The 72,089-nt window shown below is 31.3% G+C and overlaps 1 protein-coding gene, 1 long non-coding RNA gene and 3 pseudogenes across 2 annotated transcripts; all 5 read right to left on the bottom strand.

The window, feature by feature from the left end:
• Window positions 1–11,794: 11,794 nt before the first annotated feature.
• Window positions 11,795–20,401, bottom strand: LOC125420724 (uncharacterized; annotated as a pseudogene).
• A 2,561-nt stretch (window positions 20,402–22,962) lies between these two features.
• On the bottom strand, window positions 22,963–27,034 carry LOC107430995 (G-type lectin S-receptor-like serine/threonine-protein kinase At4g27290; annotated as a pseudogene).
• A 6,977-nt stretch (window positions 27,035–34,011) lies between these two features.
• On the bottom strand, window positions 34,012–38,996 carry LOC125421425 (uncharacterized). The gene is made up of 2 exons (XR_007239781.2): window positions 38,594–38,996; window positions 34,012–34,215 (listed from the first exon to the last, which is right to left on the bottom strand). It is a non-coding gene; the product is annotated as an uncharacterized LOC125421425 (long non-coding RNA).
• Window positions 38,997–40,251: 1,255 nt separating this feature from the next.
• Window positions 40,252–44,050, bottom strand: LOC107430967 (G-type lectin S-receptor-like serine/threonine-protein kinase At4g27290). Its single transcript, XM_060817355.1, has 7 exons — window positions 42,540–44,050; window positions 41,990–42,115; window positions 41,715–41,839; window positions 41,388–41,598; window positions 41,010–41,247; window positions 40,777–40,927; window positions 40,252–40,688 (listed from the first exon to the last, which is right to left on the bottom strand). The coding sequence occupies exons 1-7, from the start codon at window positions 43,825–43,827 to the stop codon at window positions 40,380–40,382; spliced, it is 2,448 nt and encodes an 815-aa protein (XP_060673338.1). The 5' UTR covers window positions 43,828–44,050; the 3' UTR covers window positions 40,252–40,379.
• A 24,753-nt stretch (window positions 44,051–68,803) lies between these two features.
• On the bottom strand, window positions 68,804–71,063 carry LOC107409587 (G-type lectin S-receptor-like serine/threonine-protein kinase SD1-1; annotated as a pseudogene).
• Window positions 71,064–72,089: the final 1,026 nt, after the last annotated feature.

Here is a 72,089-nt window from a genome sequence, read left to right as displayed (position 1 = left end):
TTTGAACTGACAACTTGCTTTTGAAAGCAAGTCAGCTAAAATTTGCTTTGTTGTGGTAGGTTTACATTAGTTTCATGAGGGATGACCCCTTGGCAGCTTTTTAGGTTTGTATTACATTCCTCTAGCCTTTTACCAGAGGATATTGGAGGAGCTGAGCATTCAGATCATGCTTATTAAAAGCTATACTTTAACCTGAAGCCGATGCAATGTGCCTTGAGATATCATATTATTTGATCAAACTGAAAGCATTGTTTTTGAAGTTTTCACTTTCTGATTTAGAATAAATAAATGAAGTTAAAAATATGTAGAAACTATTTTTTTTCCCTTTTGTATTATTTTGTTTTGGTTGCAAATTGGAATTCCACTTCGTGTTGTCAACGAGTAACTCATCAAGCCACTGGCTCTATATGTCTGGTTTTTGGTTTCTGGCACTTTCATCTTAACAGATAAATTGAATATTTGGTTTCTAGCACTTTCATTTTCATTTTCATGTATTGAGGCTCCTATTCTGGCACATTTTAAAACATAAGAAACACAAAGAGAGCATATACTTCAGGCTAGGAATGGATTATCAAATTTGAATAGAAAAAACCACTCAGTCATTCTGTTTTCATTGTGCATTTAGCATAGGATTTGACAGTGAAATTGTATCTCACTTGCTGCATTCTGATAATTTTATACTAAAACTAGTTTGTCATTTCTGTCAACAAACTACTGGCCAGATTCTAATATAGTTTCATGTTTTTTTATTCGTGGACACTCATGAGCAATTGATTTACTAGAAGTATTAATTTCATTTAATTTAATCTTGTCTGCAACCTGATCTGGATGCAAAAATTACTGGGATGCTTCTGGAGATAGACAACTTCGAATTGCTCCATTTATTGGAGTCACCGGAGTACCTGGCCAATATGCACTTCATCCAAGGTACCTGTCTGTTGAGGTTGTAGTCAATTGAAAAGAGCATTTCTAATCATGTTAGAAATAATATTTTTTTGAGGGTTAGAGATTTTATTGTTCAGTTTGCTTTGCAGAGCAAATTTTTTCATATACATCGATGAATCTTCTCTGTATCTGGTACTTAGTTTCTTTAGTTTTATATCATAGTATGTTTCATTTCTGAAGAACATTTTATGTCTGCTTGATATGGAGACAAAAAAACTTTGGTTGTAATGGTCATTTCAGCTATACTAACAATTGTAAGGATGTTTTTAGAAACTTTTTTTCTTTTTGGGTAAAGATTTTTAGAACCAATTGCATATGGTGCTTTTCTGCCTTCATGGCTTTTCTTACAGGAGCCTTTGCCGATAGATAGTTATTAACAAGGTGAATTGTTAGAAAAGTTAAACCTTGAATGAATGTAATAAAGGATCTTCATTAAAAAATAATAAAATAAAATACAATAAAATCCATGGCTATAGAAGAATATCAACAAGTAGCCAGTGTTGAATAATTTTAGTTCACAGCTGCAAATGAATACTTAAAAAAAAGTTACAAACTCTGTTGATATAAAGGCTCAAATCAAATGACCATGTAGCTATAGAGTAACAAATCAAATGGCCTAGGGTTGCAAACAAACTGATAGGAACTGCTACATAACTGAATTGATATATCTGCAACATCCTTCAAAGTGCTAGCTTCATAGGCTCCCTGTTGAAGCAAATAATTAATGGTTGACAAACCTCCTTTGCAACTAGTCAGGATAAGTTAAATGGAATTGGACCGCCACCACCACTTAATAGAGGATTAAAAATTGAGGTTGTAAAGGTCACAGACTGCTAATCAGGATGTGGCATGAGCTTGAGCAAAATAAGACCAAGAACCAAAAAAACAGCATGAATTAGAAGCTGGAACACAATTGTAAAGGACGATGAAGATACTGGAGGAAGCTTGAAGGAAATCTCAGTTCCAACTTGGACAGATAAATTAAACCCAAAAGTAAGCTATGAAACTTTATCTCTAGCAACATATGATAAGCATAAGAATCAAAAAAATTATACAGTTTATCCATCATGTTCGCACAGCCACATAACTCTACTTCTAATGATACTATTTAAACATAAAAAAACTGCTACCCAAACTACCACCCTTATCTCAATATTTATCCTGTAAAAAAAGGCTAAGATAAATAAATATATCACATCACAAACAAATCATATGAAACAGCAATACAAATCACTTTTTCAATTGAAAAAAATAGCAATTGAAAAGAAGTCATAGCTTTCTGTTTGGTTCCTATGCTTTTTCCAAATGAATGTCATCAAGTTAGGGCTCTTTCCTCATTGTAAACAGCTGCAAAGTAGGTCAAGTCCCTCTCACCAAGTAGCACATATGTATTAGATAGAGTTTAAGTGAGAAAAGAGTATACTACCACATGTAAGTAGTGATGAAGGTAATTAAAAATAAAATGTTGCAATGACAAAGCAGAAGTTCACCATCCAATTCTAACAAAACAAGTCATAAAGTATTTAACTGGGATAAAGTATAATTTAGTACATGTTTAGTTTAATAACAGCTCCATATATGGTCACTAGCCAAATATTTTAAACAAAATAAATAATAAAATTACAACAACTATAACAATCTTAAGTTCGTTTTGATTACACCTCTTAGGGTTATTTTGAATTACTTCAAGAGTACAATTTTATTTTTCCAACCTGCAAAGATAAACAACGAACTTCACCAATAAGTACATCCATTTTGTCAACTTTAGCTTCTCCTTGTTTCACCCAAATGAATTTACCACATCCTTTTTCCTCTGACAATTAAACATATATAATTAAATTATTTTATAGGTGAAAACAAATGAAAATTCTAAAAATTTACAATTATGTACGACCTGTTCTCCATCTAAGCATTTTCAAAATTGACGATTTGGATTCTTACCTGTCCTTGAAGTTGTTAAATGCATATATTGTCCACAAGAGCAAACCCACATCGGTTGTACCTCACTAGTACTTGATGAAATTCTTACACAGTTAATCTCCACTTATGAGTTCTAACGAAGACAATACAAGATTAAATAATCTATTAAATTTTACACAATGCAAGAAAATGCAACAAGAACAACAACCTTTCTATTGAAATATTTCTACTCTAACAACTAAGAAATTTGGTTAATTTGTAAGTGAATAATAAATGGCCAAGGCTCTAGTTTGGCACTAATTAAGAGTGTTCTTTTCATAATGACATAAATATTAATTAAGAGTGGTGCAATTGATACTTCATTGTTCGTGGCTTGAACTTTGAACTTTACAGTATACCATGTGGTTTTTTTAATAGCCGAATTCTAACAAGTCATGGTAATACACGAATAAATAGCATAGTAAACACCTATTAAATCAAAGCCCCTAGGAAATGTACCTCTTAATCTCTATTTGAGATCAGAATTGCATCAGATAGAATCAAAATGTTCATGACATTTTCATCCAAAATGCAACCTATACCAAGGACTTGATCTAACCAGTAAATAAATTAGGCTTCCTAGTCATCAAGGTCCTCATGCCACAGTACAAAAACAATAAATTTTAAACAAATACAAAACTTCCCCTCCAAAACCACAAACCCTAAATATATAAACTATATATATAAACTATATATATATAGACAAAGAAATCGATCCAAACCCAAGAAAAAAAAATTCAAAAAAAAAAAATTGAAACAAATCAAATAAGGCAAGATCAAACCCTAGCTCGTCTGGATTTGGGAACATCGATGATCTCTGAGCGTTGGCCTGGGCCATGGCTCCTTTTTGCTTGGCAGTATGTATGGGCTCACAGGGGCTAGTGGTTGCCGAAAATGGGAGAAAAGACGATGGCAATTGGTGTTGAATTGGGTGGAAGAGGAAGGAAATGGAAGGCAAAATTTCTTGGCAATGTGGGCAGTTAGGCTCACAGTGAGTGATGGCTACTGAAAATGGGGGAGAAGAGAGTGGAAGATGTTGTTGAATGGGTGGAAGAGGGGTGGGAGAGGAAGGAAATGGGAGGCAAGTTTTTTTTTTCTATTTTTTACTAAAATAACAGGTGGTGTTGGGTGGAAGAGGGGTGGGAGATGAAGGAAATGGGAAGGAAATTTTTTTTTCTAATTTTGACCGAAACAGAGGTGGTGTTGGGTGGAAAGGGGTGGAAGAAGGGTGGGAGATGAAAGAAATGGGAGGGAAATTTTTTTTCTAATTTTGACCAGAACAAAGGTGGTGTTGGGTGGAAAGGGGTGGAAGAGGGGGAGAGATGAAAGAAATGGGAGGGAAATTTTTTTTCTAATTTTGACCAGAACAGAGGCGGTGTTGGGTGGAAAGGGGTGGGAGAGGAAGGAGAATGAATGGGAGGAAAAACAAGCTCTAATCGTGATTGTCCATTGTAATTTATTGATATACAATGGTCAACATTTACAGCATGTTTGTCACCCGTTTTTTTCTCCCACCCAGTTGCTTCAGGAGTGATTGCTAGTATATTCTTCTACCCACTATTGGCATCTTCTTCCAATATATGGCTGCTAATTCCAGTTTAGATTTTGCTATTTATTATAATCATTGTTGATTTTTTAATTTAGGATTTAGGGAATATAGATCGTTGTTGGTTTTGATATAATCATTGTGATATACATCATTACTATAATCATTGTTTTATATGGTTGTTGATCATTGCTGGTTATAGTAATGATGTATACCACAATGATCATTACTGGTTATTTAATCATTGCTGGTTTAGGGAATATAATCATTGTGATATAGTAATATAGCTCGTTCTTCCAATATATGGCTGTTGTTATTACTATAAAACTTTTAACTTGTAAACTATCAAATTTTTGCATTAATAATGTTCTAATAAAAATAAATATATTGTTATTAAATATGTCAATCAAAAATTACAAAATCAAAAAATTGGCAAAATTGCTTCTTCTTTTTTTTGGTTTTTTTTTCCTAAAATATAAAAAGGCAGTTGGTATAAATCATAATCAATTTCCAGCCTCTCAAACCCACTCTTCAAACCCACTCTTCATTCTTCAACTTCATATGCAAAAAGGAGACTCATGCAAAATGATTAGCCAACCACTTATCTATGTTTACATAATAACAAAATTTAATTATATGAATACTATAAAATAGATGAAAATAGGTGTCGTTTATAATATAAAATGCATTACTTAATATTTGATATGATAAAAATGGGGAAATCGCTTAACTTGCAAAAAAGCAATATAACTGAGGTTGTTGTTCAATTATTTAATTTTTTATATACAGTTTATTTTTTGTTAATTAAACTTAAAAATCTCTTAAATTGTATTTTTTTTAAAGATAAAAGGAACAGGCGACGCAACAACTTCACGTCGCCTGTTCCCTTTTTTTTTTTTTTTTTAACAATGAGATTTTTTTTCAACTTCAAATAACCATTGAAAATATTTAAACAATATAACCGAGGTTGTTGCTCAACTATTTAATTTTTCATGTACAATTTATTTTCTGTTAATTAAACTTACAAATCTCCTGTATTTTTTTTTTTAAATCAATGTGATTTTCTTTCAACTTCAAATAATCAGTGGAAATATTTAAGTAATATAACTAAGGTGGTTTTTTGTTTTTTGTTTTTTTTTTTTTTTAAAGATAAAGGAAACAGGCGACGCAACTGCTCTATTCCACATCACGTGTTCCCTATTTTTTTTTTTTAATCAATCTGATTTTCTTTCAACATCAAATAAACAGTAAAAATATTTAAGCAATATAATTGAGATGGTTTTTTGTTTTTTGTTTTTTGTTTTTTTTAAACATAAAGGTAACAGGCGATGCTACTGCTTCATTCTGGGTCGTTTGTTCTCTTCTTTTTTTTTTTTTTGTTTAATCAATCTGATTTTCTTTTAATTTCAAATAACCAGTGAAAATATTTAAGCAATATAACTGATGTGGTTTTTTATTTTTTTGTTTTTTCTTAGATAAAGGGAACAGGTGACGCAACTGCTTCATTACGCGTCACCTATTCCCTTTTTTTTTTTTTTTTCTAATCAATGTGATTGTTTTCAACTTCAAATAACCAGGCAACACATTTGTGAACAAATGCGTCACCTTTTCTTATTTTTTATTTTTATTTTTTTGGAGACACGTGTACAAACCCATCCCTTTTTTTTTTTTTTTAATCAATGTGATTGTTTTCAACTTCAAATAACCATGATTTTTTTGTTTACATGTGTACAAACTCATTACAAAAAAAAAATCAGATAGGGTCACGCCAAGAATTGAATCCAGAACCTCTTACACTCTCAAGGAATCACCACACCACCAAACCAAATGACTTGGCTATAAAAATACAACATGAAATAACTAATAAAGTTTTAGGAGACACATTGTTTTAAAAAAGAGTTGCCAAATAAAGGAAAAGGCGACCCATTGCTCAACAAATGCATCTCCTTTTCTTATTTTTTTTCAATTTTTTTTATTTTTTTATTTACACGTGTACAAACCCATAAAAAAATAAAATCTGATAGGGCCATGCCAAGAATTGAACCTAGAAGAAATCACCAAACCATCAGACCAAATGACTTGGATGTAATAATACAATAAAAAATAACTATAAAGTTTTAGGCGACGCATTGTTTTAAAAAAAAGAGTTGCCAAATAAAGGAAAAGGCAACCCATTGCTCAACAAATGTGTCACCTTTTCTTTTCTTTTCTTTTTTTTTTCAATTTTTTTTATTTTTTTTATTTACACGTGTACAAACCCATAAAAAAAATAAAATAAAATCAGATGGGACCATACTAAGAAGTGAACCCAGAACCTCTTACATTCTCAAAGAATCACCACACCACCAGACAAAATGACTTGGATGTAAAAATATAACATGAAATAACTAATAAAGTTTTAGGCGATGTATTGTTTTAAAAAAGAGTCACCAAATAAAGGAAAAGGTGACCCATTGGGCGTCGTCTTTTTTAATTTTTTTTCAATTTTTTTATTTACACGTGTACAAACCTATAAAAAAAAATCAGATAGGGTTATGCCAAGAATTGAACACAGAACCTCTTACATTCTCAAGGAATCACCACACCACCAGACCAAATGATTTGGATGTGATAATACAACAAGAAATAACTAATAAAGTTTTAGACGACGCATTATTTTAAAAAAGAGTCACCAAATAAAGGAAAAGGCGACCCATTGCTCAACAAATGCATCTCCTTTTCTTATTTTTTTTTCAATTTTTTTTATTTTTTTATTTACACGCGTACAAACCCATAAAAAAATAAAATCAGATAGGGCCATGCCCAGAATTGAACCTAGAAGAAATCACCAAACCATCAGACCAAATGACTTGGATGTAATAATACAATAAAAAATAACTAATAAAGTTTTAGGTGACGCATTGTTTTAAAAAAAGAGTTGCCAAATAAAGGAAAAGGCGACCCATTACTCAACAAATGTGTCACCTTTTCTTTACAAACCCATAAAAAAAAAATGCATCTTCTTTTCTTATTTTTATTTCAATTTTTTTACTTACACATTTACAAACCCATAAAAAAACATAAAATCAGATAAGGTCATGCCAAAAATTTATCCCAGAACCTCTTACACTCTCAAGGAATCACCACCACCACTAGACGAAATGACTTGGATGTAATAATACAATCAAAAATAGCTAATATAGTTTTAGGCGATGCATTGTTTTGAAAAAGAGTCGCCAGATAAAGAAAAAAGCGATGCATTTTTCAACAAATGCATCCTGTTTTCATTTTTTTTTTCACACATGTACACACCCATAAAATAAAATAAAATTGATAGGGCAATGCCAAGAATTGAATCCAGAACCTCTTACACTCTCAAGAAATCACTACACCACAAAACCAAATGATTTGAATGTAATAATATAACAAGAAATAACTAATGAAGTTTTAGGCAACGCATTGTTTTAAAAAAGAGTCGCCAAATAAAGGAAAAAGCGATGCATTTTTCAACAAATGCATCGCCTTTTCACCAAACCAATTTTTACCTTTTTTTTTTAATTTGAAAGTTATTTTTAGTAATTCTTTTGAATTTTGCAAATATGCTTCTTTTTTTTTTTTTAATTTGTAGATGAGCAATCAAAAAAACTAATTAAAGATTTTAAAAAAAAAATGGAATAGGTGACACTTTTGGATGGAATTGCGTCGCATGTTCCTTCAATTTTTTTATTTTTATTTTTTTTTGAAAAGAAATTTAATAGGCTTTCAATTTTTAAAAACAAGTAAGCTATCATTAAACACAAACACATGAAAGTTAAACTCATTTAACATACTTATGTAGATAAATTGGTCAATAAATCCTTGTTGAATTAGAATTCTATATTTGATACCCTATCTTAAATTAGGTCTTGAGATATTTTGTGTCTCGTCTATACACATATATGTGAATAATTGAGAAGAGTATTGACAAAACTGTTTTTTGTTTTTAGATCAATGGAATTTATGTTCATTGGATTGCTACATGAATATATCTATAGATGAACAATTAAAAAACTATTTAAAGATTATAAAGAAAATATAAAAAATGAAACAGGCGATGCTTTTCGACCATAATACATCGCTTGATCCCATAATTCAAGAACATGCGACCCTTTTTGAAGAAAATGTGTTGCTTGTTCTCTCAATTAAAAACAATAAAAATTTTAAAAGACATGCAAATTTTATAAAGAATAAATGTGCACTTGAAAAACAGAAAAATAAACAACAATCTTCGATATTTTGTTTTGTATTTTTAAAAAATATTTTCAGCATTTATTTGTAGATGAAAAATAAAAAATTAATCAAAGAAAAAAAATGAAATTGAGAGAAAAGGCAACGCTTTTAATTGTAAATGATCGCCTGTTCTCTTAATTTAAAAAAAAAACATTTTAATACTTGTAACTTTTAAAAGCAAATAAACTATACTTGAAAAGCAAATTAATAACTATTAAAAAAGGAAAAAATAAAAAGTAACTGGCGATTCTTTTTGCTTTTTATGCGTCGCCTGTTCCATCAAATTAATGAACCAAAAATAAAACTTAAAACAGGCGACGCTGTCTGTTGTAAATGCCTCGCTTATTCCCTTTTTAAAGAAAAAAATTTGAAATTTACAAGATTCTAAAGTAAATAAACTATACTTGGAAAACAAAATAATTAAACTCCCACTTTGGTAATTTTGTTTAACATATATAAGAAATATTTTCAGTAGTTATTTTTAGATAAAGAATAAAAAACTAATTAAAATAATGATAATAACATTGATGGAATAGGCGACGCTTTAAGATGTAAATGCATCACTTGTTCTCTTAATTTAAAAAAAAAAAATCTTCAAAAGGATCGTCTTTTTGCCATTTTCTGAAAATTTTGGTGGTTTTAAAATTTTTACACAGGCCTTTGAATTCCTTTTCTTTTCTAAAACTACATCAAGTACACTACCTAATAGATATTAGATTTAGAAGCAATCGAAAAGAGACTTGAAGAGTGGGATATTTTGGGTTTCATTTTTCATTTGCCTACGTTGATGTTGGGAAGCTGGGTTTCTCTATGTCGCCTTCATGGTTAGCTAGGTTTCTTCTTTCTTCATCTTCATCATTTAGGTGAGTTTCTTTTTTTCTTTGTGGTTGGCAGAGACATGTGGTTGATTGGTTTTTTTTATTTTTATTTTTTTTTCATTTTAACCTTAGGTTAGGTTCGTTGGGTTTTCTTAATCTTGCTTTTGTAGATATTTTGCTTATGATGTTGCTTGACATTGTTTTGCTAAGTTTAACAAGTATTTTATGTCGAAGATCAACTTGCTTCGATATGGTCTATTGTTTTAACTTCATCACAACATCATACTTTTGTTGAAGAGGATGTTCTTGGAGATACTACGATGGCTCACAATCCATTTGTCATACAATTGCCAAGTGTCGATGAAAATGATAATGATGACTGTGAGTAGATATGGATAAAACATATCTTATAAATAAATTGGTACACAGATTTATTACTTCTGTTTTAAGTAATATTTATGACATTCATTATTATTCATTTAATTAATTTTCTGATCCGCTTCATTATGAGTTTTCTATTTTTAATTAGGAGAAATGTGCCTCGCCAAATCTTAAGACAATTGTAATATTCTTTAAATTTTCATTTACTAAACTACATAATTTAATAATAATTAATATTATTTATTTTGCATAAGTGTTAATAATTTTTTTAATTTTTCCATATGTAGTATGAAAGTGTAATATAGTCAACAAGAGGACGTCAACTTCCATCTCAATGAGTATACATTCATTGAAGTTTAATTAATATTGAATTTTTTTTTTTTGCACATACAATAGTTTACCAAATTATGTAAAAATATATAAATAAGATAATATTTAATTTATTTGATAATTATTTTATTATGAAAATATTTATTTTAAATTTTTGTATTCTAATTATTTTGGATGAAGCTAGTTTTAGTTTTTTTGTATTTTAATTATTTTTATATTTTTACTATTTTAATCAATTTTCAAAAAATTAAAAATAAGCAAATTAAAAAATAAAAAATAAAGGGCGACGCATTAAAACAAACAACATCACCTAACATATTTGGTAATGTTGTTTTTCCACCTTTAGCGATGTTTTTCGAAGAGTCTCCTTTCATTGGCAATTTTATCGACGCTTGAAAAAACAGTCGCTAAAAGACTTTTTAGTGAGTGTTTCGTAACGAATAGCTAAATGTTAAATGAAATGAGTCGCTAAAAATGGACAATCAAATTTGACTCATACGTTGAATGCGTTGCTAAAAGTGCATCTCTAAAAATTTGATAAAAATTTTGACGCATAAAATTTGATGGAAAATCTGATGCATATAATAAATGGGTCGCTAAAAATATGATGAAAAATCTGACACTTTTGATAAATGCGTCGCTAAAAATCTAATGGAAAATCTGACTCATTTGAATCTAATGGAAAATCTGACGCATTTGATTCATGCATAGCTAAAAGTCCACATGTGTCGCCAGAAACTCAAAAAATAGGCGACACTATTAATGCGTCGCGTATTATCTTATGGATTTAATGACAGGACATTAGGCGACACCATATAATACATTGGTCTTTATTTTGTGCGACGTATTAATTGCATCATTTATCAATACGATTCTAGTAGTAACAGTTTAGAGATATTTGATTTTTTAGATTTTAAAAGAGTCTATACAAGTTTTATGATATTCAATTTAGATTTTAATAAATTTTATAAAAAATTTATTAAAACTCAGGTGTATTCAATTAAAACTTTATATAATTCTTTTAAAATCTAAGAGAGGTGTATTCAATTAGGAATTTAATAGATTTTAAAAGAGTTAAAATGTTTGATGGAATTCATGGATTTGCTTAGAATTCAATAAACTCCACATGAATTTTATCAGAATCATATATGGAGTTTAATGGAGTTTGTGGGACTTATATTATAGACTTTAACAGATTTTGATGGAATTCAAATGATTTTAAATATTTTTATATGATTTATTTTACTATTTTGGTGAATAATATAATTTATCCTATACTATAAGCATAGTAGTTTTATTATTATTTTTTATTTATTTTTACCATACCATTAGCATTGTTGAACATTTATGATATCGAACAAATTAACAAATAGGCAAACAACATATACATGAATATTAAACTTTAATAATATTATCCTTAAAATATTTTTAAAAAAATGAAAAAAAAAACATTGTCAACATAAATTAAAATAAAATTAGATAAATATATCAAATAGTCTTATATCATCTCTATTATTATTATTATTATTATATGCAAAATTTTATTTAAGACAAAAAACAAAAAAACTCATTGCTCATTACTTTGATTTCTTGCATTTTGGGCATCCATCCACATATTTGAAGCCATTGTAGTTCTCCATTCATTAGCATTCTCTCGTTGTTGCTCTTAACTTTTAAACAGCTCTTCAAAATTATTTTCTTCATTTTCTTGTGTTAATAACGATGATGGAGATTCATCATTTGGCTCTATTGGAAACTCATCAGAGCAACATTCCTTGCAAAGAAAATTGTGCAATCTTGCACAAGCTAAAACTAGCTCTGCTTGTGTCTTAAATGGAAATAGAGGTGCAGACTTAAAAATTATGAATCTAGATTTAAATATGCCAAATATCCTCTCAATTATGTTTCTTAAAGAAGAGTAACGGAGATTGAACAATTCAGCTGCAGTTTCGGGGTGACGACCTGGACCAAAAAAATCTTGCAAATTGTATCAAACCCCTCGAAATGGGGCTAAAAATTATCGACAATTTGGAAATCCACAATCCACCACAAAAATATTTACCTAAAAATATAAGATATTAATTATTAATTCATAAATATTATTTTTGTAAAAATGAGTACATATTGAAAGTATATATATAACAAAAAAATATATACATTGTGGCACTTTAAGTCCATTCCTCCTTGATAAAGCATCATGTAGTAATTTTGAATCATAAGCCGAACCCTCCCATCCACTAAGCACATATATAAACTCCAAATCAAAGTTACAAGCTGCTAATACATTTTGTGAAATTTTTCCATGGTGATTATGATAGCTACTTACATCACGACCCTTTATTGTTGCCGGTATATGTGTGCCATCAATAGCTCCAATACAATCCTAAAAGAAATAATAAATTTTATAACTGACATAAAACATAAGGTGTTTTGAATAATAATTACAACACTAATAATAACAAAACTATAACAATAATAATTATTATTATTATTACTAAAAAATAAATAGATAAAACATTCATTACTTGATGTGATTCTGCCCGCGCCCACACATCCATCCATGTCTCGGAGGATATCCATACCTCGGAGGGCATCCATACGTCGGAGCACATCCACACCTCGGGGAGCATTTTTTACCTCGGACAACATCAGTCCATCCATGTCTCGGACAACACCAGTTCCTTTGGACATCAACAACACATTTATACCTCGGACAACATTCCACCTTGGCTATCAACTATATCGGGCATCTGATCTCGGACTTCGGACATCGGATGTAACTGAGCTTGGCCAGACACAACTTAGCTCGGATAGACATCAGTTAGCTCGGCCAGACACAAGTTAGCTCGGACAGACATCAGTTAGCTCGGATAGGCCATAAGTTAGCTCGGACATCAGGCAGACATAAGTTAGCTCGGTTGAAGACATAATTCATCCTAGATGTTAAAGTCAACTCGTTACCTAATTTGCGATTGACTTTATTTCTTTTTGGGTTTTTATTTATTTATTGTCTGGACAAATAACTTTAGGAAGGTTTTTATTTTATTGTAAATTAATTAATTCCTAATTTAATATAAAGGAATTAATTAATCAAACTTAGATTAGGAAAGGAAGTATAGTTGCGGCCAACTAGGTTTCTTTATGTGTGTGGCCGATTTTTTTCCTAGGGTTTTTAGGGTTTATTTTGTTTCTTTGAAAGCCTATTTAAAGGCTTATTTTTCAATAAGAATACAACTTTGATTTGATTAAGAAAATACTTGTGGGATTAATTATCTCTTTGTTCTTTGAGAACACCTAAAACACCATTAGAGAATTGGTTGTTTTAGCTTGACTTATCAATAGGTTTTCCATCCCCTATTGTGGCGTCTACATTATACCAAGGTTTCTACCCACAGGTTGGTTAGGGGTTAAGGTCCATTCCATTAGAACTTGAACTTAATTGAGATCCGGGCTAATATAATACGGGTTTAGGAGCAGGTCGTACTAGGTTCGTATCATTTGGTATCAGAGCTAAATTTTCTTCAGGTTTGATCTATCTTTATTTGCTTTATTTGTTTTTATGTGTTATTCTACAATTTTAGCATTAGGTTAAGGTTGCATCTGTCCCATACACGTTCAGCATATCTTTAAAAAAAAAAAAAAAAAATTCATTCCTAGTTGAATTAGGATTTCCTAGTTTTACCGTATTTTTTTGTTTCCTAGTTTGTTGGTAGTTTTTCATCATTGTTCTTGTTGATTTTTCTTTGCTGTTTTAGTCCTAAATATTTGCATTCATCTATTAAAAAAAAAAAAAAAGAGTTTGCGGCAGCATTTAAAAAAAAAAAAAAAAACTGCACATTAGTGTTTATCTGGAGATCACAGGTTTGGTGAATTTCTGGAGTTGGAATTGCAACTTTGGTAATTATTCTTGCTACTGCAGTTGTTTATGTTCTGTGAGTGAAAAAAAAAGGAAAAAAAAAAAAGAGGTAAAGCCGAATAAAAAAAAATAATAATAATAATATTTTGGTTTGTTGGAGTTTGATTTGTTTGTTGGAAAGTTGTTGGAGCTGCTGGATTTTTTTTGATTATTTATTTGAGTTGCCGGGAAATTATTTTTGCTGTTGGATATTTGAGTTTGAGTGCTAAATTATTTGGATTAAAATTAGTTAAAGGATTTGATACAAAACTTGAATTACAAGAACAGCAACCAACATTATTCTATATTTTTGTTCTCTTTGATTCTTGTTCATATTTGAATTCTTTTTTTGGAATTTTATTCTTAAATTCATAATCTACTACCATCTGGTGCAGTTTTCAAAAATTCCAATGTTTTTCCATTATTTTATGTGTTTTCTTGTCTAGAAAGCCGAAAAATTAGGATTTGTTGGATTCTTTTGGTATTGCCTACCTTTTGCTTTCTGTTTTGTTGATAAGCTTAATTAAAACATACTAGTGATCTAATTGCTGTTTTGTGGGTGTTTTAATTAGGACTTTGAGATAATCCATTGAGTGGAAAAAGGCAAGAGTGTGTAAGCTTAAAAGAGGGTAAAAGCCGAAACAAGTGTGCAAACACGAGTGTCAAGTCCTTATTTGAGTGAAACACGTAAGGGAGTGAAATTGGTAAGGTCCTATTTTATTTCTATTGCATTATTATACTAACATGACATAATCAAGGATGAGGAGAGGGGAGCCACCCTTGAGGATCAATGAGGAGGAGTCCGTAGCATTCCATGGCGATGCCCGAGATACCGGAAGCGGAGACCAAGTGGACATGAGAGCTGTTTTGGAGTCAATACAGCGGGTTAGTGCTCAAGTTGAGCATATGAATCAAAGAATGGAAAGGATAGAAGCCTCACAAGGAATGCCGAATACAAAAAATAGGCAAGAATTCCATGGAGGACGAGTCCGAGGACGAGGAGGTCGTGAGAGACCGAGAGAGGAATTTGATGAGGAGCCATTCGGTGGAGACTTTGAAGAAGGTATGGACGAAAATTTTGCTGTCCAAGACAGAGCTGGTAGTGGAAGATATAGGAGGGAAGATACAGATGATGATTTAGGAAATATCAAGGTTAACATCCCACCTTTTATGGGTAAAAGTGATCCCGAAGCTTATTTGGAGTGGGAAGAAAAAATGGAGATGATTTTTGACTGCCACAACTATTCGGAAGGTAAGAATGTGAAGTTGGCAGCAATGGAGTTTGGACATTATGCATTCCAATGGTGGACCAATGAACAAAATACCCGAAGGAGAGTTGGTGATGACTTGATTACTACATGGCGACAAATGAAAGGAGCCATGCAAAAGCGATTCGTACCATCACACTATCATAGGTTGTTGTATCAAAGACTTCAATCTTTATCTCAAGGACATGGATCCGTGGAGGATTATTACAAGGAGATGGAGATGCTTATGATGAGATTGAACTTGAATGAAGATAGGGAGGCAACCATGGCAAGGTTTCTTGGTGGTTTGAATCGTGAAATAGCCAATCAACTAGAATTGCAACAATATGTGGAATTGGAGGAGATGTTGCATGTGGCTATTAAATTAGAGCATCAATTCAAGAGGAGGGGTGTAAGATCATGGTTTGGAGGTGTTTCCAACAGTGGAAGGTCCAATTCAAGTGGCTGGAGGAACAATCCCATCTATGAAAGCAAGCCAAAGCCGAAAGTCAAAGAAGAAAGTTCAAACTGGCCAAGGAAGGAGACTAGAATCAAATCTGTCCAAGCACCAAAGAATGAGGTAAAATTAGATCCTAAACCTTCTAGAACTCATGATGTTGTGTGTTCTAAATGCCAGGGAGGAGGACACATTGCTAGCCAATGCCCGAATAGAAGAATCATGGTGTTAAAGGGCAATGACGAGCTAGAATCGGAAAGTGAAGAAAGTGAGGATGAAGCCAAGCAAGAGGAGGAGGACTTTGAGGATGAACCTGAAACCTTGCAAGCATCCAATGCTGAATTAAACTTGCTTTCTAGGAGAGTACTTGGTGCATACAAAGATGAGGATGAAATTCAAAGAGAGAACATCTTCCACACCTGATGTGAAATTCAAAGTAAGATTTGTAGTATGATTATTGATAGTGGAAGTCGTACAAATGTAATTAGTAACATTGTAGTGGATAAATTAGGCTTAACAACTATTAAACATCCAGAACCTTATAGATTATAATGGCTTAATGATACTGATGAAATAAAAGTGAATAAACAAGCCAAAGTAAAATTTAATATAGGTAGATATGAGGATGTAGTTTTATGTGATATTGTACCCATGATTGTTGGACATATACTATTAGGTAGACCATGGCAATTTGATAAAAATGCTACTCATTTTGGTCGAGAAAATAGTATTGTTTTCAGGTTTAAAGGGAAGAAGGTCAAGCTGGAACCATTATCTCCTAAAGAGGTTTACAAAGACCAAATACAAATCCAACAAAGGAGAGAAGCCGAAAAGCTCAAGAAAAAAGCAAGTATGGCACCAACGGCTTCACCATCCTTTCAAGAAGGTGAGATTGGGGTTGCTGATCAAGGTAAGCTTTCTAAAACCCAAATTGAGTCGAAGAACCAAGAAAAAGCTGAGAGAGTGGTGAGAAAAGAGAGCAAACCCGAGAGCACAAAAAATCTGGAAATTTCCGCCAATGCGAGCCAAACCGAGGAAAGAAAAAGAAAAGAAAGAAAAGAGAGGAAAAACCAGAATATTTATTTGAGTTTTAGGAATATTAATAAGGCTATTGAATGTACAAAACCCTTGTTGGTCATGATTCATAAAGGAAATTATTTTAATGATCAAACTAACTTTGAAGAACTTGAATTGCCAAGTTCAATGATTTCTCTTTTGAAGGAATTTGGAGATGTCTTCCCAAATGAAAGTCCAAGTGGACTACCATCCAGTCAAGAGGGAAAAGGCGAGCTTGCTGTCCAAGGTAAGTGTTCTAATACTCAGGTTGTGTGGGGAGATTTTAATAAAACCTAGAGTGAGAAATTTGGTGCAAAAGCCGAGAGTGAGGAAGGTGAGATGACCATGAGTGAGAAAGGAAAAGGAAGACAAGAAAGGAAAAATATAAATTTTTATCTTAGCTTTGGTGATGTTAATAAAGTGATTATGAATAAGCAATCATTGCTGACCATGAATTTCAAAGATATTTATTTAAAGATGTCTTTATTGCGTAGAACTTTACCTGCATTGTTGAAAGCTTTACTTAATGGAAATTCAAAAATTTGGAAAAGATTATTTGCTAACTTCAAAGAAAGTCATTTTTGCTATACTGAGCATGTATTTTTAGTTGTTATTGTGATAGTGTTTGATCCAGGAGATTTGCACCTAAGAAAGGAAAGGTTTCCTGAGCAAGGGAAGTCCAAGCTTATGCTGCGTCGAGATGGAAATTTGATTTGGTATGATTTGCCGGGTGAGTATAATGTTCATACTACATTTAATGTTGCTAGCTTATCTCTTTTTGCTACAGGTGATGCTCTTGATTTGAGGACAAATCCTTTTCAAGAGGAGGGGAATGATGTGATTCTGCCCGCGCCCACACATCCATCCATGTCTCGGAGGATATCCATACCTCGGAGGGCAACCATACCTCGGATACCTCGGAGGGCATCCATACGTCGAAGCACATCCACACCTCGGGGAGCATTTTTTACCTCGGACAACATTAGTCCATCCATGTCTCGGACAACACTGGTGTCATCCATGTCTCGAACAACACCAGTTCCTTTGGACATCAACAGCACATTTATACCTCGGACAACATTCCATCTCGGCTATCAACTATATCGGACATGTGATCTCGGACTTTGGACATCGGATGTAACTTAGCTCGGCCAGACACAACTTAGCTCGGATAGACATCAGTTAGCTCGGCCAGACACAAGTTAGCTCGGACAGATATCAGTTAGCTCGGATAGGCCATAAGTTAGCTCGGACATCAGGCAGACATAAGTTAGCTCGGTTGAAGACATAATTCATCCTAGATGTTAAAGTCAACTCGTTACCTAATTTGCGATTGACTTTATTTCTTTTTGGGTTTTTATTTATTTATTTTCTGGACAAATAACTTTAGGAAGGTTTTTATTTTATTGTAAATTAATTAATTCCTAATTTAATATAAAGGAATTAATTAATCAAATTTAGATTAGGAAAGGAAGTATAGTTGCGGCCAACTAGGTTTCTTTATGTGTGTGGCCGGTTTTTTTCCTAGGGTTTTTAAGGTTTATTTTGTTTCTTTCAAAGCCTATTTAAAGGCTTATTTTTTAATAAGAATACAACTTTGATTTGATTAAGAAAATACTTGTGGGATTAATTATCTCTTTGTTCTTTGAGAACACCTAAAACACCATTAGAGAATTGGTTGTTTTAGCTTGACTTATCAATAGGTTTTCCATCCCCTATTGTGGCGTCTACATTATACCAAGGTTTCTACCCACAGGTTGGTTAGAGGTTGAGGTCCATTCCATTAGAACTTGAACTTAATTGAGATCCGGGCTAATATAATACGGGTTTCGGAGCAGGTCGTCCTAGGTTCGTATCATTACTTACCTTGAAGTAAGGGTAAAATCTTGTATGTTCTCTTATTTTACTTGGCACTGTAAATTTTGGTTTAACCATCATATCTGGTGCTATTGTGTTCAAAACCCTCAAAACTTTGTTGAAGGTTTTGCTCATTGTGAAATGTGATCGACTAAACATTTCACGACTCATACGATAGCAAGAATTTTGACCTATAATAAGTAAAAATGTTGCAAACAATTCTTCAATGCAAATGAATCTTGTATCCTATAATTATATTTTTTCTCTAATAATTTTACATAACTTCAAAAACACATTAGGATACATCCTATATAGTTGCCAAAAATGTTGAGGATCTTCTTTCAATACTTTATGAATATAATTATACCCCTTAGGAGTGATTGGTTGTCGAACCAGTGGACGTTTGATATATTCATCACATATGCTAATCATTAGTGCATCTAATACCTCAAGTATTACTTGAATTGCCAACAATATTAATTTAATGGTTTCATAAAATTCTCCATCTTCTTGTGTATCTCTTTCTCCCAATTCTTCCTGTTCCATTTCTCTATTAATCTAAAACATAAATCAAATATTACTAGAAAATATGAAATGTAATAAAAATTAATAATATCAGGAAGGGAAAAAAAAACTCTTAAATGAAAAATTCAATTCAGTAAAAATTGAACAATAAAGCAAATGAAAAAATTCACTTAAACAAACTAGAGAGAAAAATATATCAAAACGAAAAACCTATATCATAAAATAGTTATAGTTAAATATATGTTTTAACACTCATTCCATATTAAATGATATCCATTCTGAGTGCTCTTTAGGTAACATCTTCAAGAATGTATCTTTGACTCCCATTTTCTGAATCAATGCAAGTGCTTTATAGCGACCATGATTATCTAAATTTGGAATTTCCTTAAAGCATTCCAAATATCATTCTTTTTCTCCTTTTAACCATGATTATCTAAATTTGGAACGTATATCTCATTAATCTCATCATATACATAGTCATCTATCCTAACATGTGTACTTTCATCTTGCCCATAAATTCTTGCATCTGTATTGTATCCCAATCCAATAGAGTTTTTTTCCAATGGTAGTTTCATTTCCAACAGCAATTTTTAAATCCTCAAAGTCAGCAGCAGTGTCTGTTCGAAGATGTTTCTAGTTTGGATGAGACTGACAAATATAAAAAAAGAATAATAATAAAATAAAATAAATATAATATTTTGTTAACATATAAAAATACAAAATATATATATATATATATATATGGATATATAAGATATAATAATATAAAATACATTCTTATGAAAATTTATAACCTCACCTTAAAGTAATTATCCCATATTTCATCTGTGGCAGTGAATCTTTGTGTGGCTACATCCCATTCAAAACCAGAGTTGAAATGCATGAGTTGAGAAAATATTTGATAAAGCATTTTAAACCATTTCTAGCGACTTTGATCTGAGTATAATTTTTATTATACCCAAGTGCTTCATTGAGCTTAGGAAGTATCTAACTTTCCACAGTTAGTTTGCTAAATACACCATTATTGTCACGCCATCCACGATTAGCAGCATCAACCATCAGTTCCAACAACATATTACTCTCTTGCAAGGTCCATGTGTTATATGCAGTTTTACCTTTTCGTTGTGAATCTCCCATTGTCACAATGAATATCTAAATATAAAGCCCATGAATAGTTAAAACTCACATTTATATATATATATATATAAATTAAACATATAATAAATAAGATCAAAATATTCACATTCCAACTCATCAAACTATAAAATGAAATTAAAAGTATTTAATAAATCATATTAGATTCATAATGCATTTTAAAAGACTACTAACTGTAACAAAAAATAATGTATTTTTCTAACTTTTCTGAAATCATATATATATATATATATATGCATGAACATGTAGTACTAGAGCGCAGCATATATTTTTTGAGTGCAAGTAGGCAGTAATATTTCGTAACACATAATAATAATAATAATAATGGAACACTAAACATGGTCAGCCATTCACAGTGAAATAGAAACCAAAACACAAATTTTTGGAGAAGTGTGTTTAATTAAGTACAAGAAACTATATATATATATATATATTATAATATAAATTTATTAATTGATAGAAAATTGTGTGGCTAGCTTTTGATGTGCACACTCATTGTGCCTAATCTACCAACTCTTTTATTTTTATTTTTTTTCATAACTATATAAATTTATTAATTGATGGAAAATTGTGAGGCTAGCTTCTAACATGCACATTCATTATGCCTAATCTACCAACCCCTTTTTTTTTTTTTTCCCACAAGCGGTGATCATCACTGTTTCCTTTTTTTACTTTTTTTTTTTTTTTGGTACAAAGAAAATAAATTGATCACTGATCTGAGATGAGATGATCTTTACCCTCCTGAAAACTAACCCCTCAAAGTTTTTGTAACCTAGCAGTTATTTCTATGCTCCTGCTTTCGTCTGTGTGTTTATGGCTCGAGGAAGGAAAGAAAGGGGGGGTCTTTTGTCTGTGTGTTTATGGCTTAAATGGCTAAAGTTGTGTGTGTGGCTAGTTTTGTTTGTTGCGGAATTGGTAAGTGAATTTCTGAGATATCCATTTGATAATTTTGAATAAATTTCAAAAGGTTTTTAATAAATTCATTTTGTGCTTTTTGGGGGGAATTCTGAGGGTTTAAAGGGTTGTTTTTTGATGATGGATTTCTTGCTTGCAGGTCGATCTGTGGGATGAACATTGATTATGGGAAGGTGGAAAGGTGGGGGATTGAGAACAGAGGTACGGTACCCATTTGAGAACAGGTACTAAGTATGTGGATAACTGCTCAAATATCATGGATTCAGAATGGAACTGTTGAAGAAAACATTCTCAGGGGTTCTTCTTGATCGTGCTTTTGATGCTCACATTAGATTGGAACTATTTAAGGTTTGCGAGCACTACAATATGTTTTCTTCAATGACTTATTTTTAATCAAGAGTATCGAACTGCTAGCTATAAAATTTTCATTGCACTATGAAATTTGCTTCTATAGTCTTCCGATGTTATGTTGATCTTATTATGGTAATGAGATGCGATGATAGTACAATTAGGAAAGTATGACGAGCTTCTAGATTTAGGATTGGATTTCGAGCACCAGTAGCTAGCTGCCCATGAAACCTCCATGGATCAATAACCCACAAAAAGGAAAAGTAAATTCTCCTTGAACAACTAGATGTGTATCATCTTCTAGCCATGGATGTGCTACACCACCTTTTATTTCTTTTTACACTAGGGCTAAACACATACACAGCATATATGTATATATTTACAATAGCAGATAACAGATACGTTCCTTAGAAACTCAAAACTTCTCACTCTTTTTTTTTTTTTTTTTCAACTCAAAACTTCTCGATCGGAATTCAAAATTTTCACAACATTGATTTGGGTTTTTATCAAACAATAGCAGGATAATGTGAAAAAAGTAGAAAAATTGAATCATACCCAAAAAACCAGATCAAGCAAGGAAGCATGGGGAGAGAGCCCACAGGAAAGACTGCTATTTTGGTTGCCGTCAGTTTGCCGGTTTTGTTCGACCGTTCATCTAGTGGGTTAGGTTTGTCCATTTGTTCTTTGTTCTTCATTCTGTCTCAAAGCAACGTCTCACTCAATGCTTTGTTTTTTAAAATCCGATGAAATCTCTAGGGTGGAGACTGGATTTGTGAAAGGCTTGAGTATTTATACCTAGCGTCTCAAAATCCAATCAAATCCATCAATTTATATAGATTCTATAGGATTCTGAATTGAATACCCTAATATTTTAATAGATTCTACGGAAATCTTAATTGAATACCTTTGAACTTTTAAAATCTTTTGAAATCCATTAAATTCCTAATTCAATACAAAAATTATTTTAAAAAGTCATTGTTCTTAAAGAATTTTAAAAAATAATGTATTTTAATGGATTTTAAAAGATTTTAAAAGTAAAGCTGTAAAAAAAATTGTTAATATGAAATCCAGCTTTATCTTAAAGATTTTGTATAATTCTATTAAATTTTTTAGGAAATCTGTGGAATTTCATAATAATGCATCAAATCCTTTAAAATTTATAACTTATTTTAAATCATTAAACTCTGAATTAAATTCACAATCAAAAAAATGTTCAAAGTAAAAACAAGTCAAAAAAAAAAATGTTAGGGGCGTCCTTAAAGTGTTTGGCAACAGAACCATTATTATGCATCCAAAATATAAGTTAATTGCCAAAATATAAGTTAATTGTTAACCTTAACAAGACAAAAACAGAACAAAAGTATATGGGTTGATTAAAGCAAATTTAACGGTTAATGATTAACAGTCTCTATCTACCATCCAGCTTTGTCATAGTCAATACATTTTGTGAACCGGATTCTTTGTTTCTTGATGTTGATCTGTCATCATTTGAACTCCTTTTAGTGAAGAAACCAGGTTGCTGAGGTTGAGGCAATATTGTTCCTTCATTTTCCAACATGAAAATCACAGAAGACATTGTTGGTCTGTCTTGAGGAAATTTTTGCACACATAGCAAACCCACTCGAATGCATCTCAGCACTTGACATTCAACACTTGAATCATTTAAGCTTGCATCCATTAGATCCAAGGCTCTCTCTTCATTCCAAAGCAACCATGCCTGTGACAATATTTGTTAGCTTGTCATTCCCAAAAATTGCACTGGACATAACAGATAGAGTAAACCAAACCAATCTTCTTTCCTTACATGTCCCAAAAGGTTGTGGTGGTGATCAGGATGGTTGAACCTTCTATTCTTTTTCCCACTCACAATCTCTAGCAAAAGCACACCAAAGCTAAACACATCCGATTTTACAGAGAATTTTCCATCAATTGCATACTTTGGAGACATATACCCACTGCATGAACAATTTGATTAGAAAACTTCAATCTTTTAATATGTCATTACACATTAGTGATAGAAAAAAAATAAACTAACGTACTATGTTCCAATGATTCTTCTTGTTCGGGTTTCTTTTTCATCACCACTAAACATCCTTGCTAAGCCAAAATCAGAAATCTTAGGATTCAAGTTGTTATCCAGTAAAATATTAGCAGCCTTAAGATCTCTATGAATAACTTGAAGCTTAGAAACACGATGTAGGTAGAGAAGACCTCTTGCAATGCCCATTATGATATCAAACTGCTGTTTCCAACACAAGATGGTACTTATCATTTTCACCACTTGTTATACTTCAGATAGCTAGGTTAGTTCTAAGTATATTCACATATGGCAGTATTTATGAAATAATCAAAATGGTTTTGCAATAGTGAACAAAATGTGTGAAGGCAAACAGGTTCTAACCGAAGATAAAATGATCCAAGCTTTTATTGGGCATATACTCATAGATTAACATCAATTCTTCTCCTTGAATGCAGCAACCTAGAAGTGCAACGAGATTCCTATGTTGAAGCTTTGCAATTAAGTCTAGTTCATTCTTAAACTCTTTGAGACCCTGAACAGAATACTTGGAAAGTCTCTTGACAGCTATTTCTTGTCCTGTTGAGAGGTTCCCCTGCATATTCCCATTAAACAACATAAAAAAGTATGAAGCTAGTTTTATCCATACTTTCATACACTGAGATGCATATGGATAACTATATTGTTCAATATATAATAAGAAACAAATACCTTGAAAACAGAACCAAAGCCTCCAGATCCAATCATATGTTCAGGAGAGAAATTTTTTGTAGCAGAAGAAATTGTAGCCAAATCAAATAATGGTAATTCTATATATTCTTTCTTGTATCCCAAACCTGTTACATTACACAATGATTTTCAGTAAATTCATCGATAGGTATTTTCCTTTTCTTTTTTTTTTTTGGGGGGTAAATTCTTCTATAGGTCCTGACAAACTAATATAGTTAAGAAATGGAGTCAAAGGGAACAATTTTCTTACCTCTTTTCTTCGTTCTTGCTTTCCAAAATATGCAGCAGAGAACGAGGATAAAGACGCAAACAGCCACAATTGAAACCAGAATAATGGTCTTTAGTCTTTTCTTCATATTTGCATCGTGAATAGATTCTAGAAAAAAGAAAAGACAATACCAAAAGATCATATAATGCAAATATTGCCTATACTAATGTTTAGCCTTTGTACATGGAATTTATACTGTCTCTTTTACGGTTCTGTTTCCCAAATAACTAATCTTATATGAGAAACAGAAGCAGAAAGGAGTTGAAAGCGTAAGTTCTTTACAATAATTTATATTTTCTTGGTATAATCTCAGGATATTTTAACATCTTCTTGACAATGAAAAATAAAATCCTTCTATTGCTGTAAACAAGATCTCAATAATTTTCCTTTTGCAATGAAATCATAAGCAAAAAATGCACGTACTCATTGCAGAAGCAGACAGCCGTATATATACATCCTGCTTGGTAAGTTGTACTCTCAACTCACGAACATCAACAAGGTCACCAAACCACATCAAGCAGCCACTGCCTCCATCTCTGATATCAGAATTAGCATAAGCTGTACAAGAACAGTTCTTCAAGCACATCTCTTTGCACTCATGGAGGCTTATGCTCTTGTTCAACCAAAAATCCAACAGGTCAGGCAATTTCACCTCCACAACCTTTATAAACCCTTCACCCCTCCGGCAATCTAAAGGCATCTTCCTCGAGCACCCATTAGACCAATTCAGAACTTCCCATTCATTCTGGGACCTCGGGACGAACCCATTCAAGCACTCGCATATCGGACTTCTATTAATTTTACAAATACCATTTGGACCACAGTATCCATAACTGTCACATGGTTCATATGGTCGTGTGTACATGATATCCCATTTCTTGCTTCCATTTTCCAATACAAGAAGTTCATACGAACCAGAAGGATTCAATTTTAGGCGTGTAATGGCTGCGTTAACTTTTTGCTTGAAACCAACATATGACTCGTTCTCATTTAATACAAAAGCGGCTTCAAAAACAGGGTTAGTCACGACAACAATACCGCGAAATTCAACTCCATCCCATAGACCAGACCGAGTCTTTCTGGTTGAACCCGCGGCAGTTATAATTTGTGGCATCCCAGTGATGTTCAACCGGTAAGTGGAGTCGCCAATTGACGGATCATCAGCGCTTTTCCATGCTGTTATATGTCGTTCCAGACCACTTTTGAAATCCCATCCGACCTTCATGTGTGCTAAAAAATTGTCTGATGGATAATCGAAGCTCTGCCATGCATATATTTTGGAGCTGAGGCTATCTCTGTTCCCAACTACAAAATTCCCTGACTCCAAAAGCTGAGCAACTGGGTTGTTTCCTGTTTCCATTGATGATGTATTTGAGGACCAAATGATGCCCCTGGTTCGATTGAGAAGACGAAGACTTCCATGGCTGGTAATGATCAATGAGCCATTTGAATCATGAAGTGGGTTATTTCTGTTTGCAACCCAGACAACGACATCAGGGGTAATCTTGTACCATATTCCTAAGTACCTGTTCTTGGAGCTGCCAGGGGAGAAGAAGCCAAACTCAAAGCTTCGGCCTGAAGAAACTAAAGTCATGCCGTCGGTGAGGGACTGTGTTGGAGTTATGGTGTCTGCTGCTCTAGAGAGTAACAACAAGGTCGGGAGAGAGATCACCGAAGCATACAAAATGGTGAAGAAATTATAGGTTCCCATTTGGAATATTTTTTTATAAAAAACAGATAAAAGTTGCAGTAGCAGTATTTTGAATGAATATTATATAAAACTTAATCCAAAAATGTGAGAAAAATAATCCTCAAATCTGGTCACCAATAGATATGTCTTTACAAGCTGTTAAAAAGAGAAGAAAGAAGGGAATTTTGCAGGTCCAAAACGGCATCATTGTACTGCAGCAATAATGAAGGGCAGAAAGGATATTTCATAAGTTACTTGCCACGTTAGAGCTGCTGGAGTTAGTTGAACGCACCGTTTCTTGTTTTGGATATATATGTATATTTAGTCTTCTTCTTGCTGGTGCAGATAGAAAAACAGAGAGCAAACAAGGAAAAAATTGCAGACCGTGTGTAGCTGTGTGCGAAGAGAGTCCCGTGAGTTTTGAGAGCCATTCTTTCTTGTTTTTCTTTGTGTTCTCAACGTGGGTTTGAGAGAGATCTCTGTGGAGATTGAAGAGTGAATGGGTGTATTGGGATCTTGGGTATTGGTTTGGGTATTCTTGTGTGAATCCACCATTGATGGTCTGTTATTAAGCTTGTAAACACCATTTTTCTATAGTGCAGAAGCTCAACGCTTGAGCAACGAGGACGTAGGTCGATTTTGACCGAATCTCGGTAATTTTGTGTGTTCTTGTTTAGTATTTTCTTTATTGAAGTGAGTTCAAGAATTCTACAACAAAAAAAAAAAAAAAGAAAGAAAAAAGGCAGAAGAAGAAGAATGAACATACAACTTCTATGTACAGGTGTCAACAAATTTGCCGAAGCCCCGTACCAATAAGTCTATTTTTTTTTACCTGTTACATATTGACTTAGCTATATAATGCCATTACCAAAAAAAAAAAAAAAAAATGCTATACATTGCGATGTGAATCATTAATTATACGTCTCGTTAAAGTCTGCATCATATATTTTATCTCCAATAGATCTATCAAGATCCATAGACGTGCGGATAGGATAGATCACCGATGTCTTTATTTTCTTAGTGCATTTTGTTTTACACTTTGTTCATTCACGTATAACTTTGATTGAAAGCCATCTGTGTTGACTGCATCTTATACCGTGGATGCTTAAACGATGCTCATTTTATTTCATTTCCTCTTTTCTCCTTTGGACTCTTCTCTTTCTACCTTACCGCTCAGAGTATAAACAGAAGCATCGTTTCCTCTCTCAACTAAATTAACTTGATTATTTTTTATTTTTTCTTGTGCATAATTAAACCAGCATAAATATAACAAAACCACATGACTGAGGAGAACTTGCTGGAGTGGATAGCGGCTAGATGGATGTGCTGGTGTGCATAGCATAGCCACCGGATAGAAGGAAAACCAAAAAATAGATGCAAAATTGGAAATTAATGGTGTTAGTCTTTTAATATGACGCGTAGTTTAGTTTTTTTTTTTTTTTTTTTAAATGTGATCCGTCATTAATATTACTTGGGAACTACACGAGTGGTTATGTGTACCAAATCCGCTGGTACACAATTTGTACTAAAAAATTCCTCGATGATTGGATGGTCCCTTGCATTGATGTTTTACAGCTCATTAAGGCATGATTGTACTGTATGAATTTTATTATTATGGATGTGTGTTTGGTTAAAAAAAAATAATAATAATTATAATATTCAAATAGAATCAAATTAATTAATTATATTATTTTTAATAAATAGAGATTAATATTATTGATATTTTGTTATTAATTTTATAAGTTTAGTTGATATTGTTTGGTAGTATTATAAAAATTAAACAATTTAAATGTTCTTTTAAACGTGTGCAAGAGTGCTATTTTAAATTCAATTAGAGAAATTAAAAAAATATATGATAATAAAATAATAAAAATTATGCAAAATAAATTTGATAAAAATCAAACGATTATATTAATTTGCAGAGAAAAAACAAATTAAAGATTTTTATATTTCTTGTGACAAAAAAAAATTAAATATAAATTTTTAAATGCCTTGTGTGAGGATTCTTAAAGCTCGGATTAAAGAGAAGAAGAAGAAATATCTAGTAGTTTCCTTAAGAAGAAAGAGAAAACTCGAAAGAAAATGAGAGAATTTGAGAGAAAATTTTCTTCTGTATATTATTGTAAAGTTTGCTTACATAACAAGTTTTTCACACCTAAACAACTATTTATGCAACTGTTATAACTATTTTTTACAAGCAACAAGAAACACGTGAACACAATGTAAAATAGCAAGTTGTTAAGCTGAGTTGGCATCCTTTTCAGTTAAGCTGAGCTGCTGAGTTGGCATCCTCTTCGATTAAGCTGAGCTGCTAAGACTTACTGCTGACTTGTAAATGGTGTAGCTTCAACAACCCTCCTCAAATAAAAGACTCCATATCTTCACAACACAACTTTTGTTTGAATAACAAAAAAGTCAAAACATATCAGCTAAATTCTTGAAACTTGAACAATATTCAACTTTGATCTTAAAATCAGAAAACGAGCTGGTCCAAGAGGTTTTGTAAAGATATCTACAGTTTGCTCACAAGTGGGTACATACCTAATCTCTGATAACTTATGCAAAACCTTTTCTTTAACATAACGAATATCAATTTCAATATGTTTAACTCAAGCATGAAAAATAGGATTTGAAGCCAAGGCTGCTGCACTCAGATTATCACACCACACAATTGATCTTTGAAATTGCAGTTTAAGCTTTTTCGAAAGTTCAAGCAACCAACTAAGTTCTGCTGTAATATTTGCTAATGCCCTATACTCTGCCTCAGTACTAGACCTCGAAAAAACAAGTTGTTTTTTAGAACTCCAAGATGCCAATTTTGGTCCAAAGAAAACACAATATCTTGTACAAGATCTTCGAGTATTAGAACAACTTGACCAGCCACTGTTAGCAAAACCATGAAAAACTAGTTTATTGCAGTTAGGAACTTTCAGATGTAAACCACAATCAATTGTATCTTTTAAGTACCTAAGTAACCTTTTGCAAGCTTCCCAATGGCTTATATTTGGTAAATGAACAAACTGACAAAGTCTGTTTACTGAAAAACAGATCTTAGGCCTAGTTATTATCACATATTGCAAAGCCCCTACAATGCTTCTATATTCTGTTGGATTACTCAATAAATCTCTGTCATGAAGGGATAACAACTTTCCTGAGTTCATTGGTGTAGAATAACTGTTGGCATCACTCATTTTTGTTTTGTGTAGTAAGTCTTTAATGTACTTTGTCTATGACAAGTACATGCCATTTTCAGTTCTTGACACCTCAATACCCAGGAAGTAGTGTAGATTTCCTAGATCCTTTAAAGAAAAATCTTTATTAAGATCTTGAATCAAATCTGAAATGTATGTGAGTCTTGAACCTATGATAATTATATCATCAACATACACCAGCAATATCCCAGACACATCTTCAGTTTTCAAAATGAACAGAGAAGTATCAGCAACTGAATTTACAAACCCTTTTTGAAAAAGAGCTCCTTTTAATTTGTCAAACCATGCTTTTAGAACTTGTTTCAATCCATAGAGTGCTTTATGCAGTTTGCAAACATGAGTAGGGTAGAGAGAACTTACATAGCCCTTTGGTTGTTCCATGAATACATCCTCTTGAAGATCTAAGAAAAGTATTATCAAAATCTATCTGTTTTACTGACCAATTGTAAGCAAGAGCCAAAGTTAAGATTACTCTAATTGTTGTAGGTTTAACAACTGAACTAAAAGTCTCAAAGTAATCAGAACCAGGTTGTTGATGAAAGCTTTTAGCTACAAGCCTTGCTTTATATCTTTGAACCCTTCTGTCAGAATTATATTTAATTCTATACACCCACTTATTTCCCACAACATTCATATAAGATGAATATAGAACAAGGGAGCAGGTACCATTTTTCCTCAAGGCTTCATATTCTTTGTCCGTTGCTAGTTTCCATTGTGGATTTTTCAAGGCATATTCAACCATTTTAGGTTTTGTGTTAAGAAAAATAACTTTAACAAGCTGTGTAGAAGAAGATATGTTGAATCTAGTGTCAGTTGAACCTGAAGAATTCTTATCCAGACCTTGCTGATGTGAGAAAAACACTTTGGCTTAGAAATACCACTTTTGGATCTTGTCTGCATAGAATGAGAATTTGTTGTAATTGATAAACTAGAATATAACTGTTGTATTGGTGCTGGTGCAATTGTGGTTGAAACATTATCATTCAAAATTGATGTTGCCTCAACGGTATTATCATTCTCTAAGTGTTGAATTGATGAAGAAACTTCTTTGGTATTAATACAAGGTAATGACCTATGAGTCTGAGTTGTTCCAGTAGAAGAAATTGAATTATGCAACTAACAAATTTCCCCATCATTTTTGGTTTTAACAACATAGAGGGGTGATTCAATCCAATGAGAGTCATTAGGAAGAACATATGAAACACCACCATTAGTCTTCTTTGGAAAACCAGTAGCAAAAGGAAACTCTTTCTCATTGAACTCAACACTTTTTGCAATATAGACTCTTCCAGATGAGTCTAAGCATTTGTATCCTTTGTGTTCAGTACTATAACTAATGAAAACACACTACTTGGTATAAAACTCAAACTTATGAGCATCGTAAAACCTCATATAAGGATAGCAAGCACAGCCGAATACTTTCAGTAGTGTATAATCTTAAACTTTTCCAAATAGCTTCTAATATGGACTACAATAATCCAATATAGCAGTTGGAAGTCTATTAATAAAATAGATAGTAGAGCTAAATGCCTCCCACCAATACTACAAGGACATAGAAGCTTGAGCAAGTAAGCATAGACCAACTTCAACTATGTGTCTGTGTTTTCTCTCAGCTTTTCCATTTGGAGCATGAGTATGAGGACAAAGAAGTCTAGTCGCAATACCCTGTTGCTTCAAATAAGGCATGAAACTTCTGAACTCTTCACCCCAATCTGTTTGTAAACACTTAAGTTTACATCCTGTAGTTCTTTCCACCATTTTATGAAACATAATAAAACACCTTAAAGCATCTGACTTAAGTTTCAGAGGGTATATCCGTGTGTACCTGCTAAAGTCATCAACAAAATGGATGTAGTATCGAAATCCTTCCTTTGAAAGTGTTGAAGCTGGTCCCCACAAGTCAGAATGAACAATTTCAAGAGGTCCATTAGTTTTGCGAAGAGAGGAAGAAAAGAATTGTAAACTTTGCTTGCTAAGCTTACATGCTTCATAGAATGAAATGTCTTCTTTATTTATTACTTTGAATTTATCACAAAGTTGCAGAACTTTTTGTAACACATAAATTGAAACATGGCCTAAACGCTGATGTAAAACATTCACATCTGTTTCAAGTTTTTGTGTTACAATTGGTTCTTTGCTACTTTTGTTTAAAAGTTGCACTTATTGCAGTAGAATTGTCACTAGTACAAATAGAAAGATCTCTTAACTCTTTACTGCTTTCTTCAGAAGCTGTACTTGTTACAGTAGGGTTATCATCATGATAGGTAGAAAGAACTCCTAATAGTACATAGTTTGTTTTCATACAATTTTGAAAGGCATACTTGGTAGTTATGACAGACTTGTTCATGAACATTCAGCAATGAGAGAAATGTTGATCTTCTGGTTTGTAAATCATATGGTACTTCAAGTTTGTATAATCCTTCAAAACAAGGACTCCCTTAAGAATTGCTACTGCCAGCTACTTGTCCTTAATCAGACAAAGATTAGAATGAAACTTAACTAATACAGTATTATCTTGTGTAAGTTGAGAGATGCTAATTAATTTCTTGGCAATTTGAGGAACTAGAAGGATATTCTTTAGGAGCAAAAGCTAAGTTGTAAAACAAGGTATACACGTGAAACCAGTACCAACTATCTGTAAACCTTGACCATTTCCAATCAATAACTGACTCTTACCATTATAATCCATATGCTGAAGTAAAGTTGAGCTATCTTCAACCACATGACTAGTGGCACTATTGTCCAAGTACCAATTTGGATCTCCAGCCATTATAGGTGATTGTGCATTGACAAAATTAGTGATACCTTGACCAGATGGTAGAATTCCTAATGCTTGACCTGGGATGACACCTTGTCCAAGTAACTAAGGTCCTGTAACAAAGGCTTGTTTTGATCCACCAAAAGGTTGTTGATTTCCATGAGCTGAACCAGATTGAATACCAATAGTACCATGACTGCCAACTTGAGGAAATGCAGCCGAATTCATGTTGAAACCAGAATTTATGCAACTGAAATCCTATGAACCAAGAAACTGATTGCATGGAACCATTGTACTTTGAATTTGTGGAAAACCTCACATAGTAGTTGAGTTGTTAGGAGCAGAAAAACCAAAAATGTTAGGAACATATGACACATTAGCCATTGGAACTGTTGGAATATTATTAAAGGTATTTCTGACTCCAGCATACTGACTAATAGCACTTCTAACTGGATGTCCCATAAGGTAGTAGCAGTTATCTGCAATGTGTCTTGGCTTATGATAAATTGACACCATACACGTCCTCTACTACCTCTTCCTCTTCCTCTAAAATGAGATTGCCTATTATATTGTTGACCTGTAAAATATGGATCATAGGGCCTTTGAAAATTGTAATTTAGCCTGAAATTTGACTCCTGTTCATGTCATTTCTAATAGAATTCACACCAACAAGAAACAAATTAGCTCTCTAAAGATATCCAGGATGCATCATCGAGTTGCCATAACCACCAGAATCAGCTGTTTTGCAAGACTCATCAATATCGCAAACATTGTAACTAGAATTAACATGTTGTGCAGGAAAATTGATCTAACTAGTATTTCTAACATTATGGTCATATTGTTTAGACACAAAATGTGCAAATGAGTTACTCAGATCAAAGGTTACTGATATATTCAGCTGATCCAGCTTTGACGCATAGGCAAGTAAATGATTCTAGACTTCCTCTATGGTGTACTGCTCAGGTTTTATTACCAAAATTGTATAAACAGGTTCACAGTCCGATCCTAGACCTCCAAGTATGTACACAATAAGATTTGTTTCTGAAGCTTCATCACCCGCAGCAGCTAGATTATTTACCATATCTTTCATTTTTGAAATGTACTCATCAATTCTCAGATTTCCTTTCTTAGCATTTTAACACAATTTTCTATAATGCAAAACACGATTTTGTGATTTTGCAGCATAGCGATTTTCAATTGCATGCCAGAGTAGAAATATTGTGTCTTTTCCAACAAAATATCCAAAAATAGAATGACAGAGTGTTCCTTTAAGCCATCCAACCAAAAATTGATCTTGAATATAACAATTTTCTTTCTCTTGGTCAAAAATTTTTATGTTTACAACAGTCGAACTTCTATTGTAACCAAAATTATTTTGTTCATCCTTAATCCAGTCTCAAAAGATGAAAACTCAATGAATTTATGACCTTTAAGTACAGGAAGCACCTGAGATTTCCAGATGAAGTAGTTTCCATCATCGAGCTTGAGCAAATTGCTTGGAAACGGTGAAATCATCAGGATCATACTCTGCTCCATAATTTCATCGTGCTCTGATACCATATGAGGATTCTTGAAGCTTAGATTAAAGAGACGAAGAAGAAAAATCTAGTAGTTTCCTTAAGAAGAAAGAGAAAACTTGAAAGAAAATGAGAGAATTTGAGAGAAAATTTTCGTCTGTATATTATTGTAAAGTTTGCTTACATAACAAGTTTTTCACACCTAAACAACTATTTATACATATGTTATAACTGTTTTTTACAAGTAACAAGAAACACGGGAACACAATGTAAAATAGCAAGTTGTTAAGCTGAGCTGGCATCCTTTTTAGTTAAGCTGAGCTGCTAAGGCTTACTGCTGACCTGTACATAGTATAGCTTCAATATGTAACAAAAAGAACTTTAAATATATAAATTTAATTAGTTAAGTGAAACAACAACAAAATAATAAGTTTTTTTTTTAGAGAAGAAAACATATAATAACAAAAATTGAAATTAAAGAGGAACATGATTCAATAGTTGTATGTCTAATTGATTAAGAGTTAAAAGATCACTTGCTCAACTGCGTATTTATAGCTGAAGACCTTCAAAACTTGATAAAAACAAAAATATTATTTTGAATCATGAATGCAAATTTTCTCCAATACCTAAATTAAGTTATTATTCCAAATCAAAACCTTTTTCTTTATTATTTGAATCAATTTAAAAAATAATCATGCATGATCAAAATCCTTCTTATTCTGAATATTATAAATCTAGCTTTATTTATGCCTATTCATTTAAGGAAAAAAATTATTTATTTTCAATATAAATAATTAGCCTTATTCATTTGCTCCATGAAATAATTATTATTCTAAAAGGATATTAGTTGTGTCTTTCAAATTCATTTTTCAGTTTCAAATTCATTTATACAAAATTCTCAATTATACCAATAACTTTTCTTGCATAAAGTTCACTATGTTGACAAATTTCTGATTCAAAAATTTGTGGTCTCACTCTCAAAAACTTTTAAAGCCTAAGTAACATTAGAGGTTTATAGATTATAAAAAATTAAAAAATATTGTACCCATCAGATTTTTCAAACATATATAATAGACCAAAAGCAACTCCATGCTTACTCTTCCCTTAACTTTTTCTTTGGTTCAAAGGTTCCACTCTCAACAATTAGGAAAATACAAGTCTGTTTCTTCGTTATTTAGATTGTTCCGATTGCTCTATAACTGAAAGTGGAATCTTTTCTGTTTTGAAACTATTATACAATTATTAATTAAGGATCCTGTCAGCAAAGATAGGTTGAATGAATTTCCTATTGTAGGATTTCATTTAAAAATAGAGCTTTCTGCTTTGCTTTATAAATGATAACAAAATTAACCGGAACCTTTTTACGAGTAAATTTAGCATTAGAACCTCCAAGAAAAAATACCACTACATCTTTATCGTTACAAATGCCCTATCTATATAATACATTATTTACGATGTAACCACTAAACTGTATTTCATTAGCCTTCAAAAAGTGGCCAAAACAACTATCCTCAAATGTTTTTTCTAAGCTATAGTTAGCTTGAACTTAATATTTGAGACAGCTTTCCAAAAGTTCACCTTACAATTCACTTTCATCCTAAAAATTTTCAAATCCCAAAACCTACGAAATAAATATTGATTGCTCTTCTATATCCATTTATCTAAAAAACAAATATAATTAATTAATTATAAGATATATTTAATTAGTAAACAAATTTAAGCTAAAGAAAGCATATTAAATAGGAACAAAATCTGAAAAAATTTCTACCAAAGGAAATGGTATTCCAATTGGAGGAAAATATTTACGCTATAAGAAATATTTATCCATTTATCAGAAATGATTTTTCAACTGAAATAAATGGTTTTCTGATAGGTGGAAATATTCCAGACTGGAGGAAAATCATGCTACTTTAAAAGGGAACAATAACCACTAAAATGATTAATTTAAGTAGTAAGGAATAAAAAATAAAAAATAAAAAGAAAAAAGAAAAGCCAATACAGATAAGGATATATATGGAATGGGAAACTCAAGGATTTTTGCTTGTAGATTACTTTGAATTCATGCAGCAGTACTCATAAAACAAATAGACTTCACATAGTAGCATTTAGAACATCAGTTTAATTTAACACAGTGAAAATAATTGCTTCATTGTGTATTCAGTTTTTTACTATCAGGTTACAATCTCCAATTTTCTGAAATAAATTGATGTAAAACAAAAAAAGCTCTGCCTTTAAGAAAGAGGAAACCAGTGTTGGTTAAAGAACTTTTTGTGCTCTCAGGTTATTGGTTAAAGAACCTTTTCTTTAAGAAAAGTTGGACACAAAAAAAGTAAGAAGGGCCATGGGACTTAATCATTCATTGATCAATGTGTATATATATATTGTGTCTCATTTTGTCTTGGCTTTTCTAATTTTGACTTTACCAACTTTGGAAGATCCAATGCCCTGTATATTATACATTGTATCTCTATATTATACAAAGACTTCTACAAAGAACTACATATCCCTCCATATTATACATTGTGTTTCAAAGTCAAAACTACAAGGAGATGGAAGAAAGATTACTTAAATGGCAAATGGGCGCACTTCAAATTTTAATCAAACCTCTTGATATTTCATTATCTGAATAATTAATGGCTAAGATTAATTAACATGTATATAAAAGAAAACATCGCACGTTAAGAGCTTGTTCAGCCTTTAACTAAAAAAACGTTTTTTTCTTTTTCTTTTTCTTTCTATTATAAAAAAGAAAAAACTATAAATAACTCTTCTCTTTAAAAATAAAAAATAAAAATAAAAAATATTGGTGAACAAGAACTAGATTCAATCAATATGCATGCATCATGTATTTACTTGATTATAATAATTAAATACAAAAGATGATGGTACAAAATCTACATCATTATGTACTTATTGGTAAGAACTAAAAGTTTCAAGAAATTTTGTGCCAAAAAACCACTTAACTTGAAATCGAAAATTCATTTCTAATAAAAGAAATGGAAATGGATTCAAAGTATGATCCACTTTTATTGTTGTTTTTTAGCAACCATATAAATATAAATAGACATAAACAACTAACTGACTCCTGGAGCAGCCTGTGGTTAGGATTTATGAAGTACTCTCTCCATAAAAGTTGTTGTCTTGGGAATTATGTGGTACTGAAACCCATATACATGCCTAATAAATATTATATATATTATAATATATATATATATATATTAAAATTTATACTGACATACCCTTTGTTTATTTGAGTATTACAAATTTTTGTTCCATTTCTAAATTTATATAAATCTCACTTTAAATTTCAATTTTATAACTATGTCACTTCTTAATTTTCACACAATGCTTGAAACTTCAACAAGGAAATTTTCATATATAACTAATTTTAACTAAAGTTGGCATATTCATATAAGGTCCCAGTTTGTCCTTTGTATGGAACCATGTTGACACCAATTTTTTTTTATATTTTATATTTATTATTTTTCTCCTTTTATACCGAAGTGTTATATAAATATATATATATATATATATATACACACACATAAAAATAGGCAAGACAATTTAACATAAGAATCTCAACTTTTTCACAAACTTATTCGACCAACAGTTTGTTGCTACCTTTATTAACTTTCTATATATGTTCCTTTCAATATGTCATCTTTCAGTCACCTAGCAAGCAGAACCACCCCTAAAATTTGTCATTCCACCCCCACTCCGTTTTCAAACACTATTTCCATAACGCACTATTTCCACACACATACATATACACATAACATAGAATGACCAAGTATATTATTTGCAATTGTCATATTCAGAACCCAAAACAATAGTACAAACACACACACACACACACACACACACACACACTCTCACACAAACAAATACGTACACTCATAATAGAGGGTGACCAAATATATGATTTGCAATTGTTGTATGCAGGACCCAAAACAAGAGTTTTGATATTACACATTGGAAGCAACTTAATCAGCCAAGAAACTTTGGCAGTGACCACAAAGCCTAAAGTTTGGATTATTATCGTAACTGGTTTCCTTTTCTTAGATTCAAAAAATTGTTCATTTCCACCACAATCATTGAAAGCCAGAATTATGCAATCCTTCCCTTCTTTGACCAAAGAAAAAACAGACACCCCAGCACCAAAAAAAAAAAAAAAAAAAAAAAAAAAATGCAGCAACAACAGTTCTTTCATCTTCAATCCTCTATAGAACTATGATTTTACATGATACATACATATATATATATATATATACACATTCACGTTTAACAGACAAATGGAATGAGAGCCTTGACATGTTGAGGGAAGGCTTCAAATTTGGAAAGGTACCATCCATCTCCTAGGGGCATAACTCCTAACCATCAAATAGAAAATTGTTCTTGCTGTGAATGAGAATCAAAGAGTGTTGGAGAAATAAATGACACCCCAATAAATACCATTATCTCAAACAGGTAGTGTGGGCATATAACAAGCCCAAAATTTGGCCTATTGTGTGAAAACAAAACTAAGCACAGACTAATTATATATAGAAGTAAACCCTAATAGAGAAATAGAGAAATAAATTTACCCAAAACTGGCAATGAAGTTCCATCTACTTCAGTGTTTTGAGAAACATTAAAACAAAAAAAATCTCTGAGTCCCACAAAGATGATTACTCAGAGTCCCAAAAACAAGCAAAAAACTTAATAAGAGAAAGCTACCTACATTGCAAAGCAATAAGCAATAGAGTGGTGAGGACGACGGTGGTGCGAGGACAATCGCAGTGCGAGATTGCCTCTGAGTGGGAGTGACGGTGAGGACGACGATGATATTGTGAAAAGGCTCTGGGTGGTTCTCAATTGAGCAACAAAGGCTCGTGATTGGACGACGATGGGTTAGCTTGTGAGAAGACTGTGTGAAAAGGATAAGCAGCAAAGACGAAGGAGAGAAGAACAACGAAGCAGAGATGAACGGCGAAAGGTCAGAAGCTTTAAGATTTGTTTTTTTTTTTTTTTTTTTAATTCCCATTTATCTCTATTTATATATACCCAAAAAAAAAAAAAAACCTTTTTGAGTAGGGTTATTTTATTATTTAAGAATATTTTGTTCCGAAAATGTAAAAAGATGGTTGGTGGTCAATAAAATAAATTTTTTTATTATTTATCAATTTTAATTTCTGAAATGGCTATTTGTCAAAAAAAACAAAAAAATCCCATCTACAATCCCACAAAGTCATCTGTGACTTTAAATAGACCCATATTAAACCATTCCTACTCTGCCTATTTCGACACCGATCACGCTCACACATTAGCACTCTACGTGTTCTGTGAGAAAAAAAAGTACTGGAAAAACAATAAAAATAAAAAATAAATAAAAAAAAGTGAGGTGTTAAAAAATTTAGTGATGAAAAATGAGAGGTCCTGGCTAAATGTAGTGTTAAAAAAAAATATCGGAAATGAAAAAAGGTTTTATGTGTTCTGTTTTTTGCTTCTTATACATTATGCTTAGATTAATGTCGAAAACATTTGAATTAAAAGAGGGTTTCCATTATCATTTTTGTTTTTGTTTCCTCTTTTGGAGATTTTATTAACATCTATGATGGGGTTTGTGACATAAATCATTCTTGTTTTTAAGAAGAAGTTGGTAAAGAAACTCTGTAGTTTTTTTTTTTTTTTTTGGGTAAAAACTCTGTAGACTTCATAGTTCATATATAAGAACTGCTGGCGGCCACTACAGAGGAAAAGTCAATGTTACCTCTCAAGAAGGAAATTAAGAGAGTCAGATATATAGTTTATTTGAATTTTTCCAAACTTGACCGAAAGCGGTATGATAGAATGAAAAAAATAAGGGAAAAGAAATAAAAGACCATTAAGGAGTATATTCAATTTAAAGTTTGAAAGATTTTAAAATTAAAAGTTTAGAAATATTTGATATTTAGATTTTAAAAGAGTTTATACAAATTTTATGATATTTAATTTAAATTTTAATAAATTTTATAAAAAGTTCATTAAATCATATGTGTATTCAATTAGAACTTTATATAATTATTTTAAAATTTAAAAATATTTAAAAAGTTATTATTTTTAAGAAATTTTGAAAAATAATGAATTTTAATAAATTTTAAAAAATTTTAAAAGTAAAATTGTAAAAAAATTATTAATATAAAATCCAACTTTATTTTAAAAATTTGTATAATTCTTATAAATTTTTTGTGAAGTCTGTGAAATTTTATAATAATGTTTCAAATCTTTTAAAATTTAAAATTTATTTTAAATCATTAAACTTTCGATTAAATACACAATCAAAAAAATGTTTGAAGTAAAAACAAGTCAAAAAAAAAAAAAATGTCAGGGGCGTCCTTAAAGTGTTTGGCAACAGAACCATTATTATGCATCCAAAATATAAGTTAATTGCCAAAATATAAGTTAATTGTTAACCTTAACAAGACAAAAACAGAACAAAAGTATACGAGTTAATTAAAGCAAATTTAACGGTAAATGATTAACATTCTCTATCTACCATCCAGTTTTGTCATAGACAATACATTTTGTGAACCGGATTCTTCGTTTCTTGATGTTGAGCTGTCATCGTTTGAGCTCCTTTCCGTGAAGAAACCAGGCTGCTCAGGTTGAGGCAATATTGTTCCTTCATTTTCCAACATGAAAATCACAGAAGACATTGTTGGTCTGTCTTGAGGAAATTTTTGCACACATAACAAACCCACTTGAATGCATCTCACCAGTTGACATTCAACACTTGAATCATTTAAGCTTGCATCCATTAGATCCAAGGCTCTCCCTTCATTCCAAAGCAACCATGCCTGTGACAATATTTGTTAGCTTGTCATTCCCTAAAAATTGCACCGGATATAACAGATAGAGTAAGCCAAACCAATCTTCTTTCCTTACATGTCCCAAAAGGTTGTGGTGGTGATCAGGATGGTTGAACCTTCTATTCTTTTTCCCACTCACAATCTCTAGCAAAAGCACACCAAAGCTAAACACATCCGATTTTACAGAGAATTTTCCATCAACTGCATACTCTGGAGACATATATCCACTGCATGAACAAAATGATTAGAAAGCTTCAATCTTTTAATATGTCATTACTCATTATTAATGGAAAAAATAAACTAACTTACTATGTTCCAATGATTCTCCTTGTTCGGGTTTCTTTTTCATCACCGCTAAACATCCTTGCTAAGCCAAAATCAGAGATCTTAGGATTCAAGTTGTTATCCAGTAAAATATTAGCAGCCTTAAGATCTCTATGAATAATTTGAAGTTTAGAATCACGATGTAGGTAGAGAAGACCTCTTGCAATCCCCATAATGATATCAAACTGCTGTTTCCAACACAAGATAGTACTTCTTTTATTATCTGCACATCATTTGCACCACTCGTTATACTTCGGATAGCCAGATTAGTTCTAAGTATATTCACATCTGGCAGTATTTATGAAATAATCAAAATGGTTCTGCAATAGTGAACTAAATATGTAAAGGCAAACAGGTTCTAACCAAAGATGAAATGATCCAAGCTTTTGTTCGGCATATACTCATAGATTAACATCAGTTCTTCTCTTTGAATGCAACAACCTAGAAGTGCAACGAGATTCCTATGTTGAAGCTTTGCGATTAAGTCTACTTCATTCTTAAACTCTTTGAGACCCTGAACAGAATACTTGGAAAGTCTCTTGACAGCTATTTCTTGTCCTGTTGAGAGGTTCCCCTGCATATTGCCATTAAAAAACATCAAAAAGTATGAAGCTAGTTTTATCCATACTTTCATACACTGAGATGCATATGGATAACTATATTGTTCAATATATAATAAGAAACAAATACCTTGAAAACAGACCCAAAGCCTCCAGATCCAATCATATGTTCAGGAGAGAAATTTTTTGTAGCAGAAGAAATTGTAGCCAAATCAAATAATGGTAATTTTATATCTACTTTCTTGTATCCCAAGCCTGTTACATTATATAATGATTTTCAGCAAATTCATCAATAGGTCTTTTTCTTTATTTTTTGGTAAATTCTTCAATAGGTCCTTACAAACACATTATGCGCACAAACTAATAAAGTTAAGAAAATGGAGTCAAGGGGAACAATTTTCTTACCTCTTTTCTTGTTTCTTGCTTTCCAAATTATGCAGCAGACAACGAGGAAAAAGATGCAAACAGCCAGAATTGAAACCGGAATAATGGTCTTTAGTCTTTTCTTTATGTTTTCATCGTGAATAGATTCTAGAAAAAAGATAAGACAATACCAAAAGATCAGATAATGCAAATATTGCCTATACTACTTATGTTTAGCCTTTGTACAAGGAATTTATTTTCTCTTTTACCCTATACTACTTATGTTTAGCCTTTGTACATGGAATTTATATTCTCTTTCACAGTTCTGTTTCCCAAATAACTTATCTTATATGAGAGGCAGAAGCAGAAAGGACCTGAAAGCATAAGTTGTTTACAATAATTTATATTTTCTTATATGAGAGACAGAAGCAGAAAGGACCTGAAAGCATAAGTTGTTTACAATAATTTATATTTTCTTGGTATATTCTTATAATTTTTTAACATCTTCTAGACAAGGAAAAATAAAATCCTTTTATTGCTGTAAACAAAATCTCAATGACTTTCCCTTTGCAGTGAAATTATAAGCACTTACTCATTGCGGAAGCAGACAGCCGTATATATACATCCTGCTTACGTCGTTGTACTCTCAACTCACGAACATCAACAAGGTCACCAAACCACAACAAGCAGCCACTGCCTCTATCTCTGATATCAGAATTAGCATAAGCTGTACAAGAACAGTTCTTCAAGCACATCTCTTTGCACTCATGGAGGCTCATGCTCTTGTTCAACCAAAACTCCAACAGGTCAGGCAATTTCACCCCCACAAGCTTTATAAACCCTTCACCCCTCCGGCAATCTAAAGGCATCTTCCTCGTGCATCCATTAGACCAATTCAGAAATTCCCATTCATTCTGAGACCTTGGCACGAACCCTTCCAAGCACTCGCATATCGGACTTCTATTAATTTTGCAAATACCATTTGGACCACAGTATCCATAATTGTCACATGGTTCGTATGGTAGTGTGAACATGATGTCCCATGTGTTGCTTCCATTTTCCAATACAAGACGTTCATAGGAACCAGAAGGATTCAATGTTAGGCGTGTGATGGCTGTGTTAACTTTTTGCTTGAAGCCAAAATATGACTCGTTCTCATTTAATACAAAATCTGCTTCATAAACAGGGTTACTCATCACAACAATACCGCGAAATTCAACTCCATTCCATAGACCAGACCGAATCTTTCTGGTTGATCCCTCGGCAATTACAAGTTGTGGCATCCCAGTGATGTTCAACCGGTAAGTGAAGTCTCCAATTGACGGATCATCAGCGCTTTTCCATGATGTTATATATCGTTCACGACCACTTTTGAAATCCCATCCGACCTTCATGTGTGCTAAAAAATTGTCTGATGGATAATCGAAGCTCTGCCATGCATATATCTTGGAGCTGAGGCTGTCTCTGTTTCCAACTACAAAATTCCCTGACTCCAAAAGCTGAGCAACTGGGTTGTTTCCTGTTTCCATTGATGATGTATTTGAGGACCAAATGATGCCCCTGGTTCGATTGAGAAGACGAAGACTTCCATGGCTGGTAATGATCAATGAGCCATTTGAATCATGAAGTGGGTTATTTCTGTTTGCAACCCAGACAACGACATCAGGGGTAATCTTGTACCATATTCCTATGTACCTGTTCTTGGAGCTGCCAGGGGAGAAGAAGCCAAGCTCAAAGCTTCGGCCTGAAGAAACTAAAGTCATGCCGTCGGTGAGGGACTGTGTTGGAGTTATGTTGTCTGCTGCTCTACAGAGTAACAACAAGGTCGGGAGAGAGATCACCGAAGCATACAAAATGGTGAAGAAATTATAGGTTCCCATTTGGAATTTTTTTTAATAAAAAACAGATAAAAAGCTGCAGTAGCAGTATTTTGAATGAATATTATATAAAAATTATTCCCCCCAAAAAAAAAGGGAAAAAAAAAAGCACTTATTGGCACGGGTCTTCGCCCCCGTACATAGAAGTTGTATGTTCATTCTTCTTTTTCTGCTTCTTCTTCCTTTTTTTTTTTTTTTTTTGGGCACATTCACTTTGCGATTGAGTACTGTAAATTGAATCTATAAGTTAACACGCTCGAGAATAGTCAACGGCCAAGAAGGATGATTGGGAGAAATGTTTTGGTACACGATGTGTACTGACTTTGAATTTTAACCTGTTACATATTGACTAAGCTATATAATGCCACCATTACCACAAAAAAAAAAAAAAAAAAAAAAAAAAAAAAAAGTTATACATTGCGATTTGCATCATTAATTATATGTCCCGTTAAAGTCTGCATCATTTATTTTACCTCCAAAAGATCCATCCAGATCCATAGACGTGTGGATAGGATAGATCACCGATGTCTTTATTTTCTCAGTGCATTTTGTTTTACATCTTATTCATTTATGTATAACTTTGATTGAAAACCATCTGTGTTGACTGCATCTTGTACCGTGGATGCTTGAACCATGTCCATTTTATTTCATTTTCTCCTCTTTTTTTTTTTTTTTTTCTTCTTCTTTGGACTCTTCTCTTTCTACCTTAGCGCTCAAAGTATAAACAGAAGCATCAGTTTTCTCTCTCAATTAAATTAACTTGATTGCTCTTTTTAATTTTTAATTTTTTCTATTGCATAATTAAACCAGCATAAATATAACAAAACCACATGATTGAGAAGAACTTGCTGGAGTGGACAGCGGATAGATGGATGTGCTGGTGTGCATAGCCACCGGATAGAAGAAAAACAAAAAAATAGATGCATAATTGGAAATTAACGGTGTTAGTCTTTTAATATGATGCATAGTATTTTTTTTATTTATTTATATATATTTTTTTAAATGTGATTCGTCGTTAATGTTACATGGGAACTACATGAGTAGTTATGTGTACCAAATCAGCTGGTAAACAATTTGTACTCAAAAATTCCTATGTCCCTTACATTGATGTTCTACGGCTCATTAAGTAGGCATGATCATACTGTATTAATTTTATATGTATGGATGTGTGCTTGGTTAAGAAAAAAATTATAATAATTATTACATTCAAATCGAATCGGATTAATTGATTATATTATTTTTAATAAGTAAAGATTATATTATTAATATTTTGTTATTAATTTTATAATTTTAGTTGATATTATTTGGTATTATTATAAAAATTAAACAATTTAAATGTTCTTTTTAATGTGTGCGAGAGTGCAATTTAAATTTGAATTAGAGAAATTTTAAAAATATATGATAATGAAATAATAAAAGTTATGCAAAATAAATTTGATAAAAATCAGGTGATTATATTAATTTGCATAGAACAAACAAATTAAAGATTTTTAGATTTCTTGTTAAAAAAAGATTTTAAATATAAATTTTTAAATGCCTTGTAACAATAAGAACTTTAAATATTAATTTAATTAACTAAGTGAACAACAAAAAATAATAATATGTTTTTTAGAGAATAAAAACATATTATAACAAAATTGAAATTAAAGAGAAACATTGTTTCAATAATTGTATGTTTAATTGATTAAGAGTTAAAAGATCACTTGCTCAACTACCTATTTATAGTTAAAGACCTTCAAAATTTGATAAAGACAAAAATATTATTTTGAATCATGAATGCAAATTTTCTCCAATACCTAAATTAAGTCATTATTCCAAATCAAAGCTTTTTTCTTTTATTATTTGAATCAATTTAAAAAATGATCATGCATTATCACAATCCTTCTCAATCTGAATATTATAAATCTAGCTTTATTTATGCTTATTCATTTAAGGAAAAAAAATTATTTATTTTCAATATAAATAATTAACCTTATTCAAGATTCATTTGCTCAATGAAATAATTATTATTCCAAAAGGATATTATTTGTGTCTTTCAAATTCATTTATTATGTTCCAAAAGATAAAAGTAGTTTTATTCAGGCTCTTTTAATTCCACAATCAATTCTCAAATTTATTATTATTATATTAAAATCGTAATTTGGATGTTTAGGAGAAAAAAAACATAATTTAGGTGTTTTATGCCAACATGCCTTAAATAATTGGCTAATGTTTTTATTCCATATTTAGAAACTTAAATGAAATTAAAAATAGCCTAATTACCATTTATAATATTAATTGTAAATAGATGATATTTAATTAATATTTATAAAGTAATTGAAAATTTTTTAATTTATTACTTGGAATGTGTTTATTCAAAATTTATTATCCTAATTTTTACTTGATTAAAAATTCATTTTTAAAGCTCTGGGATTAATAATATTCTTTTTATGGGCGAAAATTTTCAAATTTGAAATTTTAATATCTCAGTATCATAATTGATAGTTCAATATGATCTTTTTTTAATTGCTTATATTAATTACTTATTTGAATAGTTTTATATTGGAATTGTCCTTTTTAAATTATTGGAATATTTAATATTGGCAAATAATATCCATGAATAATTTATTTGAGTGAAATTTTAAATTTTGAAGTTTAAAGAGTCTTATATTGAAATTTTAAAATTTTAAATTAATGTGTATTCAATATGGACAATTAATTTAATAATTTATGAACATAAAAAAATTATATAGATCAACACTTTTATATTTTAAATTTTAAAATTTTAAATTAATAATTAACTAATTTGTGTATATGTAATGTCAATAACGTATATAAGATAATAATTTATTTGGTGAATTGTATAATATAATTCTCTTTGTCTATTAAAGGATTGTATTTATGTAGTTTTTCCATAATTTATTAATATTTTATTTTCTTATATGAAAAATATTTTTCATAATTTATTATCATATTTTTTGCTTGTAAGAAAATATATTTTTAAAGTAATAAAATATCAATATATATATCACTTAATTAATATTTAGAAAGTAATTGTATATAATATTGGACAAATATATCTAAACAAATAAATTAATTAATATTATATAATGTTTTTCTTTTAGAAGAAAACTATGTAAATCTAGTAATGACATGATGAAATTTTTTTATTGACTATCTAACTTTTATATATAATATAGATATTAAATTATGTTATAAAGTATTTTACAATGCTGGATGTTGAAACGTACTGAACAACAAATTTTTTAAAAAAATTAATTTTAATTAATAAAAAAATAAATTTTAATTTTTATTATTAGGCATATAGTTTTTTTAAATAATAGCGTTACTCAAAATAGATCAAACTCATTTTTTTTTTATCATTATTCATGTAATACTTTTGTAACTATATCATCCATAATATATTAAATTGAGTTGGTTATTATTTATTATAATAATTCCATTAAAAATAATTAGGAAGTTTAAAATTAAAATCAATAATTTTTTAATTTATAAAAATATTTATATTTTGAAAATGTTTTATGCATCAATAGATTAAAAAAAAAATTATAAATAAAACAGCTTTGAAAAATATTTTCTTAAAAAAGATTTTATTTGATAAAGCCCAAAAAAAACAAAAACAAACTATAAAATAAGAGAAAGACAAAAATAATAATAAATATAAAAAATCACCTGAATAGCTTTATAGGGGTAAAAAGGGCTGAATAGAAGGTTTTAAATGCGGGGCCCTACACAGATTTGATCTGCTTCTTGTTGCATGCTTTTTGAACCAAGCATTGCGTAGCATTAAATTGGTTATATATATATATATATATATACATATATGTAGAGAGTGACTATGCTCCGAACATCCGGATGGGAGGAAAAAAAGGATGAAAAATATGCTGCAAATGTTTACCGTTGGATATCACTAAATTACAATGGACAGTCACAATTAGAGCTTGTTTTTCCCTCCCATTCATTCTCCTTCATCTCCCACCCCTTTCCATCCAACACCACCTCTGTTTCGGTCAAAATTAGAAAAAACATTTCCCTCCCATTTCCTTCATCTCCCACCCCATTCAACACCACCTGCCACCATCTTCTCTCCCATTTTTGGCAGCCATCACCCACTATGATTAAAACAGCCATTAGCCACCAGCCACTGTGATACAAATTGTACTTGTAAAAAAAAAAAAAAAAATTTCCTTCCCATTTCCTTCATCTTCCACCTCTTTTCCACTCAACACCACCTGTTAGTTCATTCAAAAATAGAAAAAAAAATTTGCCTCCCATTTCCTTCCTCTCCCACCCCTCTTCCACATCATTCAACACCATCTGCCACTCTCTTCTCTCCTATTTTCAACAGCCATCACCCACTGTGAGCCCAACTACCCACATTGCCAAGAAATTTTGCCTTCCATTTCCTTCCTCTCCCACCCCTTTTCCACCCCATTCAACACCAATTGCCATCGCCTTCTCTCCCATTTTTGGCAACCAACAGCCCCTGTGAGCCCATACATACCACATTGCCATCCCGGCTATAGATAAAAAAAAAAAAAAGTTTAAACAGGGACACAGTGGAGAAGTGGAAATATCCAACATAGGAGATGAATGGAATAGAGGAAGCTTCGATGTTGGGAAACAAAGGTATTCGTTGCCAAAAAAATTCGCAAAGTGAAATTTCTTTAATTATATGACTGGGTCTCATAAGTCACTTTAGGTGTGTCGAGTAGTTTGGTTTAATTTTACTGCTTCCAAGTTTGCTGTTGGCTGAGTAGTTTGGTATATAAGTCACTTTAGGTGTGTCAAGTAGTTTGGTATAGAAGAAATAATTTATTGAGCTGAACTTAGCTAGATACAAGAAATGGCTTATTGATATCATTCATTGATCAATACTAAACTGTATGCTTTCTGGAAAAGTAATGTGGAATTCTATGCTTTCTAGCTATGTAATTGAAATTATCAACTATACATACAAACATATGCCATGCTTGGCAATTTGGAATTCTATGCAAACTGATAGATATTGGACACTAATGCTATGTTGTTATATTGATCTGTTGTTATGTTGTTATACAAATTTATATTATTTATATACTGCTGGTTGTTGTTTTGATAATTATGTTATTTTGATATTAGATGGCAATATGAATGATTTAGAGTTAGAAGCAAATGATCATCATATAGGAGTTGAAGAAATAACACTGCTGTCATGTTCAAATTCCATTGATAATGTTTATATTCCCTAAGTGTCAGAAGATCGCAAACCAAAGGTTGGAAAAGAGTTTGGATCGATAGATGAGGTTCATGAGTTTTACAATAAATATTCAAAAGGGACGGGGTTTGGTGTTCGTACTAATTCTAGTAAAAGATGTAAGGATACTAATGAATTTGTTAGGAAAAAATTTGTGTGCTATAAAGAAGAAATGTCTTCTACTAAAGCCGATGAGAAAAAAAAGTTGTCGGGGGATGACAAAAGAAAGTTGTAAGGCAAAGCTTGCTGTGGTGAGATCAAAATTCGGGAAATATGTTTTCAATATATTTGTTGAAAGACATAGTCATGTATTATCAACCCCTAAGAAAGTACATTTATTGAGGTCAGATCTTAATGTGTCTGAAGCAAAAAAATTGCTAACTCAGCAATTTTCAGCAGCAAATGTACCAACCCACCAGCAAATAAATATTCTAGAATTTCAAGTTGGTGGTATAGAAAATATCAGGTGTACAAAGAAAGATATCTACAACCATGAAACCAAGTTGTGTAATAAAATGTGAGGACAAGATGCAGAATTGTTAAAGGAATATTTCCTAATAGAGCAAGAAAAGGATCCATCATTTGTTTTTGAAATTTATGTAGATGACAAATGTAAACTAAAGCAGTATTTTTGGGCTGATTCAGCTTCTAGAAGAGCTTATGGATGTTATGGTGATGTAATTGTATTTGATACAACCTACAACACTAATCAATATGGCATGATATTTGCACCATTGGTTGGGGTTAACAATCATGGTCAAACAATCCTATTTGCATGTGCATTCTTAAGTGATGAAAGAACCGAATCTTTTATTTGGTTATTCGAGCTCTTGAAGAAGACCATGCCTACTAATAGTCCAAAGATGGTTATCACCGCTCAAGATCCTACACTGACAAAGGCTATGGCTCATAGCCTACCAAATACGTTTCATAGGTATTGTAGTTGGGATATACTTGAGAAGTTCTCTATACAGATAGATGCAACCACTTATAAAGATTTTTACAAGGACTTCCAAAATGCATATGGGAATCAGAATATCCAAAAGAGTTTGAAAGAAGGTGGGTGAGTATCATTGACGTGGAAAACTTATGTGAGAATAATTGGTTAAAATTGATATTTGATATACGTTCAAGATGGGTGCCTGCATATGTTAATCATATATTCTCAGCCGGAATGTCAAGTAGTCAACATGCAGAAAGCTTTCATGCATTTTTCAAGAAGTATGTTTCGAAGAAAAACTTTATGATGGATTTTATACTTCGATTTAATAGGGCACTTGCACATCAACGTCATGAAGAGTTAAGTGCCGATCATGTCGATGTTAATGAGAAGCCTTTTTTAAAAAAACCACCATTGGAAATGGAAAAATAGATGGCTGAAATTTACACATGCAAGATTTTTTACAAGTTCCAAGATGAGTTGTGGCATAGCTTAGAAACAATCGTACAATTTATGCATGAAAATGACACTTATAAACTGTATAAGGTCTATAGTAGTCTAACTGAAGGGGTCCCAATAGTACGAAAAATTGCTTATGATAAAGGTTTGGACTTTGCATATTGTAGTTGTAAAAAGTTTGAGAGTCAAGGAATTGCATGTAGACATGTTTTGGCATATTTGTGATTCTTTGGTAGTATTCCATTGTCAAATCAATATATAATGAAAAGGTGGACAAAAGTTGCAAAATCTCAAGTAGTAGTTGATAAGCATGATGTTGAGATAAATGGAAAAGGTAGTTCAATGTTTACGTGGCGAACTAAACTATTCCAACTTGCTGCAGAAGTTATTGATGAAGCCATAACAAATAAAGATGCAAGTGTAATTGTGAAGGATGATCTTGAAACTCTTCGTGATAAGATTAAATCCATAGTTCGTAGCACAAAGAGTGGAGGCATTTCTGAAAAAGGTAGTAACATACATGAGACAGCATTGAACGACCCATCTCAAGTGAGGGCAAAGGGATGTGGAAGAAGATTAAAGGGGGGAAAAGAGAAGGCAACAAGTGCTGCAAAGTATATGGGTTGACGTTGCAATGGATGTGGAAAAATTGGTCAATCGCACGACAAAAGAAACTGCCTAGCCCTTAACAATCGGTAAAAAAAGTATACATTGATTTGATAATAAGAAACTGTCTAGTCATTATTTTTATGGAATTATAATGATGTGTTAAAATACAAACTATTTTGTATTTTTATGTAGGTCCTCACAAATTGAGGACAATCCTCGAAAAGCCTCGGAATTTGAATATGAAGCTGATAGTTTTAATTCTGGAGGTATGAAACTAACTTAATCATGTCTTCACGGTTGATACATTGTCAAAAGAGTTTTCATATAGTATTCAACATTTTTTTGAACTGACAACTTGCTTTTGAAAGCAAGTCAGCTAAAATTTGCTTTGTTGTGGCAGGTTTGCATTTGTTTCATGAGGGATGACCCTTTGTTAGCTTTTTAGGTTTGCATTACATTCCTTTAGCCTTTTACCAGAGGATATTGGAGGAGTTGAGCATTCAGATCATGGTTGTTGAAAGCTATACTTTAACCTGAAGCCGATGCATTGTACCTTGAGATATCATATTATTTGATCATATTGAAAGCATTGTCTTTGAAGTTTTCACTTTTTGATTTAGAATAAATAAATGAAGTTAAAAATATGTAGAAACTATTTTTTTCCCTTTTGTATTATTTGTTTTGGTTGCAAATTGGAATTCCACTTCGTGTTGTCGACGAGTAACTCATCAAGCCACTGGCTCAATATGTCTGGTTTTTGGTTTCTGGCACTTTCATTTTAATAGATAAATTGAATATTTGGTTTTTGGCACTTTCATTTTCATTTTCATGTATTGAGGCTCCTATTCTGGCACATTTTAAAACATAAGAAACACAAAGATAGCATATACTTCAGGCTGGGAATGGATAATCAAATTTGAATAGAAAAACCACTCAGTCATTCTGTTTTCATTGTGCATTTAGCATAGGATTTGAAAGTGAAATTGTATCTCACTTGCTGCATTCTGATAATTTTATACTAAAACTAGTTTATCATTTCTGTCAATAAACTACTGGCCAGATTCTAATATAGTTTCATGTTTTTTTATTCATGGATGCTCATGAGCAATTGATTTGCCAGAAGTATTAATTTCATTTGATTTAATCTTGTTTGTAGCCTGATATTGATGCAAAAATTACTGGGATGCTTTTGGAGATAGACAACTTCGAATTGCTGCATTTATTGGAGTCACCGGAGTACCTGGCCAATATGCACTTCATCCAAGTTACCTGTCTGCGGAGGTTGCAGTCAATTGAAAAGAGCAATTCTAATCATGTTGGAAATAATATTTTTTTGAGGGTTAGAGATTTTATTGTTCAGTTTGCTTTGGAGAGCAAATTTTTTCATATACATCGATGAATCTTCTCTGTATCTGGTACTTAGTTTTTTTAGTTTTATAGCATAGTATGTTTCATTTCTGAAGAACATTTTATGTCTGCTTGATATAGAGACAAAAAAACTTTGGTTGTAATTGTCATTTCAGCAATACTAGCAATTGTAAGGATGTTTTTAGAAACTTTTTTTTTCTTTTGGGTAAAGATTTTTAGAACCAATTGCATATGGTGCTTTTCTGCCTTCATGGCTTTTCTTACAGGAGTCTTTGCCATTAACAGGGTGAATTGTTAGAAAAGTTAAACCTTGAATGAATGTAATAAAGGATCTTCATTAAAAAATAATAAAATAAAATACAATAAAATCCATGGCTATAGAAGAATATCAACAAGTAGCCAGTGTTGAATAATTTTAGTTCACAGCTGCAAATGAATACTTAAAAAAAAGTTACAAACTCTGTTGATATAAGGGCACAAATCAATTGACCATGTAGCTATAGAGTAATAAATCAAATGGCCTAGGGTTGCAAACAAACTAATAGGAACTGCTACATAACCAAATTGATATATCTGCAGTATCCTTCAAAGTGTTGGCTTCATAGGCTCCTTGTTGAAGCAAATAATTAATGGTTGACAAACCTCCTTTGCAACTGGCTAGGATAAGTTAAAAGGAATTGGACCGCCACCAATGGACTGCCACCACCACTTAATAGAGGATTAAAAATTGAGGTTGTAAAGGTCACAGACTGCTGATCAAGATGTGGCTTGAGCTTGAGCAAAATAAGACTAAGAACCAAAAAAACAGCACGAATTAGAAGCTGGAACACAATTGTAAAGGACGATGAAGATACTGGAGGAAGCTTGAAGGAAATCTCAGTTCCAACCTGGACAGATAAATTAAACCCAAAAGTAAGCTATGAAACTTTATCTCTAGCAACATATGATAAGCATAAGAGTCAAAAAAATTATACAGTTTATCCATCATGTTCGCACAGCCACAGAACTCTACTTCTAATGATACTATTTAAACATAAAAAAAAACTGCTACCCAAACTACCACCCTTATCTAAATATTTATCCCGTACAACAAGGCTAAGATAAATAAATATATCACATCACAAACAAATCATATGAAACAGCAATTCAAATCACGTTTTTCAATTGAAAAAAATAGCAATTGAAAAGAAGTCATACCTTTCTGTTTGGTTCCTATGCTTTTTCCAAATGAATGTCATCAAGTTAAGGGCTCTTTCCTCATTGCAAACAGCTGCAAAGTAGGTCAAGCCCCTCTTACCAAGTAGCACATATGTATGAGATAGAGTTTAAGTGAGAAAAGAGCACACTACCACATGCAAGTATTGAGGAAGGTAATTAAAAATAAAATGTTGCACTGACAAAGTAGAAGTTTACCATCCAATTCCAACAAAACAAGTCATAAAGTATTAACTGGGATAAATAATAAACAGCCCCATATATGGTTACTAGCCAAATATTTTAAACAAAATAAATAATAAAATTACAAGAACTATAACAATCTTAAGTTCGTTTTGATTACACCTCTTAGTGCTATTTTAAACTACTTCAAGAGTACAATTTTATTTTTCCAACCTGCAAAGATAAACGATGAACTTCACCGATAAGTACATCCATTTTGTCAACTTTAGCTTCTCCTTCTTTTACCCAAATGAATTTACCACATCATTTTTCCTCTGACAATTAAACATATATAATTAAATTATTTAATAGGTGAAAACAAATGAAAATTCTAAAAATTTACAATTATGTACGACCTATTCTCCATCTAAGCATTTCCAAAATTGATAATTTGGATTCTTATCTGTCCTTAAAGTTTTTAAATGCATATATTATCCACAAGAGCAAACCCATATTGGTTGTACCTCATTAGTACTTGATAAAATTCGTACACAATTAATCTCCACTTGTGAGTTCTAAAGAAGACAATACAAGATTAAATAATCTATTAAATTTTACACAATGCAAGAAAATGCAACAAGAACAACAACCTTTCTACTGAAATATTTCTACTTTAACAACTAGGAAATTAAGCTCTTCCATTTTATTTGTCAGTTCCCTTTTTTGGTAATTAACTTTGGTTAATTTGTAAGTGAATAATAAATGGCCAAGGCTCCAGTTTGGCACTAATTAAGAGTGTTCTTTTCATAATGACACTAATATTGATTAAGAGTGGTGCAATTGATACTTCATTGTCCGTGGCTTGAACTTTGAACTTTACAGTATACCATGTGGTTTTTTTAATAGCCAAATTCTAACAATTCATGGTAATACACGAATAAATAGCATAGCAAACACCTATAACGCAGAAATATTAACCTTTAAATCAAAGCCCCAAGGAAATGTACCATTTAATCTCTATTTGAGATCAGAATTGCATCAGATAGAATCAAAATGTTCATGACATTTTCATCCAAAATGCAACCTATACCAAGGACTTGATCTAACCAGTAAATAAATTAGGCTTCCCAGTCATCAAGGTCCTCATGCCATAGTACAAAAACAATAAATTTTAAACAAATACAAAACTTCTCTTCCAAAACCACACCATCACAAACCCTAAATATATAAACTATATATATACATAAACAAAAAAATTCCAAAAAAAAAATTGAAACAAATCAAATAAGGCAAGATCAAACCCTAGCTCGTCCGGATTTGGGAACTTCAATGATCTCTGAGCGTTGGCCTGGGCCGTGGATCCTTTTTGCTCGTCGGTATGTATGGGCTCACAGGGGCTGATGATTGCCGAAAATGGGAGAAAAGACGATGGCAACTGGTGTTGAATTGGGTGGAAGAGGAAGGAAATGGAAGGCAAAATTTCTTGGTAATGTGGGCGGTTGGGCTTACAGTGGGTGATGGCTACTGAAAATGGGAGAGAAGAGAGTGGCAGATGGTGTTGAATGGGTGGAAGAGGGGTGGGAGAGGAAGGAAATGGGAGGCAAATTTTTTTTTTCTATTTTTTACTGAAATAACAGGTGGTTTTGGGTGGAAGAGGGGTGGGAGATGAAGGAAATGGGAGGGAAATTCGTTTTTCTAATTTTCACCGAAACAGAGGTGGTGTTGGGTGGAAAGGGGTGGAAGAGGGGTGGGAGATGAAAGAAATGGGAGGGAAATTTTTTTTCTAATTTTGACTAGAACAAATATGGTGTTGGGTGGAAAGGGGTGGGAGAGGAAGGAGAATGAATGGGAGGAAAAACAAGCTCTAATCATGATTTTCCATTGTAATTTATTGATATCCAATGGTAAACATTTACAGCATGTTTTTCACCTGTTTTTTCCTCCCACCCAGACATCCGGAGCATAGTCACTCTCTATATTTTTATATACAGATTTGATAAAGGAAAAAAAAAACTACAAAATAAGAGAAAGACAAAAATAATAATAAATATAAAAAATCACCCGAATAGCTTTATAAGGGTAAAAAGAGCGGCGCAGTGGGTTTTAAATGGGGGGACCTACACAGATTTGATCTGCTTCTTGTTGAATGATTTTTGAACCAAGCATAGTGTAGCATTAAATTGGTTATATATATATATATATATGCAGATTTGATATAGTAAGGACACAACGAGGACATTATAGTAAGGATATTTTACATTGCAGCCATGTTAATTAAAATATGTACACATTATTAATAATTAGTTTAAAAGAATAATGATCTATTTAACCACGTACAATTAAAACACACTTGGTCAGTAACAACAACCAAAAAAAAAAAAAAACACTGGCAAAGCTTGTGATAGTCCAACTCTTTGTGGCCTTGACAGTTGCTTCCTTGACAGTTGCTTCAGTGAGTGACTGCTAGTATCTTCTTCTACCCACTATTGGCATCTTCTTCCAATATATGGCTGCTAATTCTAGTTTAGATTTTTCTATTTATTATAATCATTGTTGATTTTTTAATTTAGGATTTAGGGAATATAGATCGTTGTTGGTTTTGATATAATCATTGTGATATACATCATTACTACAATCATTGTTTTATATGGTTTTTGATCATTGTTGGTTATGATAATGATGTATACCACAATGATCATTACTGGTTATTTAATCATTGCCGGTTTAGGGAATATAATCATTGTGATATAGTAATATAGCTCGTTCTTCCAATATATGGCTATTGGTATTACTATAAAACTTTTAACTTGTAAACTATCAAATTTTTGCATTAATAATGTTCTAATAAAAATAAATATATTGTTATTAAATATGTCAACCGAAAATTACAAAATCAAAAAATGGCAAAATTGCTTCTTCTTCTTTTTGGGTTTTTTTTTTTCCCCTAAAATATAAAAGGGCAGTTGGTATAAATCATAATCAGTTTCCAGCCTCTAGAACCCAATCTTCATTCTTCAACTTCATATGCAACAAAGAGACTCATACAAAATGATTAACCAACCACTTATCTATGTTTACATAATAACAAAATTTAATTATATGAATACTATAAAATAGATGAAAATAGGTGACGTTTATAAGAAAAAATGTGTCGCTTAATATTTGATATGATAAAAATGGGAAAATCGCTTAAACTTGCAAAAAAACAATATAACTGAGGTTGTTGTTCAATTATTTAATTTTTCATATACAGTTTATTTTCTTTTAATTAAACTTGAAAATCTGTTAAATTGTATTTTTTTTTTTAAAAATAAAAGGAATAGAAGACGCAACTACTTCATGTCGCCTGTTCCCTTTTTTTTTCTTTTCCTTTTTTTTTTTTTGTTTTTTTGAACAATGAGATTTTTTTTTTAAAATTCAAATAACCAGTGAAAATATTTAAACAATATAACCGAGGTTGTTGCTCAATTATTTAATTTTTCATGTACAGTTTATTTTCTGTTAATTAAACTTGCAAATCTCTTGTATTTTTTTTTCAAGATAAAGAGAACAGGCGATGCAACGACTTCATTCTGCATCGCCTGTTCCCTTTTAGATGCACTGTTCCCTTATTTATTTATTTATTTATTTTTTTAAATTAATGTGATTTTTTTTCAACTTCAAATAACCAGTGGAAATATGAATAAGGTGGTTTTTTGTTTTTGTTTTATTTATTGTTTTTTTTAAGATAAAGGGAACAGGTGATGTAATTGCTTCATTCCGCATCACCTGTTCCCTTTTTTTTTTTTAAATCAATCTGATTTTCTTTTAACATCAAATAAACAGTAAAAATATTTACGCAATATAATTGAGATGGTTTTTTGTTTTTTGTTTTTTTTTTAAACATAAAGGTAACAGGTGATGCTACTACTTCATTCCGAGTCGTCTGTTCCTTTGTTTTTTTTTTTTTTTGTTTAATTAATCGGATTTTCTTTCAACTTCAAATAACTAGTGAAAATATTTAAGCAATATAACTGATGTGGTTTTTTGTTTTTTTATATAAAGGGAACAGGCGACGCAACTGCTCCATTACGCGTCACCTGTTCCCTTTTTTTTTCTTTTCCTAATCAATGTGATTGTTTTCAACTTCAAATAACCAGGCAACACATTTGTAAACAAATGTGTCGCCTTTTCTTTTTTTCTTTTTTCTTTTTTTTTTGTTTCCACATGTACAAACCCATCCCCTTTTCTTTTTTTTTCTTTTTTTTTTTTTTTGATTTTTTTGTTTACATGTGTACAAACTCATAAAAAAAAAAAAAATCAGATAAGGTCATGTCAAGAATTGAATCCAGAACCTTTTACACTCTCAAGGAATCACCACACCACCGGACCGAATGACTTGGCTATAAAAATACAACATGAAATAACTAATAAAGTTTTAGGAGACTCGTTGTTTTAACAAAGAGTCGCCAAATAAAGGAAAAGGCGACCCATTGCTCAACAAATGCATCTCCTTTTCTTAATTTTTTTTCAAATTTTTTTATTTTTTTATTTACACGTGTACAAACCCATAAAAAAATAAAAGCAGATAGGGTCATGCCAAGAATTGAACCTAGAAGAAATCACCAAACTATCAGACCAAATGACTTGAATGTAATAATACAATAAAAAATAACTAATAAAGTTTTAGGTGACACATTGTTTTAAAAAAAGAGTCGCCAAATAAAGGAAAAGGTGACCCATTGCTCAACAAATACGTCGCCTTTTTTTTTCTTTTTTTTCAATTTTTTTATTTTTTTTATTTATACGTGTACAAACCCATAAAAAAAATAAAATCAGATGGGACCATACTAAAAATTGGACCCATAACCTCTTACATTCTCAAAGAATCACCACACCACCAAACCAAATGACTTGGATGTAAAAATATAACACGAAATAACTAATAAAGTTTTAGGCGATGCAATGTTTTAAAAAAGAATTGCCAAATAAAGGAAAAGGTGACCTAGTGTGCGTTGCCTTCTTTTTTTTCAATTTTTTTATTTACACATGTACTAACCCATAAAAAAAAAAATCAGATAGGGTTATGCCAAGAATTGAACACAAAACCTCTTACATTCTCAAGGAATCACCATACCACTAGACCAAATGACTTGGATGTGATAATACAACAAGAAATAACTAATAAAGTTTTAAACGACGCATTGTTTTAAAAAAGAGTCACCAAATAAAGGAAAAGATGACTCATTGCTCAACAAATGCATCGTCTTTTCTTATTATATTTTTTTTATTTACACGTGTACAAACCCATAAAAAACATAAAATCAGATAAGGCCATGCGAAAAATTTAACCCAGAACCTCTTACACTCTCAAGGAATCACCACCACCACCAGACAAAATGATTTGGATGTAATAATACAACCAAAAATAGCTAATGTAGTTTTAGGCGACCCATTGTTTTGAAAAAGAGTTGCCAGATAAAGAAAAAGGTGATGCATTTTTCAACAAATGTGTTTCGTTTTCATTTTTTCTTTTCACACGTGTACACACCCATAAAAAAAAAATAAAATCAGATAGGGCCATACCAAGAATTGAACCCAAAACCTCTTACACTCTCAAGAAATCACTACACTACCAAACCAAATGACTTGAATGTAATAATATAACAAGAAATAACTAATGAAGTTTTAGGCAACACATTGTTTTAAAAAAGAGTCGCCAAATAAAGGAAAAGGCAATGCATTTTTCAACAAACGCATCGCCTTTTCACCAAACTAATTTTTACCTTTTTTTTTAATTTGAAAATTATTTTTAGTAATTTTTTTGAAGTTTGCAAATATGCTCTTTTTTTTTTAATTTGTAGATGAGCAATCAAAAAAACTAATTAAAGATTTTAAAAAAAAAACATGGAATAGGCGACACTTTTGGATGGAATTGCGTCGCCTATTCTTTCAATTTTTTTATTTTTATTTTTTTTAAAAAGCAATTTAATAGGCTTTCAATTTTTAAAAACAAATAAGCTATCATTGAACACAAACACATGACATTTAACATACTTATGTAGATAAATTGGTCAATAAAAATCCTTATTGAATTAGAATTCTATATTTGGTATCCTATCTTAAATTAGGTTTTGAGATATTTTGTGTATCTTCTATACACATATATATGAATAATTGAGAAGAGCATTGACAAAATTGTTTTTTGTTTTTAGATCAATGGAATTTATGTTCATTGGATTGCTACATGAATATATCTGTAGACGAACAATTAAAAAACTATTTAAAGATTATAAAGAAAATATAAAAAATGAAACAGGCGATGATTTTCAGCCATAATGCGTCGCTTGATCTCACAATTCTAGAACAAGCGACCCTTTTTGAAGAAATTGCGTTGCTTGTTCTCTTAATTAAAAAAAAAACAAAAAATTTAAAAGACATGTAAATTTTATAAAGAATAAAGGTGCACTTGAAAAACAGAAAAGTAAATAGCAATATTCTATATTTTGCTTTGCATTTTTAAGAAATATTTTCAGTGTTTATTTGTAGATGAAAAATAAAAAATTAATCAAAGAAAAAAATAAAATTGAGAGAAAAGGCGATGCTTTTAATTGTAAATGCGTCGCCTGTTCTCTTAATTTAAAAAAAAAAACATTTTAATACTTATAACTTTTAAAAGCAAATAAACTATACTTCAAAAGCAAATTAATAACTATTAAAAAAGGAAAAAAAGTACCTGGCGATTCTTTTTGCTTTTTATGCATCGCCTGTTCCATCAAATTAATGAACAAAAAATAAAATTTAAAATAGGCGATGCTGTCAGTTGTAAATGCGTCGGTTATTCCCTTTTTAAAGAAAAAAATTTGAAATTTACAAGATTCTAAAGTAAATAAACTATACTTGGAAAACAAAATAATTAAACTCCCACTTTGGTAATTTTGTTTAACATATATAAGAAATATTTTCAGTAGTTATTTGTAGATAAAGAATAAAAAACTAATTGAAATAATAATAATAACATTGATGGAATAGGCGATGCTTTAAGATGTAAATGCATCGCTTGTTCTTTTAATTTAAAAAAAAAAAAAAAATCTTCAAAAGCTTTGTCTTTTTGCCATTTTCTGAAAATTTTTTGTGGTTTTAAAATTTTTACGCGGGCCTTTGAATTCCTTTTCTTCTCTAAAACTACATCAAGTACACTACCTAATAGATATTAGATTTAGAAGCAATCTAAGAGAGACTTGGAGAGTGGGATATTTCGGGTTTCATTTTTCATTTGCCTACGTTTCCGTCAGGAAGCTGGGTTTCTCTATGTCGCCCTCATGGTTAGTTGGGTTTCTTCTTTCTTTGTCTTCATCGTTTAAGTGAGTTTCTTTCTTCTTTGTGGTTGGCAGAGACATGTGGTTGATTGGTTTTTTTTTTTTTTTTTTTTCATTTTAACCTCAGGTTAGGTTCGTTGGGTTTTCTTAATCTTGCTTTTATAGATATTCTGCTTATGATGTTGCTTGACATTGTTTTGCTAAATTTAACAAGTATTTTATGTCGAAGATCAACTTGATTCGAGATGGTCTGTTGTTTTAACTTCAACACAACATCGTACTTTTGTTGAAGAGGATGTTCTTGGAGATACTATGGTAGCTCACAATCCATTTGTCATACAATTGTCAAGTGTCGATGAAAATGATAATGATGACTGTGAGTAGATATGCATAAAACATATCTTCTAAATAAATTGGTACGCAGATTTATTACTTATGTTTTAAGTAATATTTATGACATTCATTATTATTCATTTAATTAAATTTCTGATCCACTTCATTATAAGTTTTCCACTTTTAATTAGCAGAAATATGCCTCGCCAAATCTTAAGACAATTGTAGTATTCATTAAATTTTTATTTACTAAACTACATAATTTAATAATACTTAATATTTATTTATTTTACATAAATGTTAATAACTTTTTTAATTTTTTCATATGTAGTATGAGAGTGTAATATCGTCAACAAGAGGACGTCAACTTCCATCTCAATAAGTATACATTCATGGAAATTTAATTAATATTGAATTTTTTTTTGCACATACAATAGTTTACCAAATTATGTAAAAATATGTAAATGAGATAATATTTAATTTATTTGATAATTATTTTGTTATGAAAATATTTATTTTAAATTTTTATATTCTAATTATTTTGGATGAAGTTAGTTTTAGTTTTTTTGTATTTTAATTATTTTAATATTTTTACTATTTTAATCAATTTCAAAAAAATTAAAAATAAGCAAATTAAAAAATAAAAAATAAAGGGCGACGCATTAAAACAAACAACGTCGCCTAACATATTTGGTAATGTTGTTTTTCCACCTTTAGCGACGTTTTCTGAAGAGTCTCCTTTCATTGGCTATTTTTAGCGACGCTTTAAAAAATAGTCGCTAAAAGACTTTTTAGCGAGTGTTTCATAAAGAATAGCTAAATGTTAAATGAAATGAGTGGCTAAAAGTGGACAATCAAATCTGACTCATATGTTGAAAGCGTCGCTAAAAGTGCATCTCTAAAAATCAGATGAAAATTTTGACACATAAAATTTGATGGAAAATCTGATGCATATGATAAATGCATCGCTAAAAATATGATGAAAAATCTGACACTTTTGATAAATGCGTCTCTAAAAATCTAATGGAAAATCTGACGCATTTGATTCATGCACAGCTAAAAGTCCACATGCGTCGCCAAAAACTCAAAAAATAGGCGACACTATTAATGCATCGCATATTGTCTTATGGATTTAATGACAGGACATTAGGCGATGCCATGTCATATGTTGGTTTTTATTTTGTACGATGTATTAATTGCATCGTTTATCAATGTGATTCTGGTAGTAAAAGTTTAGAGATATTTGATTTTAGATTTTAAAAGAGTCTATACAAGTTTTATGATATTCAATTTAGATTTTAATAAACTTTATAAAAAATTTATTAAAACTCAGGTGTATTCAATTAAAATATTATATAATTCTTTTAAAATCTAAGAGGGGTGTATTCAATTAGGAATTTAATGGATTTTAAAAGAGTTAAAATATTTGATGGAATTCATGGATTTGCTTAGAATTCAATAAACTCCACATAAATTTTATCAGAATCATATATGGAGTTTAATGGAGTTTGTAGGACTTATATTATAGACTTTAACAGATTTTGATGGAATTCAAATGATTTTAAATATTTTTATATGATTTATTTTACTATTTTGGTGAATAACATAATTTATCCTATACTATAAGCATAGTAGTTTTATTATTCTTTTTTATTTATTTTTATCATACCATTAGTATTGTTGAACATTTATGATATCGAACAAATTAACAAATATTAACAAATAGGCAAACAACATATACATGAATATTAAACTTTAATAATATTATCCTTAAAATATTTTTAAAAAAATGAAAAATAAAAAAAAAACATTGTCAACATAAATTAAAATAAAATTAGATAAATATATCAAATAGTCTTATATCATTTCTATTATTATTATTATTATATGCAAAATTTTATTTAAAACAAAAAACAAAAAAACTCATTGCTCATTACTTTGATTTCTTGCATTTTGGGCTTCCATCCACATATTTGAAGCCATTGTAGTTCTCCATTCATTAGCATTCTCTCGATGTTGCTCTTGACTTTCAAACAGCTCTTCAAAATTATTTTCTTCTGTTTTTGTGTTAATAACGATGATGGAGATTCATCATTTGGCTCTATAGGAAACTCATCAGAGCAACATTCCTTGCAAAGAAAATTGTGCAATCTTGCACAAGCTAAAACTAGCTCTGCTTGTGTCTTAAATGGAAATGGAGGTGCAGACTTAAAAATTGTGAATCTAGATTTAAATATACCAAATATCCTCTCAATTATGTTTCTTAAAGAAGAGTGACGGAGATTGAACAATTCAGCTGCAGTTTCGGGGTGACGACCTGGACCAGAATAATCTTGCAAATTGTATTAAACCCCTCGAAATGAAGCTAAAAATTGTCGACGATTTGGAAATCCACAATCCACCAAAAAATATACGATATTAATTATTAATTCATAAATATTATTTTTGTAAAACTTAGTACATATTGAAAATATATATATATATATATATATATATAAATATAGACATTGTGGCACATTAAGTCCATTCCTCCTTGATAAAGCATCATGTAGTAATTTTGAATCATGAGCCGAACCCTCCCATCCACTAAGCACGTATATAAACTCCAAATCAAAGTTACAAGCTGCTAATACATGTTGTGAAATTTTTCCATGGTGATTACGATAGCTACTTACATTACGACCCTTTACTGTTGCCGGTATATGTGTGCCATCAATAGCTCCAATACAATCCTAAAAGAAATAATAAATTTTATAACTGATATAAAACATAAGGTGTTTTGAATAATAATTACAACACTAATAATAACAAAACTATCAATAATAATAATTATTATTATTACTAAAAAATAAATAGATAAAACATTCATTACTTACCTTGAAGTAAGGGTAAAATCTTGTATGTTCTCTTATTTTACTTGACACTGTAGATTTTGGTTTAACCATCATATCTAGTGCTATTGTGTTCAAAACTCTCAAAACTTTGTTGAAGTTTTTGCTCATTGTGAAATGTGATCGACTAAACATTTCGCGAGTCATATGATAGCAAGAATTTTAATCTATAATAAGTAAAAATGTTGCAAACATTTCTTCAATGCAAATGAATCTTGTATCCTATAATTATATTTTTTTCTCTAATAATTTTACATAACTTCAAAAACACATTAGGATACATCCTATATAGTTGCCGAAAATGTTAAGGATCTTCTTTCAATACTTTATGAATATTATTATACCCCTTAGGAGTGATTGGTTGTCGAACCAGTGGACGTTCGATATATTCATCACATATGCTAATCATTAGAGCATCTAATACCTCAAGTATTGCTTGAATTGCCAACAATATTAATTTAGTGGCTTCATAAAATTCTGCATCTTCTTGTGTATCTCTTTCTCCGAATTCTTCCCATTCCATTTCTTTATTAATCTAAAACATAACATCAAATATTACTAGAAAATATGAAATGTAATAAAAATTAATAATATCAGGAAGGGAAAAAAAAAAACTCTTTAATGAAAAATTCAATTCAGTAAAAAATGAACAATAAAGCAAACGAAAAAATTCACTTAAACAAACTAGAGAGAAAAATATATCAAAACTAAAAACCTATATCATAAAATAGTTATAGCTAAATATATGTTTTAACACTCATTCCATATTAAATGATATCCATTCTGAGTGCTCTTAAGGTAACATCTTCAAAAATGTATCTTTGACTCCCATTTTCTGAATCAACACAAGTGCTTTATAGCGACCATGATTATCTAAATTTGGAGTTTCCTTAAAGCATTCCAAATATCATTCTTTTTCTCCTTTTCACTAATTGCCTTTTCCCTTTTCTCCATTAGGTTATATGTTCCCCAAATTTCAGTCGCAATTTTTCCAATCGAGTCCAAACCATGAGAAAGTTTTTCTAGAAGATCAATTCGAGTGGCATTCTGATCAAAAGAATGAGTATTCCCTTCATATTCATTTCTAGTTTGCTTTCTTTGACCAAAATTTTCCATGCGAACTTATAAATTTGGATCGAACTCTGACATTGAGGGTTCATTATGTCCGGATGATGGTGCTTGGCATGAGGGATCTAGTTGAGTTGGAATGTATACCTCATTAATCTCATCATATACATAGTCATCTATCCTAACATGTGTACTTTCATCTTGCCCATAAATTCTTGCATCTGTATTGTCTCCCAATCCAATAGAGTTTTTTTCCAATGGCAGTTCCATTTCCAACAGCAATTTTTAAATCCTTAAAGTCAGCAACAACGTCTGTTCGAAGGTGTTTCTGGTTTTGATGAGACTGACAAATATAAAAAAATAATAATACTAAAATAAAATAAATATAATATTTTGTTAACATATAAAAATACAAAATATATATATATATATATAGATATATAAGATATAATAATATAAAATACATTCTTATGAAAATTTATAACCTCACCTTAAAGTAATTATCCCATATTTCATCTGTGGCAGTGATGCTTTGTGTGGCTACATCCACGATTAGCAGCATCAACCATCAGTTCCAACAACATATTACTCTCTTGTGAGGTCCATGTGTTATATACAGTTTTACCTTTTCGTTGTGAATCTCCCATTGTCACAATGAATATCTAAATATAAAGCCCATGAATAGTTAAAACTCACATATATATATATATATATATACATTATAAATTAAACATATAATAAATAAGATCAAAATATTCACATTCCAACTCATCGAACTATAAAATCAAATTAAAAATATTTAATAAATCATATTAGATTCATACTGCATTTTAAAAGACTACTAACTGTAACAAAAAATAATGTATTTTTCTAACTTTTTCTGAAATCATATATATATATGCATGAACATGTAGTACTAGAGCGTAGCATATATTTTTTGAGTGCAAGTAGGCAGTAATATTTCATAACACATAATAATAATAATAATAATAATAATAATGGAACACTAAACATGGTCAGCCATTCATAGTGAAACAGAAACCAAAACACAAATTTTTGGAGAAGTGTGTTTAATTAAGTACAAGAAACTATATATATATATATATTATAATATAAATTTATTAATTGATAGAAAATTGTGTGGCTGGCTTTTGACATGCACACTCATTGTGCCTAATCTACCAACTCTTTTATTTTTATTTTTTTCAGAACTATATAAATTTATTAATTGATGGAAAATTGTGAGGCTAGCTTCTGACATGCACATTCATTATGCCTAATCTACCAACCTTTTTTTTTTCCATAGGCGGTGATCATCACTGTTTCCTTTTTTTAACTTTTTTTTTTTTTTTGGGTACAAAGAAAATAAATTGATCACTGATCTGAGATGAGATGATCTTTACCCTCCTGAAAACTAACCCCTTAAAGTTTTTGTCACCTGGCAGTTATTTCAATGCTCCTGCTTTCATCTATGTGTTTATGGCTCGAGGAAAGAAAGAAAGAAGAGGCTTTCGTCTGTGTGTTTATGGCTCAAATGGCTAACGTTGTGTGTGTGGCTAGTTTTGTTTGTTGGGGAATCAGTAAGTGAATTTCTGAGATATCCATTTGATAATTTTGAATAAATTCATTCTGTGCTTTTTGGAGGGAATTCTGAGGGTTTAAAGGGTTGTTTTTTGATGATGGATTTCTTGCTTGCAGGTCGATCTGTGGGATGACCACTGATTATGGGAAGGTGGAAAGGTGGGGGATTGAGAACAGAGGTACGGTACCCATTTGAGAACAGGTACTGAGTATGTGGAATAACTGCTCAAATATCATGGATTCAGAATGGAACTATTGAAGAAAACATTCTCAGGGGTTCTTCCTGATCGTGCTTTTGATGCTCACATTGGATCGGAACGATTTAAGGTTTGCGGGCACTACCATATGTTTTCTTCAATGACTTATTTTTAATCAAGAGTATCGAACTGCTAACTATAAAATTTTCATTGCACTATGAAATTTGCTTCTATAGTCTTCCAATGTTATGTTGATCTTATTATGGTAATGAGATGCGATGATAGTACAATTAGGAAAGTATGACGAGCTTCTAGATTTTGGATTGGATTTCGAGCACCATTAGCTAGCTGCCCACGAAATCTTCATGGATCAATAACCCACAAAAAGGAAAAGTAAAGTCTCCTTGAACAACTAGATGTGTATCATCTTCTAGCCATGGATGTGCTGCACCACCTTTTATTTCTTTTTACACTAGGGCTAAACACATATACAGCATATATGTATATATTTACAATAGCAGATAATAGATATGTTCCTTAGAAACTCAAAACTTCTCACTCTTTTTTTTTTTTTTTTTTAACTCAAAACTTCTTGCTCGGAATTCAAAATTTTCACAACATTGATTTGGGTTTTTATCAAACAATAGCAGGATAATGTGAAAAAAGTAGAAAATTGAATCATACCCAAAAAACCAGATCAAGCAAGGAAGCACGGGGAGAGAGCCCATAGGAAAGATTGTTGTTTTGGTTGCCGTCAATTTGCCGGTTTCGTTCAACCGTTCATCCAGCGGGTTGGGTTTGTCCATTTGTTCTTTGTTCTTCATTCTGTCTCAAAGCAACGTCTCACTCAATGCTTTGTTTTTTAAAATCCGATCAAATCTCTGGGGTGGAGACTGGATTTGTGAAAGGCTTGAGTATTTATACCTAGCGTCTCAAAATCCAATCAAATCCATCAATTTGTAAAATCCTTCTAAGTCAACAACTTTTTGAATACCAACAGAATTTTGTAGACTTTTAAAAAGTCATAATTGAATAACATCAAATTTATATAGATTCTATAGAATTCTGAATTGAATACCCTAATATTTTAATGGATTCTACCGAAATCTTAATTGAATACCTTTGAACTTTAAAAATCTTTTAAAATCCATTAAATTCCTAATTGAATACAAATATTATTTTAAAAAGTCATTGTTTTTAACGAATTTTAAAAAATAATGTATTTTAATGGATTTGAAAAGATTTTAAAAGTAAAGTTGTAAAGAAAATTGTTAATTTGAAATCTAGCTTTATCTCAAAGATTTTGTTTAATTATTATAAATTTTTTATGGAGTTTGTAGAATTCCATAATAATCGATCAAATTCTTTAAAATCTATAACTTATTTTAAATTCATTAAACTCTAAATTGAATACGCAATCAAAAAAATGTTCAAAGTAAAAACAAGTCAAAAAAATGTTTTGGGTGTCCTTAAAGTGTTTGGCAGTAGAACCCTTAATTATGCATCCAAAATAAAAGTTAATTGCCAAAATATAAGTTAATCGTTAACCTTAACAAGACAAAAACAGAACAAAAGTATATGGGTTGATTAAAGCAAATTTAACGGTTAATGATTAACATTCTCTATCTACCATCCAGCTTTGTCATAGTCAATACATTTTGTGAACCAGATTCTTTGTTTCTTGATGTTGACCTGTCTTCATTTGAACTCCTTTCCGTGAAGAAACCAGGTTGCTCCGGTTGAGGCAATATTGTTCCTTCTTTTTCCAACATGAAAATCACAGAAGACATTGTTGGTCTGTCTTGAGGAAATTTTTGCACACACAGTAAACCCACTCGAATGCATCTTAGCACTTGACATTCAACACTTGAATCATTTAAGCTTGCATCCATTAGATCCAAGGCTCTCCCTTCATTCCCAAGCAACCATGCCTGTGATAATATTTGTTAGCTTGTCATTCCCTAAAAATTGCATCGGATATAACAGATAGAGTAAGCCAAACCAATCTTCTTTCCTAACATGTCCCAAAAGGTTGTGTTGGTGATCAGGATGGTTGAACCTTCAATTCTTTTTCCCACTCACAATCTCTAGCAAAAGCACACCAAAGCTAAACACATCCGATTTTACAGAGAATTTTCCATCAATTACATACTCTGGAGACATATATCCACTACATGAACAAAATGATCAGAAAGCTTCAATATTTAATATGTCATTACTCATTAGTAATGGAAACAATAAACTAACTTACTATGTTCCAATGATTCTCCTTGTCCGGGTTTCTTTTTCATCACCGCTAAACATCCTTGCCAAGCCAAAATCAGAGATCTTAGGATTCAAGTTGTTATCCAGTAAAATATTAGCAGCCTTAAGATCTCTATGAATAATTTGAAGTTTAGAATCACGATGTAGGTGGAGAAGACCTCTTGCAATCCCCCATTATGATATCAAACTGCTGTTTCCAACACAAGATAGTACTTCTTTTACTATCTGCATATCATTTTCACCACTTGTTATACTTCGGATAGCTAGGTTAGTTCTAAGTATATTCACATATGGCATTATTTATGAAATAATCAAAATGGTTCTGCAATAATGAACAAAATGTGTAAAGGCAAACAGGTTCTAACCGAAGATAAAATGACCCAAGCTTTTATTGGGCATATACTCATAGATTAACATCAGTTCTTCTCCTTGAATGCAGCAACCTAGAAGTGCAACGAGATTCCTATGTTGAAGCTTTGCAATTAAGTCTACTTCATTCTTAAACTCTTTGAGACCCTGAACAGAATGCTTGGAAAATCTCTTGATAGCTATTTCTTGTCCTGTTGAGAGGTTCCCTGCATATTGCCATTTGAAAAAAAAAAAAAAAAAGGAAAGTGTGAAGCTAATTTTCTCCATACTGTCATACACTGAGATGCATATGGATTACTATATTGTTCAATATATAATAAGAAACAAATACCTTGAAAACAGAACCAAAGCCTCCAGATCCAATCATATGTTCAGGAGAGAAATTTTTTGTAGCAGAAGAAATTGTAGCCAAATCAAATAATGGTAATTCTATATATTCTTGTATCCCAAACCTGTTACATTACACAATGATTTTCAGTAAATTCATCGATAGGTATTTTCCTTTTTTTTTTTTTTTGGGGTAAATTCTTCTATAGGTCCTTACAAACTAATATAGTTAAGAAAATGGAGTCAAAGGGAACACTTTTCTTACCTCTTTTCTTCGTTCTTGCTTTCCAAAATATGCAGCAGAGAACGAGGATAAAGACGCAAACAGCCACAATTGAAATCGGAATAATGGTCTTTAGTCTTTTCTTCATATTTGCATCGTGAATAGATTCTAGAAAAAAGAAAAGACAATACCAAAAGATCATATAATGCAAATATTGCCTATAATAATGTTTAGCCTTTATACATGGAATTTATATTGTCTCTTTGGCCCTATACTACTTATGTTTAGCCTTTGTACATGGAATTTATACTCTCTTTTACGGTTCTGTTTCCCAAATAACTAATCTTATATGAGAAACAGAAGCAGAAAGGAGTTGAAAGCGTAAGTCCTTTACAATAATTTATATTTTGTTGGTATAATCTTATGATTTTTTAACACCTTCTTGACAATGAAAAATAAAATCCTTCTATTGCTGTAAACAAGATCTCAATAATTTTCCTTTTGCAATGAAATCATAAGCAAAAAATGCACGCACTCATTGCAGAAGCAGACAGCTGTATATATACATCTTGCTTAGTAAGTTGTACTCTCAACTCACGAACATCAACAAGGTCACCAAACCACATCAAGCAGCCACTGCCTCCATCTCTGATGTCAGAATTAGCATAAGCTATACAAGAACAGTTCTTCAAGCACATCTCTTTGCACTCATGGAGGCTTATGCTCTTGTTCAACCAAAAATCCAACAGGTCAGGCAATTTCACATCCAAAAACTTTATAAACCCTTCGCCCCTCCGGCAATCTAAAGGCGTCTTCCTCGAGCACCCATTAGACCAATTCAGAACTTCCCATTCATTCTGGGACCTCGGGACGAACCCGTCCAAGCACTCGCATATCGGACTTCTATTAATTTACAAATACCATTTGGACCACAGTATCCATAACTGTCACATGGTTAAACCAGCATAATTAAACCAGCATAAATATAACAAAACCACATAACTGAGAAGAACTTACTGGAGTGGATAGCGGATAGATGGATGTGCTGGTGTGCATAGCATAGCCACCGGATAGAAGGAAAACCAAAAAGTAGACGCAAAATTGGAAATTAACGGTATTAGTCTTTTAATATGACGTGTAGTTTAGTTTTTTTTTTTTTTTAAATGTGATCCGTCGTTAATATTACTTGGTAACTACACAAGTGGTTATGTGTACCAAATCCGCTGGTACACAATTTGTACTAAAAAATTCCTCGATGATTGGATGGTCCCTTGCATTGATGTTTTACAGCTCATTAAGGCATGATTGTACTGTATGAATTTTATTATTATGGATGTGTGCTTGGTTTTAAAAAAAAAAAATTATAATAATTATAATATTCAAATAGAATCAAATTAATTAATTATATTATTTTTAATAAATAGAGATTAATATTATTGATATTTTGTTATTAATTTTATAATTTTAGTTGATATTATTTGGTAGTATTATAAAAATTAAACAATTTAAATGTTCTTTTTAACGTGTGCGAGAGTGCTATTTTAAATTCAATTAGAGAAATTAAAAAAATATATGATAATAAAATAATAAAAATTATGCAAAATAAATTTGATAAAAATCAAACGATTATATTAATTTGCAGAGAAAAAACAAATTAAAGATTTTTTTATTTCTTGTGACAAAAAAAAATTTAAATATAAATTTTTAAATGCCTTGTGTGAGGA

This window comes from Ziziphus jujuba, chromosome 1, assembly GCF_031755915.1.
Source record: "Ziziphus jujuba cultivar Dongzao chromosome 1, ASM3175591v1".
Lineage (NCBI taxonomy): Eukaryota > Viridiplantae > Streptophyta > Magnoliopsida > Rosales > Rhamnaceae > Ziziphus > Ziziphus jujuba.
This window is presented reverse-complemented; position numbering and strand designations above follow the sequence as displayed.

Excerpts from the sequence above, each read along its gene's own strand:
- LOC107430967 (XM_060817355.1), bottom strand. The coding sequence starts at position 43,827 with ATGGGAACCTATAATTTCTTCACCATTTTGTATGCTTCGGTGATCTCT. Across the intron at positions 42,116-42,539 it reads GCTGTCTGCTTCCGCAATGA|AATCTATTCACGATGAAAAC; the intron begins GTAAGTGCTTAT and ends TCTTTTTTCTAG. Across the intron at positions 40,928-41,009 it reads AGGAGAATCATTGGAACATA|TGGATATATGTCTCCAGAGT; the intron begins GTAAGTTAGTTT and ends TTGTTCATGCAG.